The following is a 72,089-nucleotide window of genomic DNA, read 5'->3' as shown; positions in this document are numbered from 1 at the left end:
TCTCTGCAGTTGTTTGTTTGTTGCTGTCTTCCCCTGTTGTTTTCCTAGACGTGAGTGATGGTAACTAGCGCTCCCATCGGCCTCTCCCCAATCCAGTCTTGTTAGGGCGACTGAGGGTTTAGGCATCCTGCTCGCCGCACGGGTTCACACCCCGTCTAGGGTATCAGGGCAGACAGGTGCCAGCTTAGGGTTAGTCAGGGGTGGCCCTTCTATTTTCCATCCGTAGATAAGGCTCCCCCTTCCCCCCCCGTCTGGTGCGACACGACTGCTGCTGGGCTAGCGGTCGTGACACCCTGCCACCTACCCAGGAACTTACTGTCCACGGTCGGCACCAGAACCAAAACCCGATCACCCGGGTTAAAGATCCGGGCCTGAGCCTGTCGATTATAGACCCGACTCTGGGCTCGCTGAGCTGCCTCCATATGCTCCCTAACAAGAGTCCACACTGTCTCTATCCGATCTTGCATCTGGGTAACGTACTCAATGACACTTTTATGTGGAGTGGGTTGTTGTTCCCACGCCTCGTTGGCCACGTCCAAGAGACCGCGAGGGTGTCTGCCATATAGCAGTTTGAAGGGCGAGAACCCAGTAGAGGCATGGGGAACCTCTCGTACTGCGAACATGAGATAGGGCAGAAGGAGATCCCAGTCCTTCCCATCTTCAGACACTACCTTTTTCAACATATTTTTTATGTTTGGTTAAACCGTTCTACCAGACCGTCCGTTTGCGGATGGTGTAGCGGAGGGGTAGCACGATCCACAAGGTCTCCGCTGGTAGACAGGAAAAGCAGGCAATGATCCAAATAGGCCGGTACAGCATACAATCCTTCCCTCCCAAGAACTGTAACGGAACGCCTAGCACCCCGACCGGGTACCTCCGTCGATAGTTGCTCCTAGTGCTTCCAGAGGACTCCAAGCACTCCACTTGACACCGTCAGCACTGCAGACCCCACGAACCGCCGAAGATTGGTGGAGGTCTCGCCGTCTCCTACCAGGCTCCAGTTGGTGAACCTCTCCTAAATACAGAGACAGGAACCAGGAGCAAGCTCTTACAAGAGCTAGGAGTTATAGCCAGGGGAGTATACAGCGTATAGCAATCCCCATACACATGAGACGAGGCTCTATGTTGAATGTAAAACAGGAACACTTTATTGAGGGCTACCCGCCCGTATTTATGCAGCTCCCCATCTGGTGGACACGCCCCTAGTGGACCAGAAGGAAGACTGCGACACAGGACAGATATGCAGCAACTCAGGATACACCGACACAATGCATCATGGTTTCCTCCTCTCTGCCCTGGAGACACCCGAGGAGTAATCCAATTATCTCTCAGGACAAAGGGAAATCACCAATACACATGTGGGAACAACCGGACAGAAATCACCACCCAAACACACAATGTCACACCCTCCCAACAAACACAGACATTTAACATATTCCCAGATAGCTCAAGTCTGAGGGCATATCATTAGGTGAATGCCGCTCAGAATACACAAATACAATAACATTAGCTATCTGGGTGCCCTCACATAACAACATACAATTGCATGAATGCTGGCGGTTTTCATGCAGCCAGCATAGGAACGTTACAGCCCACCTGAACCATATTACCCAAAACATATATACGCTTGGTTCTTTAAAGTGGTATACACATATGCAATAACATCGTACATACAGGAATGACAATATACAGTTGCTGGGTTTGTCACAGATGGTAAACGGACGTCCGTAGTTGTTTTGTGTGCAGCAACTTACAGAGTTCACTCATCACCTTGGTGTCACCTCCAGATCTCTAAGAAGTTCTGACAGACGTTCTTCAGTACCTCCTGCATGATGTTCTTTTGTTTTGGTTTCGCTTTGACATCTCTTCTCCCTCTCCCAGCTGTCATCTATTAGCAGTGATTGCCTCCCTTTATATCCCCTCCCATACTGCCTCACTTTGCGGTTTATACCACTTCCTGGATTGTGCTCTCTGCTAGAAGCTGCAACTGCTGATTCCTCAGATAAGTCTTTTCCTTTATTTGTGTTTTTCTGCTGGCTTGATTCTAGGTGACCCTGACTTCCTCCGTATTGAGTGCAGGGAGCCGGTGGTCGTGTCCCCTCACTATTGTAGGGTTTTCAGGTGTCATATAGTCGAGGCACGAGGGCATGCGATTGTCTATCATAGAGATCTTTGCATGGGCTGAGCAGTAAGGGAGAGCTCTAGGGCCTTTACAGGGCTTACCCATATGTTCCTTAGTTTGGGATCAAGTCAGTCTGATGTTTATTTGTGACTTCCAGTCTTCTGCAACACCATCCGTGACATTATAAACCGCCAAAACCGTCTTAAGCATGGATCCGGTTTCAGCCTTGATTGACCGCGTGCAGGGTCTTTCACTGGAGGTAGCAGATCTCCATAAAACTGTCTCTCAGTTTCAGGTGACTGGTTCTGCTTGCATTCATTGAGTTTGTTCTGAGCCTAAGATCTCGCTTCCGGATACGTTCTCCGGGGGTAGTGAGAATTTTGTTTGTTTTAGAGAGGCTTGCAAACTCCATTTTCGCCTACTTCCCCATTCCTCTGGTGATGAGGAGCAGAGGGTGGGGATCATCATCTCGCTGCTCAGGGATAACGCTTAGTCCTGGGCCTTTTCGCTGCCGGCGGGGGCACGGCCCCTCCAATCAGTGGATGAATTTATTGTTGCCCTGGGTCAGATATATGATGATCCGGATCGTATTGCTCTGGCTGAATCTAAACGACGTCTTTTATGCCAGGGTAAACAGTCCGCAGAGATATACTGTTTAGAATTTCGGAGATGGGCAGCTGATACTGGTTGGAATGAAGCTGCACTCCGAAGTCAATTTTGCCATGGTCTTTCAGAGGGATTGAAAGATGCATTTGCCTTTCATGAGAGACCTACCTCCTTGGAGTCTGCCATGTCTTGGGCTGTTCGTATTGACAGGCGTCTTAGAGAGAGAGGAGAGATCACTCCTTCCTGTCATACTCAGTCCAAGGACTGGGGCGCTCTCATTCAGTGCGCAGGTGCCTCAGTCTCTCTCAATCCCCTCTGAGCAGGAGCCCATGCATCTGGGTTTGCTTGCCTCTAACAATAGAGGATTCAGCTCTCAGTGGAGGTTTTTTTTCTGTTGTGGAGGTATAAATAATTTGGCAAATGTCTGTCCCTCTAGGAGATTCAGGGAGTTTTTTGAGGGTAATAAAGAAACAAAAAGAAAAAAGTCCTCTAAAAACGTTCCATCTGTTACTATTGGCAAGGTTGATGCGGAAATTAAAGTTTTTCCGTTTGCTTGTAGTTCCCGTTTTGTCCTACCTGCCAGGGTGGCGCTGGAGAGCAAGAACATTTTTTGTGAGATTTTTGCAGATAGTGGAGCAGCTGTCAATCTCATTGATAATCAATTTGCTATAGGATATATATGCACTTTGGGAAAGGACATACCTGTTTTTGCTATTGATTCCACTCCACTTTCTCAAAAATCGTTAAAGGGCATAGTTCACAATATCCGTTTGACTGTGGGTGATGCTCATGTTGAGGATGTGTCATGTTTTGTCCTAAGCGGATTACCTTCTCCTCTAGTGTTGGGGCTACCCTGGCTCACTAAACATAACCCCACCATTGATTGGCAAGCAAGGCAAATAAATGGTTGGAGCGACTTTTGCAGAGAGAATTGCCTCTCGACGTATCTTTCAGAGGTTTCTACTAAGACTGTACCATCTTTTCTCTCTGAATTTTCAGATGTGTTTTCTGAGAGTGGTGTTCAGGAGATGCCCCCTCACCGGGAGTATGATTGCCCTATTAATCTCATCCCAGGCGCCAAGCTGCCTAAATCTCGTTTATACAATGTCTCCCAACCTGAAAGGGTCGCTATGCGTACTTATATCTCTGAGAGCCTGAGAAAGGGACACATACGACCCTCGAAGTCACCTGTTGCCGCTGTTTTTTTTTTGTTAAGAAGAAAGATGGTTCTTTAAGACCATGTCTGGATTTCAGGGAGCTGAACAGTATCACAATTCGTGACCCTTATCCTCTTCCTCTGATCCCGGACCTGTTTAACCAGATTGTTGGGGCTAAAGTTTTTTCCAAGTTGGATTTAAGAGGGGCATACAACCTGGTCAGGGTCAGAGAAGGGGACGAATGGAAGACGGCCTTCAATAACCCTGAGGGCCATTTTGAGAACTTGGTTATGCCTTTTGGTTTGATGAATGCTCCAGCCGTCTTCCAACATTTTGTGAAAAGCATTTTTTATCATTTAATGGGGAAATTTGTACTAGTGTATCTAGATGACATTTAGATTTTTTTCTCCTGATTTCAAAACTCATAGGGACCACCTACGTCAGGTCTTGCTCGTTCTGCGGGAGAATAAATTGTACGCTAAACTGGAAAAATGTGTGTTTGCGGATCTCCGCTTCTGGCTTTCGCATTGACCCCGAGAAGGTCCGCGCTGTGCTTGATTGGGAGCTTCCTGAGAATCAGAAGGCGCTGATGCACTTTTTGGGTATTGCCAACTATTACAGGAAGTTCATTTTGAATTATTCCTCTGTTGTTAAGCCACTCACTGATATGACTAGAAAGGGAGTAAATTTTTCCTCCTGGTCGGTAGATGCGCGTAAGGCCTTTTCTAGTATCAAAGAGAGTTTTGCTTCCGCTCCCATCTTGGTACAACCTGATGTCTCTCTGCCCTTCATTGTTGAGGTGGACGCTTCTGAGGTGGGTGTGGGTGCGGTCTTGTCTCAGGGTCCCTCTCCTGCCAAATGGCGACCGTGTGCCTTTTTCTCGAAGAAACTCTGCTCGGCAGAGAGAAATTCCGATGTGGGAGATAGAGAGTTGTTGGCCATCAAGTTAGCTTTTGAGGAATGGCGCCATTGGCTAGAGGGAGCCAGACACCCTATTACCGTGTTTACCGACCATAAGAATCTGGCCTACTTGGAGTCAGCCAAGCGTCTGATCCCCGAGACAGGCCAGATGGTCTTTGTTCTTTTCAAGGTTTAATTTTGTTGTCACGTTCCGCCTTGGGGTTAAGAATGTAAAGGCGGATGCCCTGTCACGTTGTTTTCCGGGAGGGGAGAACTTTGAAGACCCGGGTCCCATTTTGGCTAAAGGGGTGGTTGTCTCTGCTTTTTATCCTGAATTGGAGGCAGAGGTTCAGGCAGCCCAGGCAGAGGCTCCTGATCTTTGTCCTCCTGGGAGGTTGTTTGCGCCTCTCGCTTTACGGCACAAGGTTTTTAAGGAGCACCACTATACTGTCCTTGCTGGGCACCCGGGGGGTAGAGCCACAGTGGATCTCATTGCTCTGAGATTCTGGTGGCCGGCTCTTCGTAAGTCGGTTGAGGGTCTTGTGGCAGCCTGTGAGACCTGCGCTCGTGCCAAAGTCCCTCATTCACGGCCATCAGGTCCTCTCCTCCCGTTACCCATTCCTTCCCGTCCTTGGACACATCTGTCCATGGACTTCATTACGGACCGGCCTCGTTCCTCGGGGAAGACTGTGATTCTGGTGGTGGTGGACCATTTTAGTAAAATGGCGCATTTCATTCCTTTTCCTGGGTTGCCCAATGCTAAAACGCTGGCGCAAGCATTTGTTGATCACATTGTCAAATTGCATGGCATTCCTTCAGACATAGTCTCTGATAGGGGCACACAGTTTGTTTCCAGATTCTGGAAGGCTTTCTGTTCTCGCTTGGGGGTTCAGTTGTCATTCTCTTCTGCTTTCCACCCGCAGTCGAATGGCCAGACAGAGCGCGTCAATCAGAATCTGGAGACATATCTGCGCTGTTTTGTGGCGGAGAATCAGGAGGATTGGTGTTCTTTTTTGTCCCTTGCTGAGTTTGCTTTAAATAACCGTCGTCAGGAGTCCTCTGATAAGTCACCATTTTTTGGTGCATATGGGTTTCATCCGCAGTTTGGGACATTCTCTGGAGAGAGGTCTTCTGGTTTACCTGATGAGGAGAGATTCTCCTCGTCTTTGTCATCTATTTGGCAAAAGATTCAGGATAATCTAAAGAGCATGAGTGAGAGATATAAGCGTGTGGCGGATACGAGACGTGTGCCTGGTCCGGACCTGAATGTTGGTGATCTGGTGTGGTTGTCTACTAAGAATATCAAATTGAAGGTTCCCTCCTGGAAGTTGGGTCCTAAGTTTATTGGGACTTACAAAATCTTGTCCGTCATCAATCCCGTTGCCTTCCGTCTTGATCTTCCTCAGACTTGGAAGATCCATAATGTTTTTCACAAGTCCCTATTAAAACCTTATGTCCAACCCACTGTACCTTCCTCTTTGCCTCCTCCTCCGATTGTGGTTGATGGTAATCTTGAATTTCAGGTCTCTAGGATTGTGGATTCTCCTATTATCCGCGGTTCTCTCCAGTACCTTCTTCATTGGGAGGGTTATGGTCCTGAGGAGAGGATGTGGGTCCCAGTGGCGGACATTAAGGCCACTCGTCTTATCAGGGCGTTCCATAGGTCCCATCCTGAGAAGGTGGGCTCTGAGTGTCAGGAGTCCACTCGTAGAGGGAGGGGTACTGTCACCGACAGATCTCTGAGAAGTTCTGACAGACGTTCTTCAGTACCTCCTGCATGATGTTCTTTTGTTTTGGTTTCGCTTTGACATCTCTTCTCCCTATCCCAGCTGTCATCTATTAGCAGTGATTGCCTCCCTTTATATCCCCTCCCATACTGCCTCACTTTGCGGTTTATACTACTTCCTGGATTGTGCTCTCTGCTAGAAGCTGCAACTGCTGATTCCTCAGATAAGTCTTTTCCTTTATTTGTGTTTTTCTGCTGGCTTGATTCTAGGTGACCCTGACTCCCTCCGTATTGAGTGCAGGGAGCCGGTGGTCGTGTCCTCTCACAATTGTAGGGTTTTCAGGTGTCATATAGTTGAGGCACGAGGGCATGCGATTGTCTATCATAGAGATCTTTGCATGGGCTGAGCAGTAAGGGAGAACTCTAGGGCCTTTACAGGGCTTACCCATATGTTCCTTAGTTTGGGATCAAGTCAGTCTGATGTTTATTTGTGACTTCCAGTCTTCTGCAACACCATCCGTGACACTTGGACATAAAAGGAGTCCCTTGGTCGGTCAGAAGCTCTTTAGGTAGTCCTACTCGGAAAAACATCTCCATTAACTCCTTAGCTATGAGTTTGGCCGAGGTATGTCGCAGTGGCACCGCCTCCCGGTACCGAGTGGTGTAGTCTAGAATGACTAAGATGTGTTGATGCCCTCTGGCGGACTTTGGTACTGGGCCTATGAGGTCCATAGCTATTTGGTCAAACGGTACTTCGATAATCGGGAGAGGTACTAGGAGACTACGGAAATGTGGCTGGGGGCTAGTTATCTGGCAGGTCGGGCAAGACTTACAAAACTCTTCCACTTAATTGAATATGCTGGGCCAGTAAAACCGCTGTAGAATACGATCCTGAGTTTTCTGCAGCCCCAGATGACCCCCGAGAACGTGTTGGTGGGCTAGATCTAACACAAGCTTGCGGACCACCAACTGTTCAATAGGCTCACCCCGTAGTTGGTTTACCCGATACAACATATCCTGATGAGCCACAAAACTGGGGAAACACTGACTCTGCCCCAGGTTGTTGTGGTTTACCATCTACTATTAACACATTTTCCCAGGCGCAGGATAGGATTGGGTCCCGACGTTGAGCGGTAGGAAAATTATCACGGAGACATTTAGGTCTGCCAATTCAGGACCCGGAGGCAAGTCTTCCACGTCTCCCACCATCACACTTAGCGGGGTTGTCTCCCCCTCTTCCACCGAAGTGGCGGTCACACCTACCGCTGGCCTTTCGGTCTTAGGTTCCCAGGGTTCTGGTCTCCCCCCTGAGCCGGGCCACTCTGCTTGGGTTCCCCCTGTCTCATGGGTATCAGTCACTCACATAGCAGGCCACAGTTCCGGGAAGTCTCTCCCTATTATAAGTTCGTAGTGTAGATTTGGGGCAACTGACACTTTGTGAGTCCATCTGCCAGCCCCTGTGATTAGAGACACCAGGGCAGTGGGATAATCTTTTAAAGGGGTTGTCTCACTTCAGTAAGTGGCATTTATTATGTAGAGGAAGTTAATACAAGGCCCTTACTAATGTATTGTTATTATCCATATTGCTTCCTTTGCTGGCTGGATACATTTTTCCATCACATTATGCACTGCTCGTTTCATTGGTTAAAGACCACCCTGCACACTATAGGAAAAAGCAACAGTCTCTCTGGTGGCTGGGACCATGGGAGCGGACATAGGCTGGGGTTTTTACCTATATTGTGCAAGCACGGCCACCACTGATAGATTGCAGGGTCGTCTGTAACCATGGAAACGTACAGTGCATAATGTGATGGAAAAATGAATCCAGCCAGCAAAGGAAGCAAAATATATAATAACAATATATTAGTAAGTGGCTTGTATTAACTTTCTCTACATTAAAAATGCTACTTACTGAAGTGAGATAACCCCTTTAAGTCTCCATGGGGGAAGGGGGGAAATGGAGTGTGAGATAGGGGAAAAAATGGTACTAATTATATTGAGTTTGTACAAAACAGTCAGACTGGCTCACAGTATTTTTGCATTTATTAAAATTACTTCATTGACCCAATACAATGTTACACATATCCTAGTTGCATATCAACATATCAGTGTGTATAAATAGGTACTTGAAATGCAGAGCTCTCGCATATACCTAAATGACAGGAGTACTCCAAATATGACCTCTTACTTTGCTATATGGTGTCCGTCTGCTACGTATTGCAATTAAATATCACTAATGTTCAGATAGTTGTCTGTTGATTTGCCAATGGTCTGAACATGAATTGTTCAGCAACTGTTCGGTTTGCGGTCGCAGGTAAGTAGTCTCAGCAACTGAATATTGCTTAATGTTGCGGTTTAGACCCCCTTTCAATTGGTGTTGGTTTCCTACCTCCTGCCACAAGGTAGTCACTCGGCTTGTTCTTCGCGGCGTCTTACGTGATCCGACCAGAGAATGGTTTGCTGGTCAGTGATGTTATCCACCTGCGCCGATCGAAGTAGCGGAAGTTGATGTAACAAAGCCGCGCCGGTGTATTAGACAGAAACGTCAATGATAACGCACCAGTAGGTCAGTCCACTGTAATGGTATTAAACCGCTGCCACCGCTTGGGGCTAAGGCTGATATCGTGCTCACCCTTTTCGGACTGGATCCAGATGAGATGGTCAAGGCAAAATCTTTTAAAAGAAAACGAAAGCAGAAGCAGAAATAACGCACCACTAGCTGGGTCAAATTCACACTAGTTCGCACTAGACGCGTTTCGGAACCGTAGTTCCTTCCTCAGTAGGCAAATGTGTAATGCTGAATGGAGACAAGCTGGACAGGTCTTTATATCCCCTTATTGGGTCAGTTAAAATATCTGGTCTGGATTCCGGATTTTGCAACTGCCAATCATTTGCAGATTGCACTCTCCCGAACCCCTCTTTGGACCAAAAATACTTATATAAATATATAATAGTTGATAAATCATAAATATAAACAATATATAATACAAAAATATATATAAAAATACATATAAAATACAAAATCTATAAAAAATGATGTTATACATATTATGAATGGATCTCAGGTTCATGGATCTGTATGTACTGATAAAGTGGATCTGTGTGCATCAGCGGAGTGGGGATAGGGGGGGGAGGGCCGCAGGGAAAGCCAGCGTGTCGCTGAATAGCCCAACACTGGCTATCCATGTGGACCTACCCACCTCTCCTATAAGAAGCCGAAGATTTCAATCTCCGAGTTCAATCCTAGGGGCATTAGAGATCCAAATTCAAAAATCTTCTTGGATTCTTGTCTGGACAGTTTTGCTAAAAAATCACCCCCTCTCCAGTCTTGTTTGACTGATTGGATGGCACAGAATCTCATCTTGCTAGGATCTCCTGTATGATGTGATTTAAAATGTTTTGACAGAGGATGTATTTCTGACTGTTTTTTGATATTATTGATATGCTCTGCGATCCTAGTTTTAAATACTCTTTTTGTGCGCCCTATATATTGTTTTGGGCATGGGCATTGAATGACATAGATGACTGCTTTACTATTACATGACAGAATTTTTTAATTTCCTACTTGAAATTATTAGACGTTGATGTTATGGTTTTTATATTTCTATCAAAATGTGTCTGTCTACAATTTTGACAGCAACCACACCTGAAAAAGGGGGTCTAAACCGCAACATTAAGCAATATTCAGTTGCTGAGACTACTTACCAGCGACCGCAAACCGAACAGTTGCTGAACAATTCATGTTCAGACCATTGGCAAATCAACAGACAACTATCTGAACATTAGTGATATTTAATTGCAATACGTAGCAGACGGACACCATATAGAAAAGTAAGAGGTCATATTTGGAGTACTCCTGTCATTTAGGTATATGCGAGAGCTCCGCATTTCAAGTACCTATTTATACACGCTGATATGCTGATATGCAACTAGGATATGTGTAACATTGTATTGGGTCAATAAAGTAATTTTAATAAATGGCACAGGTGGTTTAGAGTTTCTGGGGTACCTGCTGCACACAGCTTCCTGGCATATAGTGACTGACGGTAGCCATAGTTAGTATCCATGGGTTCCACCTTATGTAGACAGTCAGCTCTTACATGGCCTGGCTCTTGACACCGCCAGCAGACTATCGGAGCCAGGTTCGTAGGGGGTACATACCAGGTGGGTTTGGTTGGTACAAGTCGCCGGGTCTGGGATGGAGATTTACAGGGTTTAACTGCCCCCCTCCCAAAAGAATCCCTTGTAAGATTCTTAGTAGCCTCGTTGCGCTCCACCAGGTCCACCATTTCCAGGGCATTGCCAGGAAACAATGTGGGTGATTCAGTCAGCACAACCCTATATGCAGGTGCACATCGCTATGGCGAAATACATATACAAAGAAAAAGACACAAATGCAATAGCACTCTGCAACCAGCATTCTGCCCTGCCTCTATGCTGGATGAGGCATTGGTGTACATTTTGGCCAAAGCGTAATAAGCCACTCACCACGTCAAGGTCGCCTCTATGGAGTGGTCCCTAACACTAGTTCCTACCTGTTTATGGGCCATGACAGCCACACAAAGTCCAGGGATTGCAGGTGCAGCATGCACGCCAAGCACACTCTGCTTTTAACCCCGTCCAGTGCCATTACAGCTTTCATCGGATCCAGGGATGCATGTACCAACATGCATGCTGATCCCTGGACTTTGTGTGGCTGTCATGGCCCATAAACAGGTAGGAACTAGTGTTAGGGACCACTCCATAGAGGCGACCTTGACGTGGTGAGTGGCTTATTACTTGACCTCACCTGGCTGGAAACCAGCCCAGCCGCACATCCTGGGAGGAAAATAATTGCCTTGCCAGACACAACCCCTCACTGTGTCACATACCCCCCACAGCAGTTATGCCAAGATATGTGCCCCCCCACAGTAGTTATGCCCAGATATGTGCCCCCTCACAGTAGTGATGCCCAGATATGTGCCCCCTCACAGTAGTTATGCCCAGATATGTGCACCCTCACAGTAGTTATGCCCACATATGTGCCTCTCACAGTAGTTATGCCCACATATGTGCCCCTCACAGTAGTTATGCCCACATATGTGCCCCTTTCACAGTATTATGCCCCGAGATGTTTTCCCTCACAGTAGTTATGCCCACATATGTGCCTCCTCACAGTAGTTATGTCCACATATGTGCCCCTCACAATAGTTATGCTCAGATATGTGCCCTCACAGTAATTATGCCCAGATATGTGCCCTTTTCACAGTATTATATCCAGATATGTGCCCCTCAGTAGTTATGCCCACAAATGTGCCCCTCACAGTAGTTATGCCGACATATGTGTCCCTCACAGTAGTTATGCCCACATATATGTCCCCTCACAGTAACGATGTCCAGATATGTGCACCCACACAGTAGTTATGCAAAGATATGTGCCCCTCACAGTAGTTATGCAAAGATATGTGCCCCCTCACAGTAATGATCACAGATATATGCCCCCTCACAGTAATATGCCCAGATATATGCCCCCTCACAGTAATATACCCTGATATGTGCCCCCTCACAGTTATATGCACAGATATATGCCCACTTACAGTAATATGCCCAGATATATGCCCCCTCACAGTAATATGCCCCTTCACAGTAATATGCTCAGTTATGTGCCCCTTCACAGGATGTAAAAAAACAGAGACAGCTGCCTGATAGTGGGACATACCTAACGTATTCCGGGAACACAGGACAGCAACTGAAATCCAGGATAGTTGGGAGGTATGCAATGGAGCTGGAACCCAGTGGTGGGGATCACATAAGTATGATTACCACCGTGGGTCTGGTCACACTGTGGGCTCTGTAGAAAAGGCCACTAAAGGTGAATAAACCCCTTAAACAGATTTTCCCATCTAACGATATGGATATCCTATCCTTATGATATATCACCAATATCAGATCGGTGGCAGTCTGACTCCCAGCATGCCTACTGATCAGCTATTACCTGAAGCTGCCACTGAGAACAGAGCCAGAAGCACAGCTACCTCCAAAGTGTAGTGGCCTTATCAGGTTACTGCAGCTCCCCTCCCATTCATTTGACTGGGAGCTGAGTGGCAGTAACCAGGCTGTTATACTTTGGGGGGAATTTATCATTGTAGGCGTATTTGAGATTAGTTTATAGATTGGAGTTGCTATGCTTATCTGCAGCAAATTTATGAGAATGGTGTACAGTAATAAATTTGGTGAAAGTGCTATGTGGTTTCACCTATTTCAGTAAAAGTAGACCTGGGGGATGCTTAGTGTGGAGGTTTTTTTAAAAAAAACATCACGCTTTATAAATGTGATCTACTCTGAAATTCTGCCCAAATTTTCACTGCAAGGGGGAGATTTATTATCTGAAGGCACCATTTTTTTGGTGTAAAAAAAGTCACAAACACCATGTTTGCAACTTTTTACAGCCGGTTCAGACCTGAACGTTTTACAGTGCGTTCCTACGCGCTGTAAAACGCTCAACAAGGAGAAACCAATGCCTCCCTATTTGCATGGTTCTCACCTGGGCGTTTTACAGCGCGTACGATCGCACTGTAAAAACGCCCGACGCCCCAAGAAGTTCAGGAGCTTCTTTGGGGCGTAGTGTCGCGCGTTCCCGTACATAGACTTCCTGGAACACGCGACAATGGGCGTTCGCTTCTGTCCGACGTGCGATTGTAAACGCCCGTACAATCGCGCGTACTGAGCGTACGTTCAGGTCTGAACCCGCCGTTAAATGCCACTTGTGACAAATTTTATCGCATGTGTCATTTTTACGCCACCCTCGCCCTCACACTTTCCAAACAGGGTGGTGCGGAGGTAGGGCCAGCAGGCACAGCACATTTATCTTCATTTGCATAAAATGCCGCAAATCTCCCGCAAATCTGTAGGTGACACTGGAAGGCACAGTGTTCAAAAGATCACAAATGCCTACTTTCGACTTTTTAGAGCCAGAATTCTGGCGAGCAGGACTTGATAAAGCAGAACACCCCTTTTGGGTGAAGTTCTGCTTCCAGCTCCGTTATCAGTGGTAGTTCCCGGACTTCCATCTGCAGGTGCAGCGACCCACAGAGGAGGAGAGGAGGATGGGAGTAGTAGTTGTGACCCTGAGGGTGGTTGTACGTACAGTAGACTGTGGCAATCTCTCCTTCTGGAAGTGCACCTTTTCTTTCCCCTGGGGCACACCCTGCTGTTGGGCTCCTGCCGGATGGTAGTTGAGGTGCCCTTGATGTTAAGTGTTGGTCTTGGTGAAAGGCAGGAGAGCAGGTGCAGTAGCTGATGAATGTTGGACAGTAACCAGACCTGTTGGTATCAATAAATACATATTTTTTTTTTTTATTAAAGTGCAAAATAGGAGTAGTAGTTCATCCAGTAATGACAAGACACAGTTCCAAAGCAGATAACACAGTGCAATCTGTCCCCAATAGCAGCTTATGGACAAGAGCAATGATGGAGGTTATAGTCATCCCTCTCCCTGTCTCTCTAAAGTCTCTCAACAGAACTCTAGGCATGCAATGAGGTACTTTCTGCAGTTCCCGAGCTAAGGGGTGCAGATATATTATACAGTTGGCCAAGCAGTCTACAAGTAGGGTTGCCACCCGTACGGGATTGACCCGGACAGTCCGGGTTTGTAATCCTGTGCCCGGGTACAAGCCTTTCTTAGACCCGGGCACAGGATTTATTCAAACTGCAGAGACTCCGTCTCACCTGACAGCAGCGGCAAGCGCCAGGGTGAGCCGCGGCGGGCGATGAGCACTGTGGACGTCCGAGACGCTGATCGGATAAGCAGCTGTCACTGCGGCAGCAGCAGGCCACGGGCGGGTGATCAGCTGAGCGCTCCCCGAGTCCCTCTAGTGATGCTAGCAGCTGCCTAGCGCAGGGCGGCGCCAGTGCAGCCTCAGAGCGCTGTCTTCAGAGTTCAGAGTCTCCCTCGCTCCTCCCCTGCCTCCCAGTCCCTCCCTCCTTCTCTCTGATACGAGGAAGTCAGGAACAGGAAGTGACATCAGAGAGAGGCAGGGAGCTCCGTGGTAGAAATCATTCTCCAGTCCAGCAGCCTGCCAGTGCCTGCCCAAGTGCCCAAACAGCCCAGTGCCCAGCAGCAGTGTTTTTTCAACCTCTGTGACCAAGTCCTGTCCTAGTAGTCACTTCTAAAAAGGTATATAAAACATTTGAAGTGTAACAGTGTTTAAACAGGTTTCTGAATCTGTCATCACCAGAAAAAACGTTATGTTATGTAGCGACGATCAACTGTGATGCTACCGCAGGGCAGCGCTGTCTTCACACACTCCCTCCCTCCTTTAAATGTTTTATTTTACTATTGTTCCTCCTTGTGTTTCCTTTTACCCTACTGTCCTCTCTAATATCCGGTCTGCTTGGCCCGTTCCTCAGTTACAGCTTGCGCTCCACAGCTGGACCCACTTCTGGCCTGTGGAACGCAACTTCCGGTCCCGATGCGTTCCACCCGTGTTCGGGTTTGGCTTGAAAAAAAGGTGGCAACCCTATCTCCAAGTGTGCCTCCAATGCTCCCTCTAACATCAGCAAAGTTTGTATCTGCCATAAACATACAGAATACCTTGCTGGCTGACTCCAGTTCACGGCCTTGTAGATTTTGGACCTTCCTAACTTCCTTTTCTCTGGAGCACTTTTGATGATAAAGTAGCTTCCTTGGCTGTAGGAGTCTCAGAGATTAAGGTTCTCTGATCTAGGGCCTAGCTCTGAGGAGCTTTCACATGTGGGTCCTCACTGTTGGCCAGGCAAAACTATACTTACCACACTGACTACCCAGGGGGCTGACCCAAGTCCATCTCCTGGCCATACAATGCTATTAAGTATGTAAATACAACATTTCAGAACATTTTACTTAACAATAAATCATCATACCACTTACACTTTTGCAGTAACCGTGTTCTGAGGTACTACCCAGGTAATAACTGTGGGGTTCCTGGGTGTCAGACCTCCACCAGTCTGATTATGATGACCAATCCTGAGGATAGGTCATCCATACCATTAGCCAGGAACACATCTTAGACAGCAAGTGCAGTACGCAGCCCTGCAGGGTGAGCGAACGTGAGGTCACAGGGGTAGTTAACAAACCGAGGGTTGCTCTTGGTACTCACAGTTTTTATATACCCACATGGAGCCTCTGGGGCACTCTCTGTGTATAGGGACCAGACCAGGTGGTAGGTGAGGTGCCCTGAGTGTTGTAGATTTAGTGTGCCTGTGGCAAGATCCCTTAAAGTCCGTGACGCCAGTGCCGGTAACGGTGGCACACCGATTTGTTGTAGGAATAACTGAGGTACACAAAGTTGCAGTGAACCAGAACTTCTTTTTACTGAACAGTCCAACTATGTACAGGTTTCAGTTAGTTCCACATGTAAAATGTTGGTAACAGGCAGGCTTCATATAAATGGCAGGCAAAGTCTTTGCAAGATGCTCAGAGGGAATAACACTTACAGATCAGGCTGTACTTTCCTCAGAATCCTGTCTGTCTTTCTCCAAGGCCCGTATGCCCTATAGCTGGCTTTATCCTTGGGTAGGGAAAACTTCCTCTGTTATAAATCCTCTTGCTGTAAATATCCTTCTGCCCTTCAGCTTTCTACTTGGCTGGAATACAGTGGCTCTGCTCTGTACTTTTCAAGGTGCTAGATATCTTCAGGAGGCAAACCCTTCTCCTGGATTAACTTCAGAGCTTGTCTGGCTCAGGAACTTCAGGCAGGCTGGACTGAGCTACTTAGCCTCCTGGATTAAACTGCACTAACTCTTTCCTGTCTGGGCCTAACTATATATACTAGGGGGTTCCTTAGCTCCCTCTACAGCTTGGGAGGAGAAACTACACCGCTAACAGGCCTGGTACACAGGAATTAACATGGCATTACAATGCAATACAAAATACCATTCTCCCACAGGAGGTGGGAGCAACATAACGCTTAGTAGTGCCCACCTTTACGTATTGGGACACTACATACCCCGTCGCTTTGAGGTTTGCCATCCTCGGCGCAACACAGGGGGCCCGCCCAGCTGGAGACTGTGACCTGAAAGACAGAAATGCAAAGCAGGCATATACAACACTCATTACATTTGCAAGGGAAATATATCAGGCAGCTCTGCTGGCAAAGGAACAAGTGCGGTGAAAAGGGGCGTCGTTCTCTTCATGCAGGATAGAACAGGGAACAGGGATGCTGACCTGGCACAGCGTATCAGGGATAACCAGGATACTCCAGAATAATAAAATACACCAATAATATAAGTTCCTGGAGGCTCAAAAGAGACATGAGTCCGTACCCGGGTCTTGTCGACAGTTAAACAGGGGTTTCCCGGGAGGAGTTGCTCTGGTCAACAATGTAGTCTCCGAACCTCACAGGTGGGTGCCCCTTAGTAGGCCGCGTGGACCTCCTTACTGGCAGAGGCTCTTCCTGCCTTGGTTCAGGGGGGCCAGAGGAATCCACAGGCTTCTGGAGCCCTTTCAGGTACACCCTGGGACAGGTCATCCTGGGGTTGAGGACTAACAGGAACTGGAGCCGGTACCACCAAGTTCAACCAGGGTGTGAGGAACCAATGAAGTGGCTCTTTGTCATGTATCAGGTTCTCAACAGCCTGCATAGGATCAACAGGTTGGGCTGACGACTCTGGTTCAGGAGACTCTAGCTCAATGCCCCCTGCTGTAGTTTCTCCTTCTATGCAGGGCTTTAAACGATTCCTGTGTACGATCTGGGAGCCTTTACCATCCCTGGAAATTTGGTAAACATGGGTCTCAGCATTAGGAATATAAGTTATGACGTAGGGAGTCCTCTCCCACTTACTGTCCAGCTTGCTGGTTTGGTGGTTATTCTTCAACCACACCATGTCTCCCATAGCAAGTGGTTCTGCATGAGCAGCCAGGTCATAGTCTCTCTGCTGCTGCTCTCGGGCACTTTCCATGCGCTCCTGAACAATCTCTTTGGCATTAAGGAGACATCTTTGATGCTCCACCACCCAATCAGTCTTTGGTAGTGGGTTGATGACATCGGGTACTTGCATGTCCAGGGAGTGGTCAGCAGGCACCCTCCCTTGACGGCCGAACATCAAATAGAAGGGTGTGTACCCGGTGGAGCAGTGAATTGTATTGTTATACATATACAGTACAGACCAAAAGTTTGGACACACCTTCTCATTCAAAGAGTTTTCTTTATTTTCATGAATAATTGTAGATTCACACTGAAGGCATCAAAACTATGAATTAACACGTGGAATTATATACATAACAAACAAGTGTGAAACAACTGAAAATATGTCATATTCTAGGTTCTTCAAAGTAGCCACCTTTTGCTTTGATTACTGCTTTGCACACTCTTGGCATTCTCTTGATAAACTTCAAGAGGTAGTCCCCTGAAATGGTTTTCACTTCACAGGTGTGCCCTGTCAGGTTTAATAAGTGGGATTTCTTGCCTTATAAATGGGGTTGGGACCATCAGTTGCGTTGAGGAGAAGTCAGGTGGATACACAGCTGATAGTCCTACTGAATAGACTGTTATAATTTGTATTATGGCAAGAAAAAAGCAGCTAAGTAAAGAAAAACGAGTGGCCATCATTACTTTAGGAAATGAAGGTCAGTCAGTCAGCCGAAAAATTGGGAAAACTTTGAAAGTAAGGGCTATTTGACCATGAAGGAGAGTGATGGGGTGCTGCGCCAGATGACCTGGCCTCCACAGTCACCGGACCTGAACCCAATCGAGATGGTTTGGGGTGAGCTTGACCGCAGAGTGAAGGCAAAAGGGTCAACAAGTGCTAAGCATCTCTGGGAACTCCTTCAAGACTGTTGGAAGACTATTTCAGGGGACTACCTCTTGAAGCTCATCAAGAGAATGCCAAGAGTGTGCAAAGCAGTAATAAAAGCAAAAGGTGGGTACATACCTAGAATATGACATGATAGGCGGATGATAGGCGGTGGTCCGGACCTTCTGGCAGTTATGTAGCAGGCACATCTCCTGGAACAACTGTGATTGAAACGCAGACCCCTGGTTGGTGATTGGCCAAAGCGTAATAAGCCACTCACCACGTCAAGGTCGCCTCTAATGAGTGGTCCCTAACACTAGTTCCTACCTGTTCATGGGCCATGACAGCCACACAAAGTCCAGGGAATGCAGGTCAGCATACACGCCAAGCACACTCTGCTTTTAATCCCATCCGGTGCCATTACAGCTTTCATCGGATCCAGGGATGCAAGTACCAACATGCACGCTGAGCCCACCATATACTTCTCCTGGAGCCAAATGGCTACTGGTAGGTTCTATATAAGAAGACTCAGTTTTATACTGACTTTAAAACCAGCCTCCAGGACCACTCATTAGAGGCGACCTTGACGTGGTGAGTGGCTTATTACGCTTTGGCCAAAATGTACACCAATGCCTCATCCAGCATGGAGGCAGGGCAGAATGCTGGATGCAGAGTGCTATCACATTTGTATTTTCCATTTGTATATGTATTTCGCCATAGTGATGTGCACCTACATACAGGTTGTGCTGACTCAATCCCCCACATTTTTTCTTTGTAGTATATATTGGAGGCGTGGCGATCTCCTTGGAGTCATGCACACCTGACCAGTCAATCTGTCCTGGAGGCTGGTTTTAAAGTCAGTATAAAACTGAGTCTTCTTATATAGAACCTACCAGTAGCCATTTGGCTCCAGGAGAAGTATATGGTGGGCTCAGCGTGCATGTTGGTACTTGCATCCCTGGATCCGATGAAAGCTGTAATGGCACCGGATGGGATTAAAAGCAGAGTGTGCTTGGCGTGTATGCTGACCTGCATTCCCTGGACTTTGTGTGGCTGTCATGGCCCATGAACAGGTAGGAACTAGTGTTAGGGACCACTCATTAGAGGCGACCTTGACGTGGTGAGTGGCTTATTACGCTTTGGCCAAAATGTACACCAATGCCTCATCCAGCATGGAGGCAGGGCAGAATGCTGGATGCAGAGTGCTATCACATTTGTCTTTTCTGTTTGTATATGTATTTCGCCATAGTGATGTGCACCTACATACAGGTTGTGCTGACTCAATCCCCCACATTTTTTCTTTGTAGTATATATTGGAGGCGTGGCGATCTCCTTGGAGTCATGCACACCTGACCAGTCAATCTGTCCTGGAGGCTGGTTTTAAAGTCAGTATAAAACTGAGTCTTCTTATATAGAACCTACCAGTAGCCATTTGGCTCCAGGAGAAGTATATGGTGGGCTCAGCGTGCATGTTGGTACTTGCATCCCTGGATCCGATGAAAGCTGTAATGGCACCGGATGGGGTTAAAAGCAGAGTGTGCTTGGCGTGTATGCTGACCTGCATTCCCTGGACTTTGTGTGGCTGTCATGGCCCATGAACAGGTAGGAACTAGTGTTAGGGACCACTCATTAGAGGCGACCTTGACGTGGTGAGTGGCTTATTACGCTTTGGCCAAAATGTACACCAATGCCTCATCCAGCATGGAGGCAGGGCAGAATGCTGGATGCAGAGTGCTATCACATTTGTCTTTTCCGTTTGTATATGTATTTCGCCATAGTGATGTGCACCTACATACAGGTTGTGCTGACTCAATCCCCCACATTTTTTCTTTGTAGTATATATTGGAGGCGTGGCGATCTCCTTGGAGTCATGCACACCTGACCAGTCAATCTGTCCTGGAGGCTGGTTTTAAAGTCAGTATAAAACTGAGTCTTCTTATATAGAACCTACCAGTAGCCATTTGGCTCCAGGAGAAGTATATGGTGGGCTCAGCGTGCATGTTGGTACTTGCATCCCTGGATCCGATGAAAGCTGTAATGGCACCGGATGGGATTAAAAGCAGAGTGTGCTTGGCGTGTATGCTGACCTGCATTCCCTGGACTTTGTGTGGCTGTCATGGCCCATGAACAGGTAGGAACTAGTGTTAGGGACCACTCATTAGAGGCGACCTTGACGTGGTGAGTGGCTTATTACGCTTTGGCCAAAATGTACACCAATGCCTCATCCAGCATGGAGGCAGGGCAGAATGCTGGATGCAAAGTGCTATCACATTTGTCTTTTCCGTTTGTATATGTATTTCGCCATAGTGATGTGCACCTACATACAGGTTGTGCTGACTCAATCCCCCACATTTTTTCTTTGTAGTATATATTGGAGGCGTGGCGATCTCCTTGGAGTCATGCACACCTGACCAGTCAATCTGTCCTGGAGGCTGGTTTTAAAGTCAGTATAAAACTGAGTCTTCTTATATAGAACCTACCAGTAGCCATTTGGCTCCAGGAGAAGTATATGGTGGGCTCAGCGTGCATGTTGGTACTTGCATCCCTGGATCCGATGAAAGCTGTAATGGCACCGGATGGGGTTAAAAGCAGAGTGTGCTTGGCGTGTATGCTGACCTGCATTCCCTGGACTTTGTGTGGCTGTCATGGCCCATGAACAGGTAGGAACTAGTGTTAGGGACCACTCATTAGAGGCGACCTTGACGTGGTGAGTGGCTTATTACGCTTTGGCCAAAATGTACACCAATGCCTCATCCAGCATGGAGGCAGGGCAGAATGCTGGATGCAAAGTGCTATCACATTTGTCTTTTCCGTTTGTATATGTATTTCGCCATAGTGATGTGCACCTACATACAGGTTGTGCTGACTCAATCCCCCACATTTTTTCTTTGTAGTATATATTGGAGGCGTGGCGATCTCCTTGGAGTCATGCACACCTGACCAGTCAATCTGTCCTGGAGGCTGGTTTTAAAGTCAGTATAAAACTGAGTCTTCTTATATAGAACCTACCAGTAGCCATTTGGCTCCAGGAGAAGTATATGGTGGGCTCAGCGTGCATGTTGGTACTTGCATCCCTGGATCCGATGAAAGCTGTAATGGCACCGGATGGGGTTAAAAGCAGAGTGTGCTTGGCGTGTATGCTGACCTGCATTCCCTGGACTTTGTGTGGCTGTCATGGCCCATGAACAGGTAGGAACTAGTGTTAGGGACCACTCATTAGAGGCGACCTTGACGTGGTGAGTGGCTTATTACACTTTGGCCAAAATGTACACCAATGCCTCATCCAGCATGGAGGCAGGGCAGAATGCTGGATGCAGAGTGCTATCACATTTGTATTTTCTGTATTTTCCATAAGTATAACCTTAGCGACTTGGCTCCAACTTCACATGATCAATGGCAACAAGCTCCAGGGGAGCCTTACTCACGATAAGATGGAGAGGCACTCTCTGGTCATGGCGTTCACTTCTCCTGACTGCACAGGCAGTACATTCCCGTCACCATTTTTCAATGTCTTCTCTCATCCCAATCTAAAAGAACCTTCTGCGAATGGTGGCCTCAGTTTTCTGCACACCGAAATGTCCAGACCGGTTGTGATACATCTCTAATACAAGACTGGCGTCTCGACGTGGTATGAGGATCTGGTACACCCTATCACTGGACACTGGATCCAGGCTCCTTCTTAGCAACAGGCCTTTTTGAAGGAAGAGTTGGTGGCGATGTCTCCACAATTTCAATAGTTCTGGGTCTGCACTCTTCCTGCGGATTCTTTCAGGAGTTCTTCCACTAAGGAAGTCGAGCAGTTCACCGAGGACTCTACTTTCTGACTGGAGCTTAATCCACCTTTCTTGTTCGCCCCTGGACTCAGGATTATTCGGTGGAGAGGGATCAGCAGCTGAGTGATTTTCAGTGTGAACATTATCTTGCTGAGCAAATTTGTTGTAAAACGCCGGCATCTCCACTTCTTCCCAGGCATCCTTTGGTTCATCTGGTGCTTCTGTAGTGGGAAGCCGAGACAGGGCATCAGCATTATCATTGGAGCGGCCTGCCCTATATTTCACAGCGAAGTCATAGTTGCCAAGGTGGGAGGCCCATCCTTGCTCCAGAGCCCCCAACTTGGCTGTATTCAGATGCGCCAGGGGATTGTTGTCAGTGAAGGCGACAAACGGAGTGGCAGCAAGGTAGTCCTTGAATTTTTCAGTCACAGCCCACACTAAAGCAAGGATCCCCTCAGGGATCTGCTGGCGTAGGCAATCACCCTCTCTTTGTTGTCTTGCACCTGAGCCAGCACGGCTCCCAGGCCTCTTTTACTGGCATCTGTATAGAGGTGAAACAGCTTCTGATAATCCGGGTAACCCAGGACAGGGGGTTCAGTCAGCTTCTTCTTTAGGAGCTGGAAGGCAATCTCCCGTTATTCATTCCATTCAACAGGGATAGGAGTCTTTGGACTCTTTTTGGGATGCCCCCTTAGGAGTTCCTGGATCGGATCCGCAATCTGTGCAAAATACGGGATAAAGCGCCTGTAATATCCTGCAAAGCTGAGGAAAATTCTCACCTCCTTCACGGTGGTAGGAGTAGGCCAATTACGGACAGCAGCAAGTTTATCAGGATCAGGCTGGACTCCTTCTGCACTAACAACGTGTCCCAGGTACTTTACCGCTGGTTTCAGCAGATGACACTTGGACGGCTTGATTTTAAGGCCATATTTAGTGAGGACTTGAAACACTTCGGCCAGATGCTTTAAATGATCCTCATATGTCTTGAAGTAGATAATGACATCATCCAAGTATAGCAATACAGTCTCAAAGTTCTTATGGCCTAAACAACGGTCCATCAACCGCTGGAACGTCCCTGGAGCATTACACAGTCCGAAAGGCATGTAGTTGAATTCAAACAGGCCCATAGGTGTAGTGAAAGCGGTCTTTTCCCGGTCTTCTGGGGCCATAGGTAACTGCCAGTATCCACTGGTTAAGTCCAGAGTTGAGAAATAGGCTGATGACCCCAGGGCAGTCAAAGACTCTTCAATGCGTGGCAACGGATACGCGTCTTTGTGGGTGATTTGATTGATTTTTCTATAGCCCACACAGAACCTAATGTTGCCATCTTTTTTACGGACATGAACTAGAGGCGCAGCCCAGGGACTATGACTATCCCGGATTATGTTAGAGTCCTTCATTTCCTGTATCATCTCTTTTACGGACTGGTAGGTAGTTGGTGGTATGGGTCTGTACCTCTCCTTGATAGGAGGATGAGAGCAAGTGGGTATGGTGTGTTTGATTACACTGACCTCTCCGTAGTCCGTGGAGTGCTTGCTAAAGGCCTGGTGGTGCTCCTTCACCAGATTCAGGACTCCCTCTATTTGATCCTTCGGGGTGGATTCGTTCCCCACATGAAGATCCTCCCACCAGGATACTTAAGAGGCGCTGGCAGGGGCGCTGCTGATCTGTGCAGTTTGAGACATCTCCGTGGCAGGCAGACGGATAACATCCTGGAAGGATACCTGGAAAAGCTGAGCAACAGGGCAGTGCTTATAGAGAGCAACAGGGTGATCACTGAAATTAATCAAACGGGCAGGTACTTTACCTTGAGATACGGTCACCAGCTGCTCGCACGAAGGGATGATTCTCAATTTGGATAGGCTCCACCAGGGCTTGATAGTCTTGGCCCTGGATCCCTAGTACAGCACGGCACCACAGAATGATCTGGGAATTTAGTGGCAGGGTTACCGGCCGGTTATCCCGGATCCGGGCAGTACAGATTTCTCCTTTTCCATTCGCAAATTCTTGCTGATCACACAGCACACTGATAGTCTTTTGAATGACTCTTTTAGAAGTAGGTGAAGCGGAGGGTATAGATTGGTTCAGGGCCTCAAGTACCTCGGAGTAACCATTTTTAAAGACATTAGTCCCTAAGATCACGGGGTGTCCCCCTTTATCTCCGGCTTGCACCACAATCACACCTTGCTGTGGTAAGGTGGCTTCTCCCACCTGGAGGGGAGGTTCCCAGTACCCATGGACTTTCACCGCCTTGCCGTTGCTAGCAATGATATCCAACCAGGATTCCGGTGGCTGGGTGAGGAGACTTGAATCCCAGAATTTGTCAAAGGTGGGTCGTTGGATGGTGGTGACCTGAGACCCAGTATCCAGCAGGGCTTCAAAAAATATCCCGTTGAGGCATATGTTAATTTTTGGACGGGATCCCACGTATCGGGGCATCCAACTTGGATCCTTTGGACCTACTGTTCTACCTCCCAAGGGGCGGTCCTCGGCCTCGGGGGTGGCCCGTTTAACTGCCAACACGTTGATTCAGTATGGCCATATTTTTTTACAATAGGTGCAGACAGGCTGCTTGCGATTCTTAGAGCGGTAACTCGGTCACCCATCGGGTTCTTTGGGGTAGACCTCTTTATATGCAGGCGGGAGGAGCTTTTGAGGAAGGGGGCTTTCGTCTTCCAATAACAACGGTCTTTCCCATTCCTCTATTTTCCTGCACACCTTTTCCAGGCTCTTAGTGAGATGGTTAACTTGCTCCATTAACGCTGCCACCACATCTGTTACTGGAGCCTGGGTGGCTTGACTGGCTCCGGACGGTTTCACATCAATAATTTTTGGCTGGCAGGCCTGAGGTTCAAGGGAGGCTGCCGGCCCTGTGGGTGGATTTTGACCCAGGATGCTGATGGCCAGCTCTTTAGAGTCCAAAAACGCACAAGTGGGGTGTTGGGCCGACAGCATCCTCAGCTGGCCCTTTAAGTGTTCAGCGTTCACACCCGCGATAAACTGCTCTCTCAGAGTCTGGTCCTGGTCCTCAGCCTCCCTGGGGTCCACCTGGACCACGGCCCTCAAGGTCTCCTGCAGGGACAAGGCGAAATCGCGCAGGCTGAAAAATCGCATCTTAACTTCCGACACCGTCCTGGCTTCAAATGTGGTGCAGAGGCGATCAAAGATTTGTTCCAGGTTATTTTTTTCGGAGCTGGGCCATGACATGACCTCTCTGCGGGCGGCCCCTTCTAACTGTGCTAAGAGGATCTCCATTTGTTGCTCAGCGTAGATAGGATAGAGCCGGAATAAGGCCAGGATCTGTTCTTTAAAGTCTTTCAGTTTGTGGGCTTTCCCGGAATATCACGGGAACCAGGGGGCCCCGAAATAATATGGCATGGTCAGCGGCATCAGACTTGATGCTACCGCAGCGGCGGGCGCCCTGTTCTCATCTGCGTGAATTACAGAAAGCTCATTGGGGGCCACCTGCTCCGTTCCCTCAGGTGCGGACATGGCGTGGTCTATGGAGGCAAGTTCTATATGCAGACCCACGCTGGACTTCACTTTCTTAGGCCGTTGCTAACAGCGGCGGAGCAGGCCAAAATCCGAATTGGATGTGTTTTCCCCTGGGTTAAGTCTCTTATTACTAACGAGGGACCTCCCCCCAGTCTACCAGCAAGGATCGGAATCCTCCCGGTACTCGAATATCAAGGAATCGGTTAGTACCGAAAGTTTAATCACTCCGCAGCGTCAGGAGATAGGCGCGGCCTCTCTGAGCTCCAGGATTCAAGGTAGGCGGTATCTTCTTTACAGACAGGGCGGTACCTTTCCTTCTTTTTCGCGCCGGAGGGACACAGCAATGGAGCAACGATTATTCCAGTCAGCTTAAGCAGCCATCTTTAAGCACAACACTGTCAATTCACTGACAGCAAGCGGTGGCTCGGCAAACAGTTCTCTGGCCCAACAATTTTCAAATAAACGGATAGGGCATTTATCACTTTATAGGCAATAATGGCACACAGTTCAGATTCCACTATGGCGTAGGAATATTCCGTATCCTGTTCGTGACGCCAAAATATGCAGTACGCAGCCCTGCAGGGTGAGCAAACGTGAGGTCACAGGGGTAGTTAACAAATCGAGGGTTGCTCTTGGTACTCACAGTTTTTATATACCCTGGGCAGGCGTACAGCAGTGATGGAGAGGCTGGCACATGGATCCTCTGGGGCACTCTCTGTGTATAGGGACCAGACCAGGTGGTAGGTGAGGTGCCCTGGGTGTTGTAGGTTTAGTGTGCCTGTGGCAAGATCCCTTAAAGTTTGTGACGCCAGTGCCGGTAACGGTGGCACACCGATTTGTTGTAGGAATAACTGAGGTACACAAAGTTGCAGTGAACCAGAACTTCTTTTTACTGAACAGTCCAACTATGTACAGGTTTCAGTTAGTTCCACATGTAAAATGTTGGTAACAGGCAGGCTTCATATAAATGGCAGGCAAAGTCTTTGCAAGATGCTCAGAGGGAATAACACTTACAGATCAGGCTGTACTTTCCTCAGAATCCTGTCTGTCTTTCTCCAAGGCCCGTATGCCCTATAGCTGGCTTTATCCTTGGGTAGGGAAAACTTCCTCTGTTATAAATCCTCTTGCTGTAAATATCCTTCTACCCTTCAGCTTTCTACTTGGCTGGAATACAGTGGCTCTGGTCTGTACTTTTCAAGGTGCTAGATATCTTCAGGAGGCAAACCCTTCTCCTGGATTAACTTCAGAGCTTGTCTGGCTCAGGAACTTCAGGCAGGCTGGACTGAGCTACTTAGCCTCCGGGATTAAACTGCACTAACTCTTTCCTGTCTGGGCCTAACTATATATACTAGGGGGTTCCCTAGCTCCCTCTACAGCTTGGGAGGAGAAACTACACCGCTAACAGGCCTGGTACACAGGAATTAACATGGCATTACAATGCAATACAAAATACCATTCTCCCACAGGAGGTGGGAGCAACATAACCCTTAGTAGTGCCCATCTTTACGTAGTGGGACACTACACATGTATATGCAGTACCCCAGACCTGGGGGTATCTTCAAATTGTTTAGTATTTTATGTTTTTACCATGTTCCCGTTTACACTGTACACCAGCAGATGAGGTATGGTTGGCATTAGGAATGGGACTAACCATTCCATTCCTCTTGGTAGGAGTGGGCTGGTCCTGATTCATGCCAGGATGGGGAGTTCTAGAGAGACTAGTTTGGAGTGAGGGAGCACAGCTTCTACTCCAAGGATCTTAAGGACCAGCTTTGGATGCTACTCATCTATGAGACTACCACTACAGTGAGGTTGCAAGAATCCCCAGTCGACAGCATTCTTGAAAGATACAGCTTTACAGATCCTGCTGCAGGTGAGGAACTATGGTTCAGACACCCATAAGCTATATTACACCCCGGCCAGACCAACTCAAAGCCTGCATTACACCTCGGAAATCATGCAGATTTTGGAGTAGATTTAGTGCGGCAATGCAGTAAAAGCTGCACAAAAATCTGTGTGGAAAATTTTAATAGACTGCCGTGCAAATGTAACCTAAGCTAATTTCAGACGAACGTGTCAACTGCAGAAAACATGCTACGTGTCGGAGTGTGATTTCCCGTTATGGACACTGCTCCTTTCACAGGTTCTCGCGTCATTATAATAACTGCATATAATGATGACATAATGCAATATAATTCAGTAGATGCAGAGACACACAGCATTATAAATCATTAGAATGCTGTGTGGTCCTGTGAAAGGAGCAGTGTCCATAACGGGAGATCACTCTCCCACACGGAGCATGTTTTCTACAGTTGACACACTCGTCTAAAATTAGCCTTAGGCCCCTTTCACACAAGCAAGTTTTCTGTGCAGGTGCAATGGTCGAAGTGAACGCATAGCACCCGCACTGAATCCTGACCCATTAATTTCAATGGGTCTGTGTACATGAGCGTTTTTTTCATGCTTCAGTTCTGCGTTGCGTGAGAATCGCAGCATGTTCCATATTCTGCATTTTTCACACAGCCCTGGCGCCATAGAAGTGAATGGGGCTTCAGTGAAAAACACATCCGGAGGCAATGCGTTTTTCTCTGATGGTTGCTAGAAGATGTTGATAAGGCCTCTTGCACACAAACGTATTTTCATTCCGTGTCCGTTCCATTTTTTTTGCGGACCGTATACGGAACCATTCATTTCAATGGGTCCGCAAAAAACCTGAAGGTACTCCGTGTGCATTCCGTTTCCGTATTTCCGTTCCATAAAAAATAGAACATGTCCTATTATTGTCCGCATTATGGACAAGGATAGTGCTGTTCTATTAGGGCTCATGCAATCAAACGTATTTTCTTTCCATGTCCGTTCCGTTTTTTTTGCAGACCGTATACGGATCGGAACCATTCATTTCAATGGGTCTGCAAAAAAAACGGAAGGTACTCCGTGTGCATTTCTTTTTCGTATGTCCGTAATTCCGTTCCGCAAAAAAATATAACATGTCCTATTATTGTCCGCATTACAGACAAGGATAGTAGTGTTCTATTAGGGGCCAGTTGTTTCGTTCCGCAAAATACGGAATGCGAACTGGATGGACAAATATCTTTTTTTCGGCCTTATGTACTATGTTACTATGTTACATGGACGTCATCCTTATTTTTTGCGGATCCGCTTTTTGGAGACTGCAAAATACATATGGTTGTGCGCATGAGGCCTTAGGTGCCAGCTGTTCCGTTCTGCAAAATATGGAATGCACACGAATGTTATCCGCATTTTTTGCGGATGTGTTTTTTGCAGACCTTAAAGAGGCCTTAATCTTCTTTTTTTTTTTCACGCGTGTGAAAAATACATCAAAACTGTAACACTAAACGCAATTGCAGACAAAACTGACTGAACTTGCTTGCAAAATGGTGCAAGTTTCACCGAACGCATCCTGAGAGAGGCCTGGCTGTATTGTGGTCCGCAAACAGCAGGTCCGCAATATGCGGGCACCGGCCGTGTGCTCCCCGCATCACGGATGCGGAATCATTCACTTGAATGGGTCCCCAATCTGGAGCTGTGGTTCGGAACGGAGGTATGGAACCCCACGGAAGCACTATGGAGTGCTTCTGTGGTGTTTTTCTCCGTGCCTCCGCACCACAAAAAAAAATAGAACATGTTCTATTTTTTTACGGTATGGATGGATCACGGACCCATTCAAGTTGAGTGGGTCCCGATCCGTCCCGGCCGCCGCACGGACGTTGCCTGGTCATTGGGGACCCCAAAGGAATGGCCGCACAACGGCCGTGTGCATGAGGCCAGAATCTGTAACGCTTGTGTGAAAGAGGCCTTAGGGTGCATTCACAGGATCGCATTTTTGGTCCATGTCTGATCCTCATTTTTTGCAAATCGCACATGGACCCATTTCTATGGAGCTGCAAAAAATAGACAGCGCACGGATGTCATCCATGTGCTGTCCGCATCTGTGCAGCCAAACCAAAAATTATAGATCCTGTCCTATTCTGGTCTGTTTTGCAGACAAAATAGGCATTTTTATAATGGGGCCTGCAAAAAGTGGGGGATGCACATGGACTGCATCCATATTTTGCGGATCCGTGAATTGCAGATGTCAAACTGGTCTTGGTGTGTTTTTTGTGTCACTGATGTATTTTTTAAATTGCAACATACTCTGGATCTAGCATTTTTCCTTTCATTGCCTAGTGTTTTTGTCCCTTACACCTTCATTGCTGCTAATGTATGTTTCTTAAAGGGGTCCGTTAGGGTTCCGCTCAGAGGAAGGTTTTGAAGCGGAGACAAAAGTCCTGCATGCACAACTTTTGTATCTACTTCAAAAATCTTCCTAACAGACCCCATTAGGCCGCTTTTACACGGGTGAGAATTCCGCGCAGGTGCAATGCGTGAGGTGAACGCATTGCACCCGCACAGAATCCCGACCCATTCATTTCTATGGGGCTGTGCACATGAGCGGTGATTTTCACGCATCACTTGTGCGTTGCGTGAAAATCGCAGCATGTTCTATATTCTGCGTTTTTCACGCAAAGCAGGCCCCATAGAAATGAATGGGGCTGCGTGAAAATCGCATAGCATACGCAAGCAAGTGCGGATGTGATGCGATTTTCACGCATGGTTGCTAAGGAGACGAGAGATGAGCGATCCAAGCCCCTATTTACTTTATTATTTTCCATTATAACATGGTTATAATAGAAAATAATAGCATTCTTTAATACAGAATGCAAAGTGAAATGTCACTTGAGGGTTAAAAAGAATAAAAACATAACTCACCTCATCCACTTGATCGCGCAACTGGGATCCTCTTCTTTCTTCTTCTTTCAGGACCTGCAAAAGGACCTTCGCTGACGTCATCACGCTCACCACGTGGTGAGCGCAGTGACGTCAGCGTAGGTCCTGCTGATTGAAGATAGAAGGTCCATCTATGACCTCAGCGCAGGTCCTTTTGCAGGTCCTTTAAGAACAACAAAGAAGAGGATCCCGGCAGCGCGATCAAGTGGATGAGGTGAGTTAGGTTTTTATTATTTTTAACGCTCAAGTGACATTTCACTTTGCATTCTGCATTAAAGAATGCTATTATATTCAATGATAACCATGTTATAATGGAAAATATTAAAAAATATTAAAATCTACAGAACACAGAACCCAAACCCGAACTTCAGTGAAGAAGTCCGGGTTCGGGTCTGGGTACCACATTCAGTTTTTTCTCACGCGCGTGCAAAACGCATTGCACTCGCGTGGAAAAAACTGAACTTCGGAACGCATGAACAAAACTGACTGCAATGTCGTGCCTACTCGCACGGGTTTACCGCAATGCACCCTGAACGCATCCAGCCCTCACCCGCGACGCCCGTGTGAAGGGGGCCTTATAGTCCATGGGGCCCGTAGGCTTCGTTCAGCTCAGTTATGTGCCGAATCCGTCCTTTCCATTCTCCTGCTCCTATAACGTACGACCGCAAAATACATACTTTTTTATTTTTTTGCACCAATGTATTTTCCCCATAATGCTCTATGGGAGAAGTGACAATACAAGGAGGTAGATACTTTCCTATAAAAAAAAAAAGAGAGAAAAAAAAGCAAGGCATAAAAAAAACTACATAAAAAAGGAGCTAAAACACAGTATATAGCTCCATGCACACGACCGCATATATATTTTTCCGTATCCAATCCGCGTTTTTGCAGATCCGATGCAGACCCATGCATTTCAATGTGGCTGCAAAAAATGCGGACAGCATACCGTATCTGTATGTCTGTTCCATGGCATCCGCAAAAATATAGAACAAGCCCTATTATTGTCCATTTTGCAAGCAAGGATAGGAAATTTCTTCGTAAGGAAGAAAGAAAATGGCACCATTCACACGGCCGGGATCCATGTTTTGCAGAACGCAAAACACATACGGTCAAAGACAGATGAAAAATGCAGCATGCACAAGTCAGTTATGTATGTATGTATGTGCATATATATATATCCTGTATATATAAAATGTATCTTCCTGTCATTATTGTTCCTGTTACTGCACAAGTTCCTGATTTCACATATGCAGAATATAAAATATTATTTATTTTAATTCAACATCTGAATACTGGAGCTGGGATCATTGAGCTTTCTTAAAATCTCCACCTTACTATCATTTTATTTGATCTTTTTATGTTATTTCAGAAATGAAAGCTTGTGCTTTTGTCTGGGATTCAGGAATGCGCCCGTGAAAGGGTTAATGCTCTGTGTGTGTCAGTGGAAAATCCACCAAGGGATTGTTTTAATCAGGCTGAGAGGTGACATCACAGCTGGGCCTGACATGGGCTCTGATTGGCTGGAGATGACATCAACCTGAGTTATTTTTAACCCTCCCCCTGCCTCCCCCCCTCCCCTCTCCCTGCACATTACCTCATCCCCTCTCTGCTGGCTCCAGTCACCATAACAATATAGTACAGAGCACCTGGGACACTCTGCTACCTCCTAGCTCTGCTGCGTCTGTCCGTCCATCCATCCATTGCAGGTACTGCCGCTGTCGCAGGCTGCTGCATTGGCTTTAGTGGGAAGCCTCCAGAGCTATACCTGAAGGTAAGGTCTTTGCCATTTTTTGCCTTTTGTTTAGATTATATATATATATATATATATATATATATATAAACCTATTTTTATATCATGTCGTTGCTATCGTTTCCTCTTTTACGCCTCGTGCTGCGCCCTGTCTTATCGCAAGGGGCTGCTGCAGCCTCCATCATGGTCTATAGGTGTTCTTCTGTATGGTGGCGCAGGCATATATTGCGTTGTGCACAGATCTATGGAGACAGGTGCAGCTCATGGGCACTGCAGATGTAGCAGAGCTGAGTGATATTATGATGTGCGTTGACATTAGGCTGCAGGTTGACATTAGGCTGCAGGTTGACTTCTATGCACAGACCAAATTCTGCGGTATAGTGCGAGACATTTGTGTGGCTGCGACGTCTTTGCTTTTCCCAGACCAGCTGGTCAGATTTCTCTGGGAAAGGCAGAGGTAATCCTTCTCCACAGCTGTTGGGATCCAGTCGTGCACGGATTCTGCGATGCATTGTGTTGGGCAGTCATTTCACCAAAAAATGCATCTCTAATTCTATCCCCGCCATCCAGCAGCTTTCTCTCTGCAGCTCCCATCTCCTTACTGCCTGCAACATTTTCTGCATATTTGCAAACCGCTTCCCACATCCCTGTTTCCTGTGCACGACTGATATGTTGGAATTCCATTTCATCCTCATTACTGGAAGTAAAAAAAAAAAAAGAAAAACGGAAAAATGCTGTGAATGTGCCTTAATGCGGAGCTGTGTGTGTGTGTTTCCGCTATTTTGGCTTCTACCCCATTTTGCTGTAGTAAGGCCAGGAACGCATTGCAGAGCGGATCAATTATTGCATAGCTCATGGATCGTCAGGAAACTGCAGGCAATGTAAAAATGAATGGGATGTAAGGAAGAGAGCTGCATTAAATCTCCTACCGGCCAAGGACATTGGGACGTCAGGGTATGTCGCCTACGTGGAGGCCATGCAAACTCTGAAGGGGAAAAATATTTACATTGTTCTGTAGTGTGCACATAGGACAAAGGACATTTTCTGGTATCCCAGGGTAGGGACCAATTAACAAAATGGGGTTTTGAGTAGAGATGGGTATGGTTAAAAAAGGATTTTGGATAGAACATTTTTTTTATTTTTATATCTTATTATTAAAAAAAGAAGAGAAAAAAATAAAGGTATAACACATAATTTAGAAATATTTTTGTGACTTTTGTGTGTTTGTGGTATAAAGTATGCTTTAAATTTCTGTTTGTATCATTATTGTAGACAAGGTAGTGACATTGGCAATTGTGCTGCTCGCCTAGGAAGTGGGGAACAAAGGAAAAGATCAGGAATGCGAGAAAATGACAGAATAAATTAAACAGAAATACTAAATATTAACTATATATAAAAATAATTTTCTAACGAGAAATACTGCAATTAATAATAAGATGTAACGCTGTGGATCTGGTATTGTGATATATCCCCCCCCCCATGAATGTTTGAAATTGGGTTTGGATGCAAGGAATAGTTTTCTTTTCTTGCTTCCTTTTTGTAAGGGGGGATGCGTTTAGGAGCCTTTCTGAGCCTAAAATGGCTGATAACAGATGGAAATAGCGATGGACAAGAAAAGCTATAGCATTCGGTTGATTACACATTATATTACTGCCTCTAAGATTAGGGGGCAGAAATCCCCAGTATTAGAGATATATTAAATTCTGAGGTTTGTGGTCACTGTATTAGATGAAGTTATTAGTCCTCCTTTCATTGCTCCAGGGGATATTTGCAGCTAGAAGTCATGCGTCTGGTATCTCATTACATCACAGATAACAGGCCCCTCTTACACCATGACCTCATCTGCAGCCAGACCTGTCATGAGTGACCTAATGCCCAGACCAAAGAAGGCTGTCGCTGGGTAGTGGGTTATCTATAGAAAACCCAATCACACAATAGAAAATAGCATTTCATTATCATCTTGCGGATGCTATTACCAAATGCATGTAGAATGTGATTACATACAGATTGAAGCAGTGCCATGGGTTTTCTGCAGAAGAATCTACAGTGCATTTGTGATAGACCCACCATACTCTGAAATCTCTCTCTCTCTATATATATATATCTCTCTCTCTCTCTCTCTATATATCTCTATCTCTCTCTCTATATATCTCTATCTCTATATCTCTCTATCTCTATCTCTCTCTATCTCTATCTCTCTCTATCTCTATCTCTCTCTCTCTCTCTCTCTCTATCTCTATCTCACAGATCAGTTTTTAGAAAGGTCTGGTAGGAATACAATAATATCTTAAATGTCTCCATGAGTCAGAACAAGTTCACTGAGAGAGAGAAAAAAAGGCTCTAAAACATAATGTCTTATTATGTGTTCTAGAAAAACCACATGCAACATTTGAATTTCCCAAATGACGTCACTTGGCTGTGTTCTCATGAACGCATGGCTTTCTTTTCTCCCAACGTGTTTCATGTTCATGTTCTGACTTGGCCTTGATGGTAATTTAATAAATTCACAAAAAGTACCAAAAAAATCTCAAAGCCCCATTGGGCATAGATGAAAAGTAATTTCAGTGTATTGGTTTAAAAAACAAAAAAAAAAAAAAAAATGTAAAAACTTAAGTAGTAAAACAAAAAAATGTATCTGGCAACCAGCGGCTGCTAATAACATTAATGGAATTTATGTCTGTTAGATGGTAACCTCTGCTGCTAATACTCTGCCCTATAGTCATCTGTATGAATTTCATTAGGATTTATAGTAGGTGATTGTTTTTGGAGTCAGGATTTTACATAAATCAGGTTTTTCGTGTAAGCATTCTTGTACCTGTCTAAACTAGCTGAGTGAGTGGTACTGAATATCCTGGACTGGAATACACCCATTAGCAAATGCTGAAAATATGTTCAGGCTGCCTCATTAATAATGTTTCTTTGATGTATTGGGAATGGTACATCCTTATCTCTGGACATCTGATCTCACAGCCTGTGCTTTTTATACGTAAGCCTGATCAGTCTGGTGAGGGCACAGTAGAACTGAATACCATTTCATCAAAAGTTCCCAGTAATAGCATTAATCAATGTTAAGTTGAGAGGTCTTATGAATGTTGGTTTGTCCTACAATGGGTTTTCCAGGCTCCAGATATTGATGACGTATGCTCAGGGTAGATCCTTAATATCCGATAAGTGAGGGTCTGATACCCCACCCTCCACCAATCAGCTGTTCCCTGCAGCCTCTGGTGCTGGAACTAGCACTTTGAATGGATTAGTAACCACAGCTTTGTTCAAAGTGTAGTGACCGTGCTAGGTTACTGCAACTCGGATACCATTCACTTCAGTGGAAGCTGAACTGCAGGTACCTGGCAGGGCCACTATGCTTTGAACGGAGCTGTGCTTCCTGTTCTGATCAACATGCTAGTTCCAGCACCAGAGGCTTCAAGGAACAGCAGAATGAATGGTGGAATCAGAAGAGATACAGCCAGGTCCATAAATATTGGAACATTGACACGATTCAAATTTTTTGGGCTCTATACACCACCACAATGGATTTGAAATGAAACGAACAAGATGCGCTTTAACTGCAGACTGTCAGCTTTAATTTGAGGGTATTTTCATCCAAATCAGGTGAACGGTGTAGGAATTACAACCGTTTGCATATGTGCCTCCCACTTGTTAAGGAACCAAAAGTAATGGGACAATTGGCTTCTCAGCTGTTGCATGACCAGGTGTGTGTTATTCCCTCATTATCCCAATTACAATGAGCAGATAAAAGGTCCAGAGTTCATTTCAAGTGTGCTATTTGCATTTGGAATCTGTTGCTGTCAACTCTCAAGATGAGATCCAAAGAGCTGTCACTATCAGTGAAGCAAGCCATCATTAGGCTGAAAAAACACAACAAACCCATCAGAGAGATAGCAAAATCATTAGGCGTGGCCAAAACAACTGTTTGGAACATTCTTAAAAAGAAGGAACACACTGGTGAGCTCAGCAACACCAAAAGACCCAGAAGACCACGGAAAACAACTATGGTGGATGACCGAAGAATTCTTTCCCTGGTGAAGAAAACACCCTTCACAACAGTTGGCCAGATCAAGAACACTCTCCAGGAGGTAGGTGTTTGTGTGTCAAAGTCAACAATCAAGAGAAGACTTCACCAAAGTCAATACAGAGGGTTCGCCACAAGATGTAAACCATTGGTAAACCTCAATAACAGGAAGGCCAGATTACAGTTTGCCAATCGACATCTAAAAAAGCCTTCACAGTTCTGGAACAACATCCTATGGACAGATGAGACCAAGATCAACTTGTATCAGAGTGATGGGAAGAGAAGAGTATGGAGAAGGAAAGGAACTGCTCATGATCCTAAGCATACCACCTCATCAGTGAAGCATGATGGTGGTAGTGTCATGGCGTGAGCATGTATGGCTACCAATGGAACTGGTTATCTTGTATTTATTGATGATGTGACTGCTGACAAAAGCAGCAGGATGAATTCTGAAGTGTTTCGGGCAATATTATCTGCTCATATTCAGCCAAAATCTTCAGAATTCATTGGACGGCGCTTCACAGTGCAGATGGACAATGACCCAAAGCATACTGCAAAAGCAACCAAAGCGTCTTTTAAGGGAAAGAAGTGGAATGTTATGCAATGTCCAAGTCAATCATCTGACCTGAATCCGATAGAGCATGCATTTCACTTGCTGAAGACAAAACTGAAGAGAAAATTCCCCAAAAACAAGCAGGAACTGAAGACCGTTGCAGTAGAGGCCTGGCACAGCATCACCAGGGATGAAACCCAGCGTCTGGTGATGTCTATGCGTTCCAGACTTCAGGCTGTAATTGACTGCAAAGGATTTGCAACCAAGTATTAAAGTGAAAGTTTGATTTATGATTATTATTCTGTCCCATTACTTTTGGTCCCTTAACAAGTGGGAGGCACATATGCAAACTGTTGTAATTCCTACACCGTTCACCTGATTTGGATGTTAATACCCTCAAATTAAAGCTGACAGTCTGCAGTTAAAGCACATCTTGTTCGTTCCATTTCAAATCCATTGTGGTGGTGTATAGAGCCAAAAATGTTAGAATTGTGTCGATGTCCCAGTATTTATGACCTGACTGTAGTTGTTTGGCCAGCTTAGATATCAGGGTAAGTAAATCCATTCTCGTTCTACTGGTAGCCTTACAGAACTGGTGGGATGAGGCTGCAGAAAAAGAAGAGTCTACCCATGACATCATGGGGAGGCTTCATCTTCTGGTACTCTATATGGCTGGCATATTGCTTTGGTTTTGGCCATCACATTTTAACACTTTAACTGCATGTTAAATATTAGAAGAGGGCAGAGCATATTCAATGCTAATACAATATGGCCACTTATGCTACCTTTGAAAAATGTTGAATTAATACTAGAAATGTTACGTGAATAATGATGTATGATGTATTATTTTGTGCATATGTAATCTCATCCCCATATGTTCCATCTTTTTTACATTTGATAACAGACTGATCAAAATGGGTGGAGAGAGGAAGCCTCCCCAAGCAATTCAAGCCCAAAAACTAGCTGGCATCTTGAGGGAGGACAGTGAAGGGGTCCTGGTGATTGACTGTCGCTCATTGAGTGAATACAACAATCTCCATGTGGTGGGCTCCGTAAACCTGTGTGGCTCCAAGCTGGCCCGAAAACGTCTTCTTAAGGAACTTCTTGTCCTACCACACCCTAAGGTTTGTTGTAGAAGATATATCAGTCGTCACCATTAGAGAGAGCTGAGCTTAGTGTATCTTGTTACTATCGACATTCCTCCAAAATAATCAGGATGCTTGTTATGTGATACCCCTTCTGACTACATGTTACTTTTAAATTAATATGATTCATCCAGTCCTAAATATAGACCAGTCAGGGTCAATACTGCAGCAGACAGACATGGGCAACAGGAAACCTTGTGCTTGATAGCTGAGAAGTCTTCTTTATTGACTGGCAAAATGCAGACCTGTTCAAAATAGAGAAATCAAGACAAGAAGTTAGGATCAAGGAAATGATGGAGGAACTTGGGTTATATAAATCTTTTGAATTCTAAAATCATGAGCTCCATATTTGCTCAACAAAAATGTGGTGTTTTGCTTTGAGGTTTAGATAGGATAGAAGATTTGTTGGAGACTAGATGAACAGGTCTTCGTAAAATAATTGAGCTATCTAACCACTGCTCAAAGAGAGTCTGTCACCACCTTTTTCCATTATAAACCGCTCCTGGTGCCCTGTAGATCACATTAACTGTATCTCAGACTTACCTTTTTGTTGATATAAAGAAAACTATCTTTTTTCCAAATTGCAAATCGGAGCCCAGCCACTTCCTATAGAATCAAGGCCTGCTCCTCCTATCTCCATCTTTTCTCCACCTCCCTCTGCTCCTGACACCAGAAAACACAGCACTTGAAATCTCGCGCAGGCGCATATCAACTATCTGTTTGCACCTGTATCGACTTTTCCATTCTGTGGTATTGGTGTTATCAACCCTTCCAGCATATACACACCACAGTTCATGATGCCAAATAGATGGCTGATGCACCTGCGTGAGATTTCAAGTTCTGGGTTTCCGACCTCAGAAGCGAAGGGAGATGTAGGGAAGATGAAGATAGAATGATCCGGCTTGGATTCTAACGGGAATGGCTTGGCTCCAATGCCCAAGGGTACTGCCCCTTGGGCTCTTTTCAGCTGATTTGCATATAGGAATAAAGATCATTTTCTGAGGAAACAAAGATCAATATATCAACAAGAAGGTATGCCTGAAATACAGTAAATGTGATTTACAGGGTACCAGGAGCAGTTTATATTTGAAAAAGGTGGTGCAATGGCTAGATAGACTCCCGTTAAGCTCATCATATATATTAGATCACGGTCAGTCAAATCTGTCTGTTTGGTAGTCTTGGTGACCTCCCAACTGATTAGACATTGGAGGGGAAAGAAGGATTGGCAGCGTTTATATCCTTTGTTACCTTGGGAAATAAGCTACTGCCAGTAACATCTGGCAGTGGCATACAGTGTATTTCTCCATGTGACAACTATCTATAGAGTATGACCACCTTTAGTTATAGCTTTTTGGGGAGGAACTGGATGACCACAAGTAATGAATATAGCTCCAAAAAGGGTTGTCACCCATCATTCGAGGCTAGTTATGCAGTAACATATCCCCAATTTCTGCTATGGTAGAATTACAATTCAATTAACCACTTTCTTCAATGTCTATGGATTTGGGTTTCCATCCGCTGAAAATGTCAATTTTTTATTTTTATTTTCCTAATTCAACAGATTGATCCTTCATTTGAGAAGCAAGTAGTTGTGTATGACCAGGGCAATCAAGAACTACCTCCCGGCCATTTTGTGTCACTGGTTGTCGGGAAGCTAGAGAAAAAATACAGCTCAGTTTCTCTTTTAGAAGGTAAGTAAACCATAATGTATTGGAGTAGGAAATTACACAAATCATAATGCACCCACACTTGACAACTTCCAAAAATCTGTCAGAAATCATTAGCAATACTTGAAGTCCACCTTTGGTTATCACTTCTCTAACCTCTAGTGCAAGAGAAAAGTGATATCACATGATAACCATTCAGCTGAATGGGCCTTCCTTGTAATACATGGAGGGACTTGGTCCGCTGGAGCTACAGACGCTATAACAACTCCCCCCCCCCCCCCCCCTATTTTATAGAGGGGTCTCCTGATCGCTTTGACCCCTCTCTAGGATGTCCAAAACACCTTAAAGGGCATATGCAGAGGGTTTGCCTTTTATTAGACCTTTACGATTTCATTTTAACCCCATAAAGAAACCACCTGGTAAATTAAATCTCTATTCATGAATTTCACAATGGAAATTATAAAAAATCTGTTTCATCAATGCTTATGTCTAAACGGAGTAATATGAATAATTATGGCTGAATTATGTCAATGGAGCTCCAGTACATAGCAGAAGCTTATATCAATCAGGTAATATTACATTCTTTTTTTGAATGGTGGTAAAGCTGAGAGCAAGATGATGTAAGCTGCATTCAGAAAATGTGATCTCGCAATTGATTTTTTTTTTTTCCATTCAGACCAAAATTGTCCTATTGACTAATTTATCTGTTTCCGAGTGATATCCTGTTTAAAGAGACTCGGCACACGTACTGGGTTTCAAGAAGTGGTGCATGATCCATGTCTCGCAGTGTGAGGTCATTACCCTTGAGAAAAAAACCTTAGCAAGACTGTGAAATGTGTATGAGCTCACCGCCAGTGATGGAATGCATTCACTAACTTCCAGAGAATAGCCCAGACCATATGCCTCCCCCCCCCTCCAATAAAATAAAAAATAAAAAGAATGGAAGTATAAAGTGTTGATTTCCATTGTATGATATCCTAAAATTTTATTAAAGGGATTTTCTCATAAATAAAAAAAAAAAAACCCTGTCCATATGCCCTATTTGGCGTCATATAAGGAGTTGTTTGCTTGGGACCCCACTCTTTTTAAGCCAGAGTGGAGACCACTAAATTAATGTGTCAGACCTGGCCCGTCCATGTAGTACATGGTCAACAATCCATTTGTATGGCTGGCACGTAACACTATATTTCCCTTGCAGCAGCTGTGGACGATACCTGTCCTAACATATAACAGCTGATGGCCCAGGGTTCAAGGAGCAGGACCCGTGGCAATGAGCTAATTGCAGGGTGATTGCTGTATTTAGAGCTGGTTGTCCATGAGCTTGGCAGATGACTCTAAACCAACCCTAAATTTAACACAAATGTTGCTAGTTGTGTAATGTTATCTGTCCACCCTCCTGCTTTTCTGCTTACTTGCCACTGTATGTGCTATAGTAGTACTGGTATTATATTCATGACATTATGTTTTTAATCAAGCTCATGGTTATGATCAGTCAGCAAACATTGAAGACCTCCTAGACCCCCACAGATCCCTAGAAGGCGGTGAGAGAAGAGCTCGTATAGCGTGCTCTCTCTCTTTGCTGCAGAAGACGGGATTGAGATGGGCCCATAGACTTCCATTGAGCCCGTCTCCTGCAGCGATATATACGAGTGCTTCTCTCTCCTTATTCTAGCAATCGGCGGGAGTCTCAGTACTCAGACCCCCACCTATAAAAGCTTTTGACATATCAAAAGTAAACTACCCCCCTAACCCAACCCTGGCAATCGGCCTAACTTGGATTTGCAGGAGTACATTAAGAATTGGCACCAGCCCAACTTTGAGTGCCGGTCAGAATCAAATTTTCTCACACTCACAAATCATCTCACCCGAAAGAACCACTGTATTATCATTGCAGTCATCCTGCTTTAAATGGCATATGCTGTGATCCCATCACCCAGTCCACACCAAATTAGGTAACTTGCCAAAAATAGTGTGGAGGAGAAAAATACAGCTCAGTGCACCTTTATGTAACACTAAATAAAGTTATCCAATGGAGGACACAAGAATACAGCAAAGCAGAATAATATATACTTACACATCGGGTTGCTTGGCATTGCTCTTTCAACTTTTTGAATTTGTTCTCTTCTTCAGGAGGGTTTGCAGAATTCTCATCACAATTCCCAAACCTGTGTGAAGGCCGCACCTCGAATTTTTTGCACACGAGCATATCGCAGCCTTGTCTGTCAACATCAACAGTGTCTGTTACCCGTATACTGCCGCACCTTTACCTGGGCTCCCAGAATGATGTCATGGATCAGGTATGAACCATAAACATACACAGGTCATATTACAAGCTGCCTCCTCCACCGATGCCAAATGAGTTTAACCTTTTGTCTTTAGTTGATGACAGATGATAAGATTTACGTCTACAACCTGTGCACTTGTTCTTGTAGCCTTGGCAGAAGTTATTTGCTTTTTTTTTTTTTTTTTTTAAGGATGTATTCACACGGCCATGTCCGTGTTGCAGAATGCAAATCTCAGATCCTAAAATCACGGACATGGGTCATGTGCTTCACAGTGCAGACCCATTGACTTTAAGTTAGGACCTCACTTATCTAAAAAAGTGGCCAGAGGGGGTGAGTTAAAAAGATTCTGCCACCACCTTTATGCTACCTAGGGCAGCATAAGGTAGTGACAAACACACTGCCCCCATAATATGGGTACATAAAGTGACTTTTAAGCAATTTACCTTTTAAGTCCTGAAGCACTGGGATCCAGCTATGAGGAACTAGTGCTCATTCATGAGCTGTGGGGTTTTCCCACCCCTGCCCTTCTGCTTATGATTGACATCTTTCTCCCTATGCACTGTAATAGGCAGGTAACTGTCAATCATTGGCAGGGTAGTGGATGGAGCTATCCTCAGAGCATATAAATATAAGTAGACTGCTTCCTCATAACCTCATAGTAGAATTTCAGTACAGGTGTATGGGTGCTGGTTGAGAACCCCCCCACACACACACACTTTATACAGTGGCTCAGGACATACAAGGACTTGTTCTGGTAGTGCACTTAGCCCACCAAATCATTTGTGGACTGAAAACAATCAGTCTCTTCTCTCTACTGCAGAAGAGCTGATCTGAACCACCTCACAAGGAACCAGCAGAAGACTTGAGATCTTATACATGTATGCAATAAAATTGCTGGAGTAGGGCAATCAATGGGTCAAAAATTCTGGTGGCCAGCAACCATGAAAATGCCAATGTTCATTTTAAACTTGAATTGTAAATGATCTTTCAGTTTGATGATCCATAGTTACATATAGTTAATACGGTTGAAAAAAGACAAACGTCCATCAAGTTCAACCAAGGGATAGGTGGGGACGCGATTCCAGAAGCAGAAAATTCTAGTGAAGTTTCAGGAAGCTTTGGATCTAATACATTTTATAAGCATTGCCTTAGTCTAGGCCTCAATGGATGATAGGTGTTTTTGTTTATTACTAGGTTCGTTAAGTAACATTCTGGTAAGGCCTCATGCACACGACCGTTGTTCTGGTCCGCATCCAAGCCGCAGTTTTTGACCCATTCATGCAAAACATGCGGACAGCACTCCGTGTGCTGTCCGCATCCGTTGCTCCGTTCAGTGGCCCCGCAAAAAAATATAACATGTCCTATTCTTGTCCGTTTTGCGGACACGAATAGGCATTTCTACAATGGGCCGCCCGTTCGGGTCCGCAAATTGCGGCAGGCATACGGGCAGCTTCCATGTTTTGCGGACTGCAAAAAACAACGGTCGTGTGCTTGAGGCCTAATCCAGCACCATATGGTTCTGTGAATTCTTTATTATGGGACATATAACAGACATTGTGATAATAGAATTTGTCTGAATCACTAGAGGAGAGCATGTTTCCTATTACAAGATAATAACCTTGAATGGAAGCAGATTCAACCTTGTGGAGAGCAGTGTCAGCACTACACCGCCTCTGCCTTGAATGTAATGTATAGGTAATGACTCTGCTGCATGTTAAAGTCATCTAACTGGTCTACATAACATTCCCAGGCAGAACATGCTGCAGGAGAATTTAGTGCAGCTTTCATTCCTTTCCTTAAATACTATGAAGATGCTTCTGTGAAAGCTCCTGCACACACCACCGATGATTTGTGACATGACTATACTGACCAGGCAGCAGAATGCACACTCCAAAATAAATTCAGGCCTAAATGTCTTTAAATTATGTGTGGTATGATGCAATGGAGGCATACGTTTTATATAACTCTCCCGAGATTGACTGTTCCTGCAACATTTACCATCTCATGGGAAGAGTTCAAGCTCTGGTGGTGAAGCTCTCTATGGGATTTGCTCAAGTAAGATGAGTCATATACACCATTAATATAGGTTATTCCATCAGGTACTGTAGATTTCTAGAATTTCTTTTCCAGTCAAACCAAATGCTGGACGTTGTAATTTCACAACAGCTAGAAACTACATATTAAGGGGGACATTTATCACGAATGGCGTTCCCATACACCAGCCTTGATCCCCTGAGCACTGGAGCAAGACGAGACTAAATGATTAAGAGGCATCAGTACTTCATGGGCCAGAAACTCAAATAGACTTGAGCTACAACTTGCGCGAGTCTCTGAGATAAGTTTATAGTAAATCTGACGGGCTGCATTTGACTCGAAGCTAGTTTATACTTCCTGGTCCTGTCTTGGCAGATGAAATACCTGCTCAGCAAATCACTATGAGGCGGGTCACTGCTGCAGCCAGTGATTGGCTGGTTGGTCATTTCCAGGTATTTTCCTATTCATGGAGACAAGACCAGGAAGTAGACTCCAGTACGGACCAGGGCAGCATCAGAATGGGTGTGGTGGGGGACTAGTGAAGTACTTTGCTTTAAAAATTTAAATTTTTTTTTAATGAGAGTCCTTTGTCACCATTTTACCTTCTGGAAACCACTTTAATAATCTGCCATCATGTTACGCTGAGGCTGTAGTGTCTGCCCCAGGACTAGTTCTGATCTTTACATTTTGAGCCCAAAATACAATTGAATACAGTCCAAAAAAAAGCAACTGGGAGTTGATGAGCTGTCATGGACAACTGCTCCACTTTTTGGTTCCAATTCGGTAGTGCTAGGGTTGAAGATACAGTTTTAAGCAAATCTCCATATGGAGTCTGCCACAAGATGGACTGTTAGAAGTGGGATTCCATCATAACCTATCTTCTTACAAGTCTCTAGAACATTGATGAAGGTCCAGGACCTGGGGTTGAAGAGGCAGTGGTTCTCAGTAATGTACTTAAAACACTTTGAGACCAGATCCGATTTCCACAACTTGCAGTAATCCTATATTGGAGTTTCTAAATTGTAGAAATCTTCAACCACCACTGAAGAGCCATACTTTACCACTTGCATCATAAGGTTCTCGGCTGATGGATCTCCACAAATATTGTCTATTGTGCTTTATGCCACGTACCATGTTAAAAAAAAGTCTTCTACAGAAAATATATGCCCATTTGGTGGGGGTCACTCTCTTGAGTATACCTTAGAGCACAGCTATTCTAGGGGAATCTGAAACATGAGTGAGACAACAAGGGGCTCTTATGCTTTTTAAAGCAATCATTTGTGAGACTTGTGGGGATTTTTTCTATGAATCGGTTTCTCATTTTCAATGATTTCATTGTGCTGCTTAATTTCCTTTTTATAGGAGGTGATTAATCAGAATGGCATCACGCATGTGCTAAACGTCAGCTACAGCTGTCCAAAGCCTGTCTTCATCTCCGATAACCATTTTCTACGCATCCCCATCAATGACAGCTACTGTGAGAAGATCCTGCCCTGGCTCAGTGCAGCTGTTGAGTTCATAGGTATCTTTTCCGCATTGTCATTCCTATTATTACACATCAGATACAGTGAATACATCTGAGGTCATTTAGTTTGGATTCTACCCCTAGGCTGTAACACAAAGGTTGCTTGCTCCAGGAGGTGACACATTTAGAGTCCACCCCTCATAATCTCATACCTATTTCTGAGAGAGAGTTGAGTTAGTCCCATAGTGTTGAATGCCGTGCAGCGCACATGCCTGACCGCGGATCCATTCAAACGAGAGACGTGAGAATCCCTTTCTCACGATTGCTGAGGATCCCACTGGTGGGGCCACCAGTGATTAGACATTTTTTACCTAACCTGTGGATAGGTGATAAGTGTTATTCATGGGAAACCCTTAGGCTTCTTGCAAACGAACATATTTTTAGTCTGTCTGATCCGCATTCATTTCTATGGGTCCGCAAAAAAACCGACAGAACACTGATGTCATCTGTGTGTTGTCCACATCTGTGTGGCCAGGCCGCAAATTATAGAACCTGTCCTAATGATGTCCGTTTTGCAGACAAAAATAGGCTTTTTACAGTGGGTCCCGCGAAAATTGCAGAATGGGCACGGACCGCATCAGTATTTTGCAGATCAGAGACTTGCGGACCGCAAAACGGATATGGTAGTGTGCAGGAGGCCTTAACAGTCTTCCACCAGTTACAGAAAACTACAGCTTCTCTCTACTTCATTCCAAGAATGGATAGATAAGCCATAGGCTTACATTAGTCAATGGCTTGCTTTCACCTCCCCTAAATGAAGGCAAAGTATCAGCCACTTTGTTTCGGTTGTCTTCCAGGGGGTCCGACCACAAATGAGTCACAGATGGTCCCATCAAATAGAGCTCTTTTAATAGCCAACCGGATTCCAGCTTACATTTTTCTCAACAAGCGCTAGATGAATCTTTAAATTTTTTTAAAAAAAGTAGACTTTTATATCGATTGGTAAAGTACTTTCTGTTTTTACAGGAAAAGTAGAGCTGGTAAACGGTAAAGTTTTAGTCCATTGCCTGGCTGGAATCTCCCGCTCAGCAGCTGTTGCCATTGCTTACATCATGAGGTCAATGGGGCTTTCACTGGATGATGCGTACAGGTAAATTAATCAGCCCTGCAATGTATTTTCTTAGAACTGTGTTCCGTTCCTCTCTTATTCTTCTTTGAAATATTTAAATAAAGGGGCAACTGGATATTAATATTCCTTTTGTCAATAGGATGTGTCCCTACACAGTGTCAGCACTGATTGGAAGGTGTCAGACTATGCTGACACAAGCCTCCGTTTTACAAGTCAATGGGAAAATAAAAGTTGTCAGTTTTTTCATACATTCCAAGGAGGAATAACAGTGGAACAGGTCCACTTTAAATGTATAATGCTGTATTATTAGTAAATGGTATATAATCCTTAGTGTATTTATTATGATTGCATACTACCCTCATTTATTACCTAAATAGTGTGGCTTTCCAATAGATTGGCTTAGAAACCACATTTTCAGATTCCTTATTAGAGAATTCAGAGTTAATACAGAGTGGATCCCCTGTTCTGGACCCCCATGTATTAACCAGAGCAGACAGCAGCTACAAATAGTATCTCTCACTCTGGGTGACCGGGTCGTCTATGCTTTATACAGACAGCACATTGACAGTACTGTGTAATGCTTAGCTTTCCCTGTGGTGGCGCTGCAGAGGAACTGAACACCTATTGTTGGATGCAGCTGACTGCCAAGGGTCACAGTAGTGGAAAATACTGAGATCAGCTTATTGTCACGGGACATTTCTAACTAGAAGACACTGTCAAAAGCTTTACATAATCGGACTTGGGCCTCTTGCACACAACGGTATGCCCTCTGAGACATACGGTCCGTGAGCGGGCCATATGTCCCCGAGCGGCAGTGATTGTGCGCACGGGAGTACACAGCATCATAGATTACAATGATGCTGTTCATGTCGGGCCGCCCGCGGGACTATTGTCCCGCACTCATATGATCTTATGAGAACGGGACAATACCCCCGCGGGCGGACCTATGTGCACAGCATCATTATAATCTATTACAATCCATGCCGCTCACGGACCGTATGTCTCGGAGGGCATACGGTCGTGTGCAAGAGGCCTTATTGTGGGTTGCGTGTTGCTTTTCAACCAGTCCTCTAATTATTTTACTTCATTGTAACCATATTATCTTTTTGTTTAAACAGGTTTGTTAAAGAAAAGCGACCCACCATTTCCCCCAACTTCAACTTTCTTGGACAGCTTCTTGAATATGAGCTGAGTCTTGTCAATTCCCGGCAATCACATCCTGCCCAACCAGTTCATCCAGAAAGCCCTACAGACAGAGAGTGCTCAGAGCAGCCATCTGCTGATAAGCAGGCAAACACCGAGCAGAATTGCCAAAGCAATCACAATCTCAACTCTGTGTCCCATGAAATAGAGGTAGCCATTGATGCCACCAAATTGGACAGTAGCTGTACAAAGGAAGAGTCTGAATCCACCTTGGCGGGCAGGTTTACCACCATGGGGATCTCATCCGACCAGCGTCGTGAAATTAGTAGTTTAAAGCGTTCTTTCTCCCTGGACATAAAATCTGTATACACGCCTTTGTCCTCTTCTACAGAATCGCACAAAAACTTTTATCAGCCTTCTCAGCTAGTCCCATCCCAAGCCAAGCCTGTGGGACTTTGGGATCGCTTTTTGGGTTTTGGACTTAATTTCCTCTACTTCTATTCTGAGGAGGAAGAAGCACAGCAAAATCAAAACGACAAGGTAAGACCAAAGGGAATCTGTGAACAGAGGGATGCTCCAGAAAACTTAAAAAAGAGGCGAAACACAAAGAACCTAGATGAAGGACCTTCTCGTCCATTCACTTTAAACATTCCCAACTGTAAAGGCCAAACATTTCTCAAGGAGAAGACTTTGGAAGTTGGATCAAGGGTGAGGACAATCTCTCCAGTTCCTCTGTGAGGAACACCTTTATCTTCTTAATAGATGGTATGGAGAAAAAACATTTGGGATCTATTAAATGCACAGAACTTTTTAGAACTTGTTGTTTTCTGCTAAAAGAACCTTTCTTTTCCGCATGTTAAGATCCCCAACAGGCCTAAGTAGCATGCCGAGAAATTAACTTGTTTTCAAATGTTTCTTCATATTGAATGAACAAATTGTGAACCAATTTTCAAAGAGCAGACTTTTGGGTTGAGTGATGAAAGTCACTATGTACCAAAGGCCTGCCATTACTTTTTCAATTCTGTTGTGTGCAATTCTCTATACTGACCTAAAAAGGCAGCATTCATTGCTGCTTTATGGCCTTGGAGATGGTCATCTGAACTTGGACTCCAGAAACCAAGAGGTGACAAATGCGTTTTGTGCCCAATATACCTCGTGTTTTACCCTATGGTTGGGGTATTTCGTGGTGTGTTGTGACCATCCTGCTATGAACTCTATCCCGCTTGGTCTACCCGTCCAAATGAATGGATTTGCACAGAATGATCCATGCAATTTTACCCTTGGTGTAACGTAGAACGGTATAGAGGGGTAGTTCTAAGATATATATTTATATTTTCTATTCCTCTAGGTCTTACATGGACATACGCCCTAGAAGCCAAGCAGTGTCTGTGACAATACTTTGCTGCCCTGATACCTCAGTTATATTTTGTTTATTGCTGTGAAATTTATTTAAGTATCCCCCTAGCATGTTTGCGTATCGCCCCAAAACATGACCCACCTCTCAGGATTGAAGGACAGGAATGTTGTCCTTTTATAATAAGTGGTGGTATTTTATTTTTTTTAATTATTTATTTATACGTGTTTTCATTTTTCTTGCTTATGTTAATAATCATTGAAGCCGCTAGTCTTGTTATTGGCTGTACCTATGACTTTGTGACCTGCTGGAGGAATGAGTTAATATAGGAAGACAAGGCAAGCAAGTGTGGCATTGACTCCTTGGGGAAACATTTATAAAATATAGAGATGCCCATGAATATACAGAATTGTTCTCATTGAATTACATACTCCTACAGGCAGGTTGGGGTACTGCACAAAAGTACATTGAATTAAAATGTTTATGGTCTTTACCATAGCTTGCACTATCCTTATATAAGACTCGTTTGGATCAGGGAATAGTAAGAGTTCAGTAATCTAGTCACTCTTGACAGTTTAACACTGTTGTCATGATGGTTTTATAAATGTCTCTAAAAATCAGTCTATTCCACATTGCCTATCTACCTAGAAGTATGTTTCACATTACATGTGTGATCTAAGCCTCATGGATTACATAAAAGCTGTCAAAGTTTACCTTGGAATATTCAAATAGCATTCAGGAGCAGGTTACCGGATTTACTGTTCTGATCACCACTGGGGCCTGCCAGATCTCCAGTCACTATACTGGTATTTGTGGGGTTTCTGGCAGGCTACATGCAGTGGTATTCTGGCAGAAAGCCAGCATTCATTCCGGAAACCCAACAGATCCCATTTTGTCGAATGGGGATCTGACTGGTCCCGGCAGGCTACGGGAATACTGTACCGTAGATGTGAACCTAGCCTTACACTGCCAGTGAAAAGAGATCCTTGATCCTAATAAATCAAGTGACAAGATGTCCAAAATCATATCACATCATGTGAGGGTTTGAAGAACTGACAAAAGGCGCAATTCCAACAGATATGATTGCACTTACAGCATGTAGTGTGACAGCGACTGCAATGTTGGGTTGTCCCATTGGGCACTGTTACTAGGAGACATTTGGGTGTAAAGGCCATATTCTCCAAAGAACACCTGACTAATAGAAAGTCGAATCCTAGGTGAAAGATCAGAGTGCTCGGTAGAATGTAGCTCGTATTATTTGCATATATCTGTCTCACTGTGTTTTATTATATTTATATTTGATTATTCTTTGAAGATTGGATTTGTGCTTTAAGACTAACCATCTCTCGATTAAAGCAATGGCCAAAGAACTTTAATTCACTGTAACTTAATGTGTATGGAACAGACGTGCAGTTGCTTTTTTCTAAAGAGGATTAAGAAATGAAGAAAACCACTATGGTCTGCTATTGCCATATTCTATTCTTTCATCCTCCATGACCAGCACTGACGTCCACATACCGGAGTGTGAAGTTAGGTTGATGAATGGGAAGATTTCTTTGTTCTTGTGCAGGTACACAATGGCTCTGAGGTTCTCGCAGTTGAATGCATTGCTTTCTAGCGCTTCTCTGGTTGATGATTATAATAAAGATGTGAATCTTTTTATTTCTGCGTTGTGTGTTTACTGGGTTGCTAATAAACATCGGGCTATGTTTGGCAGAGGAAAGTAAATCTGGGTCACAGCTGTTGTTGGCTTCAAGTCCCTGCCCGACCAACAAGGATCAGCAGATGGGAGATGAGCCGGTGCTGATCTGGTGGCTTCACGCTCATTTGAGTTATGTAGTATTGTTCTGCTCCACACTTGTTTGTACTTGGGGGAGGGTGATGCCACATAATTTATTGGATAGATATACAACATAATTATATATGTATTTTTTTTACATTTAAGATATGGTATTTCTTGGGGCATTATTTATTAAACAAAAAAATAAAAAATCTGTTTTCCAAGTTTCTTATAATTTGGCTAAAGGATCTAGTTCATTCAGCACTGCTCCTATTCAAGTGACAACATAGGTGTGACTTTGGGAGACTGTGCTGAGACTTGTTTTTCCAGCACATCCCACAGGTGCTCATTGGAATGAGGTATGGGATATTTGGAGGCCAAGTCAAGACCTTGAACCGTCTCTATGTTCTCCAAACCATTCCTGAATAATTTTTGCAGTGTGGACAGATTTTCCCTCTGAACAGGCTAGGAGCGGATTGAGAACTTTAAAGTGGCCCTGGAAAAAGACTAAAAGTGGCCCCATTTTGAAGTGGGGTCCAAATTGACAGAAGGCAGGGCCAGCAATACCATATTGCGGCACATTATACCACCCCAGCAGGGCCAAATAACACTGTGCAACACAAAATACTGTCCCAGCAGGACAAAATACCTCTGTGGTGGCCAGTTCCAGCTTCAACTTTCTGTCATCCTACTCCAGATGCCACAGGATGGCTATACAGCTGAATTCAGTTGTCAAGAGGGGAGCATCAGATCATTACTGAACTTGTTGGCAGCCGTGAGGAGGGTTCAGGTGGCGCTCTGGGGAAGTATCCCTGTAGGGTTTATGGCCAGTCCGCCCCAGGAACAGACCACTGCCATTAGGAAATACCATTGCCATGGAGGGGTGTACTTGGTCTGCACTAATGTCCAGGTAGGTAGTGCTTGTCAAAGTAACATCCATGTGAATGCAGGACTCAAAGTTCGCCAACAAAACATTGCCAAGAGCATCACACTGGCTGTACCAGATTATTTTTTACTTAAGTACATTCTGGTGCCATCTCTTCTACGGGTAAGCATCTCACACAGTCCACTTCATGTAAAAAAGCATGCTTCTGACGACCAGTCCAACTTCCATTACTTTTATTGTCCAGTTCTGATGCTCACATTCAGCAATGGACTGTTGGCATGGGCACTCTGACTGGCCTGCAGCTACACAGCCCTATAGCCAGCAACCCAGGATGTATTTTAAGACATGGAACACGGAACTCTGGGAACGAGGGATCACCCACAATGCCGTACATGCAGCCAATCAGCAGCCAGCCCGCCCTGTGATGTCACAGCCCTATAAATAGCCTCAGCCATCTTGGATTCAGCCATTTTCCAGTGTACTTAGTGCAGGGAGAGACGTCAGCAGGCGCTAGGGACAGTGCTAGGAAAGACTTGCAAACATATTTTGCTCAATAGAAGTGTAGGGAAAGGATAGGGAGGAATTATTCCACAGTATTGAAGTAGAACAGGGTCCAATAGGGGAGGTTACAGCCTGGGTAATAGGAACAATCCTATTACACCTTGCTGCACTGATGGTGGATCCAAATTGCCATTATATTGCTGCTAATTTCAGGTTTGCAATACCTCTGTAATTCCAGCAAACCGTTCTTGTTAATCTGCCTTGTGCAATGCAGTTATATATATGTTCTAAAGCCTTTTTTGGCGTGTATTAGTGTGGGGGGGGAAGGGGCTTATTAGCTGTTGTGTGTTGAAGTGAGAACATTAGAGCCCTTTTTGGCATGTATTAATTTACTTATGTGATCTAACAGTATGTCAGACAGAGAAGTGCCAGGCCCTGCACAGGGGAGGGGCACAGGCCTAAATGTTTCTGGCGCAGGCACAGTTCTCAGCAGAGTAAGGGGGTGTGGCAGCAGGAGTCACTTCGAGAAGCCTGAACTCCCGGTGTCAGCGAGCGGTTATGTCTTGACCAGCAACCCAGCAGTTCTTGAATGGTTGACTCTATCTTCGACTTTGTTGCAAGTGACATCAGACGCCCCCAGCCAAGAGTCGGTGGGTTCGTCAGACACAACCCTTAGTTGGCATGGCCCGGGAGCAGGCCCTGTGCCCTCACCTGCCCTCAACCTGCCTCTGTCCTTTTCTGTTCCCTCAGCCAGAGAAGTACTATATGCTGTGGGCTCAGCTCCACTATACAGCAAGGACGAGCTACTAGAGGACAGTCAGCTACTACCCAGCTAAGATCCAGAACAGACATTCGCCGCTTCCTCCGGTAGGTGGGAAAGTAGTGATGAGGAGAGTGGCGTGGGAGCTGGTGTTGTGAGCGGTAAGGCTCCTGGCTCAGAGACCGCTGAGGAGGACATCAGTGACGTGCAGACAGTACTCGATGATGATGTAGCCGATCGCAATTGGGAGCTGGGTGACGAAGGGGCTTTGTCATCATTGGGAGAATAGGGTGTTAGCTTGCGCATGAGGCAGCGGCGGAGCCAGCAAAGTAGTGGTGCAGGGGTTCACAGAGGCAATGGCGGTAGCAGTCAGTCAGTGCGGAGTGTTGGGGGTAAAATCACCTACTCGGCGGTGTGGCAGTTTATTGCTAAGCCGCTGGGGGAGGTGAACATGGCCATTTGTCGAATCTGTGGGCAGAAGGGGAAGCATGGCCAAGGTGCCAATGTTGGCACCACGGCCCTGCGTCAACATATGCAGCGTCACCATAAAGGGGCCTGGGAGAACCGTGGCTCCAATGTGGTGGTCCAGCCTGCTACAGCAACCGCTGCTTCACTCAGTGGCACGCACCCGATTTTAGGCAGTCAAGGCTCCACCACCTCAGCTGAAGGGAGCTGTCTGTCCTTCCCATCATCTGATGCTCCTCCTAGTCAGTCATTCCGTCAGCAATCGATTACCGAAACGATTGCCAAGAGACAACCATATGCGTGCACTCATCCAACAGCGCAGAAGCTGAACGTGCTCCTGGCCAAGTTGCTGGTACTGCAGTCCTTCCCTTTCCAAGTGGTGGACTCTGCACCTTTCAGAGAACTGATGGCTTGTGGAGAGTCCCAAGCCGTCATTTCTTTGCCAAAAAGGCAGTACCAGCCTTACACACATACGTAGAACAGAAGGTAGGCCAGTCCTTGAGCCTGTCGGTGTCTGCCAAAGTGCACAGCAGCGCCGACGTGTGGAGCTGTAACTACGGCCAAGGACAATATATGTCCTTTATGGCTCACTGGGTAAACATGGTTCCTGCCCAGCCAAACCAGCAACTTGGCCAGGTGACGCCACTATCGCCTCCACATTTTCATGCAGTTGGTCCTGCGACAATGACCGCCTCTGCCTCCTCATCCTCCACTGCAGGGACAATTCCCAGTGCCCCTCCAGCATACCACATGTGCAGAGATCAGCGGTGTCACGCACCTGGTTTGCCTGGGCGAACGGAGTCACACGGGAGGAACTGCTCCACGTCCTTCATCAAGAAATCAAATCCTGGCTTTCTCCGCGACAACTCAAAATCGGAACCATGTTGACCGACAATGGGAAGAAGATGGTGTCGGCGCTGTGTCAAGGAGCCATGCGCCAGGAAACTTTGCATGCACTTCAGCCACTCGTACACCTCCAAGCAGACCCTCCTTGAGCTGCAGCAGCAGAACGGTGTCCCCCAACATAGGCTGATATGCGATGTTTCCACCCATTGGAATTCCACCCTCCATATGTTAGACCGACTATACGAACAGAGAAAGGCCATAAACGGTTTCTTTAATGCTACAGGCGGACAGAGGTACCCCCCTGTGTAACTTCGATGTTAGCCAGTGCCAACTCATGCGTGACACCTGCCGTTTGCTCGTGCCCTTTGAGGAGGCCACTTTATTTGTCAGTCGCCAGGACTACGGGATGAGCAACGTCATTCCACTGATTCATATCCTGGAAAAGATGCTGGTAAATCTGGCTGGTCAGGGGACTAGAGATGCCTACATCTCATGGCCACATGAGCCCTGTGGGGGCTGAACTGGAGGAGGACATTGGAGCACAAGCAATGTGTAGCGAAATGGGTGGTTATTCTACACAGGTGACAGGAGAGGAGGAGCAGAAGCAGCCGGAGGAGCTACAGGGAGATGAGGCAGATGACCCAGACACACCCTGGCAGTATGCAGTGGAGATGGAGTCCCTCCAAGTCACTTGCGCAAATGGCCTGATGCATGCTCACTTGCTTGCGTAGTTACAGCCGAATTGTCACCATTCAGCAGAGAGATGACTACTGGCTCTCCACTATGTTAGACCCTCGCTACCAAAATGGGGGTCTTTTTTAACCACTACAGGACCGCCGTACGCAGGATTGCGTCTTTGCGGCGGCCCTGTTGTTCCGAGTGGACGCACCGGCGTCTCTCACCCAGCATGGGTATATGTAAAAATACACCCCAAAACACATTGCCCTACTTTTCCTGAGTACGGCGATACCACATGTGTGACACTTTTTTGCAGCCTAGGTGCGTAAAGGGGCCGAAAGTCCGAGTACCTTTAGGCTTTACAGGGTTGCTCACAATTTAGCCTTGCCCAAAGTGCCAGAACAGTAAACACACCCCACAAATGACCCCATTTCGGAAAGAAGACACCCCAAGGTATTCGCTGAGGGGCATATTGAGTCCATGAAAGACTGAACTTTTTGTCACAAGTTAGCGGAAAGGGAGACTTTGTGAGAAAAAAAACAAAAAAAAACAATTTCCGCTAACTTGTGCCAAAAAAAAAAACTTCTATGAACTCGCCATGCCCCTCACGGAATACCTTGGGGTGTCTTATTTCCAAAATGGGGTCACATGTGGGGTATTTATACTGCCCTGGAATTTTAGGGGCCCTAAAGCGTGAGAAGAAGTCTGGAATCCAAATGTCAAAAAATGCCCTCCTAAAAGGAATTTGGGCCCCTTTGCGCACCTAGGCTGCAAAAAAGTGTCACACATGTGGTATCGCCGTACTCAGGAGAAGTAGGGCAATGTGTTTTGGGGTGTCATTTTACATATACCCATGCTGGGTGAGATAAATATATCGGTCAAATGCCAACTTTGTATAAAAAAATTGGAAAAGTTGTCTTTTAGAGAGATATTTCTCCCACCCAGCATGGGTATATGTAGAAAGACACCCCAAAACACATTGCCCAACTTCTCCTGAGTATGGCGATACCACATGTGTGACACTTTTTTGCAGCCTAGGTGGGCAAAGGGGCCCACAATCCAAAGAGCACCTTTAGGATTTCACAGGGCATTTTTTACACATTTTGATTTCAAACTGCTTCTCACGCATTAGGCCCCTAAAATGCCAGGGCAGTATAACTACCCCACAAGTGACCCCATTTTGTAAATAAGACACCCCAAGTTATTCCGTGAGGAGCATGGCGAGTTCCTAGAATTTTTTATTTTATGTCACAAGTTAGCGGAAAATGATGATTTTTTTTTTTTTTTTTTCTTACAAAGTCTCATATTCCACTAACTTGTGACAAAAAATAAAAACTTCCATAAACTCACTATGCCCATCACAAAATACCTTGGGGTGTCTTCTTTCCAAAATGGGGTCACTTGTTTTTATTTTTTGTCACAAGTTAGTGGAATATGAGACTTTGTAAGGGAAAAAAAAAAAAAATCATCATTTTCCGCTAACTTGTGACAAAAAATAAAAAGTTCTATAAACTCACTATGCCCATCAGCGAATAATTTAGGGTGTCTACTTTCCGAAATGGGGTCATTTGTGGGGTTTTTCTACTGTCTGGGCATTGTAGAACCTCAGGAAACATGACAGGTGCTTAGAAAGTCAGAGCTGCTTCAAAAAGCGGAAATTCACATTTTTGTACCATAGTTTGTAAACGCTATAACTTTTACCCAAACCATTTTTTTTTTTTACCCAAACATTTTTTTTTTATCAAAGACATGTAGAACAATAAATTTAGAGAAAAATTTATATAGAAATGTATTTATTTATTTTAAAATTTACAACTGACAAAATGTCATTTTTTTGCAAAAATTTTGGTAAATTTCGATTAATAACAAAAAAAGTAAAAATGTCAGCAGCAGTGAAATACCACCAAATGAAAGCTCTATTAGTGAGAAGAAAAGGAGGTAAAATTCATTTGGGTGGTAAGTTGCATGACCGAGCAATAAACCGTGAAAGTAGTGTAGTGCAGAATTGTAAAAAGTGGTCTGGTCATTAAGGGTGTTTAAGCTAGGGGGGCTGAGGTGGTTAAACCCGCTGAGAGGGTGGACAAACTGAACTACTATAGAGACATCCTATGTAGTCAGTTGGCTGCTGCCTATCTGCGCCATCGTCCACTGGGCCCTCTGCGCTCACGTTCCACTGCCATGGCTGCCTGGGGGGGGAGGGTGGCAGAAGCAGTACCAGCTCCATCAGCAGCAGCCTGGGTCTAGAGTTGCTGATGAGCAGCTTTCTACACCTGCATAGTGAAGAAACTAATCACCAGCAGCTAGACATAGAGCAGAACCTGAACCAGCAAGTGGTGGCATACTTGGAGTGCAACCTGCCAGCCGGCATTGAAGATCCGCTGGACTACTGGGCAGCCAAACTGGATTTGTGTCCGCAACTGGCCAAGTTTGCCCTAAAAAAGCTGTCCTGCCCGGCCAGTAGTGTGGCATCAGAGTGGGCGTCTAGTGCGGCGGGGGCCATAGTTACCCCAAGGAGAACTCGCCTGTCCACCCAAAATGTGGAGAGACTGAACTTTTTCAAGACGAATCAGGTGTGGATCAGCCAGGATTTCCACCCACCAATGACTGATGCATCAGATTAGATCATCCATGCTGCCTCACCAAACCTTGACAAAAGAGACCGTTTTCTTCTGGCTACCTGCCTCAGCTACTATTCTGATGCTGCCACCCCCCTAATGCCACACATCTGATGCCAAGTACTCCTTCTTACACCCACCATCGTCAGCGGGTACTGTTTTTTCCACCCACCTCCCCACTCTGTCACCGGGTCACTCTGTGGTCTCCTCATGCTGCTGCCACCTCCACACTATGTCACCTTGCCACTCTGTGATCTCCTCATGCTGCTGCCACCTCCACACTATGTCACCTTGCCAACTCTGTGGCCTCCTCATGCTGCTGCTGCCACCTCCACACTCGGTCATTGTGCCACTCTGTGGCCTCCTTATACTGCTGCTACCTCAACACTATGTCATTGGGCCACTCTGTGGCCTCATCATGCTGCTGCTGCCACCTCCACTCTCTGTCATTGTGCCACTCTGTGGCCTCCTCATGCTGCTGCCACCTCACCACTATGTCACTGGGCCACTCTGTGGTCTCCTCATGCTGCTGCTAAATCAACACTATGTCACTGGGCCACTCTGTGGCCTCCTCATGCTCCTGCTGCTGCCACCTCCACACTATGTCATTGTGCCACTCTGTGGCCTCCTCATGATACTGCTAAATCAACACTATGTCACATTGCCACTCTGTGACCTCCTCATGCTGCTGCTGCTTTCACCTCACCACTATGTCATTGGGCCACTCTGTGGACTTCTCAAGCTGTTCTCCCACCCTCCCCACTCCTTAACTGGGCCACTATTTTGCCTTTTTGGCCTGGATGACATCACCATTTATTTGACCCTTCTTCTAATCTGTCAGAAGGAAGGAAAAATGAGACGCAGAATGGATGCTGTCTGTGAAGCAGCTGTAAGGACTGTGGGTACAAAACACAGAAGACATACAAATATTCCATTCACGTGTCTGTTTTGGCTCCACTCCTGTTTTTTTTGGCATTAGCAATACTGATGGATTACTGACCACATGCTGAACGAGTGAAAGTGGATGCTCAACAGACAGGATCCGTTTTTTTATTTTTTTTGTTCTGACGATCAGAGGAAGGGCAAAATAATCAGTGATGTCAACACAAACTTACTGCTGACACCCTCTCCACTCTGTCGGGGGCTTTACTTGTATACACGTTTTATAGAACAGGTTCTGTAGACATCTGCATGTCATACAGTATTGTTTCACTACCACATCAGACTCCCTATGCGTTTTACTGCAAGGCACAGTGTTCTACACCACTATACAGGCTCTCTGCAGCCAGGAAATAGCTCTCTGCAGCTGTTTTTTAACGAGATTTGCCGCAAATAAATTCGGATCGAATCGAATTGTTTAGGAAAATCGGCCGAATCTAATTTTTTTTAAATTCGCTCATCTCTAATTGTAAGGCCTCATGCACACGACTGTTGTTTTGTTCCGCATCCGAGCCGCAATTTTTGCGGCTTGGATGCAGACCCATTCACTTCAATGGGGCCGCAAAAGATGCGGACAGCACTCCGTGTTCTGTCCGCATCCGTTCCTCCGTTCCGTGGTCCGCATAAAAAATATAACCTGTTCTATTCTTTTCCATTTTGCGGACAAGAATAGGCAGTTATATCAATGGCGGACTGCAAAACAGTTTTGTAGATCGAGTAAACCTCTTTCAACCACATTAACCCATTCCTCACATAGACATTTTCCATTTTTGTAATATTTTTTTACTAAAATCATAATTTTTTTTCTTTTTTTTGTTCACAAATTATTAATGGGGTGGAATTGAAAAAAAAATATGGTGTCATTGTCTTATGTGCTTCCTTTTTACAGTGTTTACGGTGTGGTGAAAATAGCACATTACCTTCACTCTGCAGGTAAGTACAACTACAGTGATACCAAATGTACCATATTTTTCGCTTTATAAGCTGCAACTGATAATAAGATGCCCCTAGGTTTACAGGAGGAAAATAAGAAAAAAATATTTTTCATCAGACCTCAGATCAGACCCCCATATCAGATCCTCCGGTATGACCCCCATATCAGATCCTCACATCAGACTAACATATAAAATCCTCAGATTAGACCCCCATATCAACTCCTCACATCAGACCCCCATAATAGACCTCAGATCAGACCTTAAAATAAATTAATAAATTTACCTCTCCTGTTCCACCGCTATTCTTTAGGTTCGGCCATTTCTCCTGTACTCACCACACCCTGGTCTTCTCTTGCCCGCGCTGCACTGTGACTTGACTACGTACAGTGTCGGGTGATAGTATGCACACTACGTCCTGATGCTGTATGCAGTCAGGACAGTGCAGCACGGGTCTGGAGAGGACCATGGAGGAGTGGTGGTTACAGCCAGTGCAGAGCTTCACTCCCCACTCCTACTGCATACTAGTGAGCACTTCTATAAAGGAAGCGCTCACTAGTATTTGCTTTATAAGACGCACTGACATTTTTCCCCACTTTTGGGGGTGTGTCTGATAAAGCGAAAAATATTGTGTATTTTCTGTCTATGGGGCTCAGTTCTCTTTGGGAGGCATTTTGTTCATGTCTTGGAAATTTTTAGTCAGGCGTTACCAATGATATTTACTTATTTTCTATTTTTATTTTTTAAAATAGGTAAATATTTAATTCTTTTTTATATAAAAAAAATGTAAAACTTGTTTTTACCAAACGAGTCCCACAGTCTTGTAGCGGGTGGGGGACATTTGGTCATCCTACCAAATGGACTCTCTGATGTTGTCGTCGCATAAGCAATTTTTTACCTGATGAAGAGGAATCATTATCCCCGAAACGCGTTGTAATTGATTACTTTTTCAACTGGATCAATAAAGCAAGACTTCCTACACTTCCTACATTTCCTTCCACTTCCTTTTGTGCCATGCAGTAATACCAATACGATGTTGTGGTCGCATTGACGGATAAATATCCGTGATGTTGTCGCCAATCACAAACAATCCGTAAAACAACAGTCACCTGCTAGCTATGGCGCTGGCTCAGCCACTGTACATGAATGTCGGATGTTGGGAAGGGGTTAAAAGTTAAGTTTAAATGCATTCATTATCTTGTACACATTCTGAGTTAGGCCTCATGTACGACTGTATGTTCAATCTGCTTCCGATCCGCATTACTTGCAGATCGTTGGCGAACCCAGTCATTTCAATAGGGGCCGCAAAAGATGCAGACAACACACCGTGTGCTGTCCGCATCCATATGTTTGTTCTGAAGCCCCGCAATAAAACAGAACATGTCCTATTCTTGTCCAGTTTGCAGACAAGGATAGGATATTTCTATTGAAGTGAAAAAGAAAATGTCAGCATGCATGCAGCGGGGATTACTGTTTTGTGGATCCTCGATTTGCGGACTGGAAAACGGATATGGTCATGTGCATGAGGCCTAAAAAGCCAGTATTATACTCCACCACATTCAATTTTTCTAGTTATTGGATACAGCCTCTTATGGTGGGTTTACATGGGACGAGGAACAGCCAATTACTGGAAAGGAAGTGTTCCTTCACGATAACTAGCTGCTTGTTCCTTGGAGGTGAAGCTCTGCATTTACCTTCAGCAATCACCTCCACGGTATGAGATCGCTTGCTCTCCTACAGCTGCATTGTTTCTGGCCAGCACAGTGCTGCCCAGAAATGATCATTTACGTGTTTGCACAAACGACTGTTTTACCTGATGAGCTAGCAATTCGCTGGTTCATCCGATGATCTGCAACACCTTTAGACGGGCAGATTATCGGGAACGAGAGTTCGTAGGTGTCATGGTCTTACCTTCTTGCTGTTCTCCTTCGTTTGACATGTGCTGGCGGCCATCTTGGTTTCTGGGTTTCTTGTAGCCTCCCACCCTGCGGCTCCTCCTTCCCACTGGGAGGAGCTGGATGCCTAGCTCATATATATAGGAGGTCTGTGGCTTCAGTTCCTTGCTTGGTCCTCCTGTGTTCACATGCTTCTAGACTGCTGCTGCTTCTGGTTCCTGATCCTGGTTTCGTCCGACTACCCTGCTGGTTCCTGATCCTGGTTTCGTCCGACTACCCTGCTGGTTCCTGATCCTGGCTTCGTCTGACTACCCTGCTGGTTCCTGATCCTGGCTTCGTCTGACTACCCTTCTGGTTCCTGACCTCTGGCTTCGCAAAGACTCTGCTTCGGTTTCGCCATCCGTTTGGACTTTTGCTTTACAGCTTTATTTTCAATAAAGCCTTCTTATTTTCACTTATCCCTTGTTGTACGTCTGGTTCATGGTTCCGTGACATTAGGACCAAGCCATGAATTCTGACGGTACAGGGCCATCCTCGCTACCCACGCTGGTTGCCAGACTTGATCAGCAGGATCACCTGTTGGGTCGGTTCGCTGTGGCGTTGCAAACCCTGCTTGAACGCACGGCTCATTTCGCTCCCGTTGCCGATGGGTCGGTTGTCGCTCCTGGGCCCGCTCCTACTGCCGCTCCGGTTGTTGCGCCAGAGTCTACCCCGACACCTGTTGTTGCACCTGCGGTGTTTCGGGGTATGACCGGTTCTGCCCCTCTTCCACAGCGCTTTGGGGGAGAGCCAACTCAGTGCCGAGGTTTCCTTAACCAGGTGGGCATTTATTTCGAGTTGCTGCCACATGCCTTTCCCACTGAGAGATCAAAGGTGGGCTTCTTGATCTCGCTGCTCTCGGACAAGGCCTTGGCCTGGGCCAGCCCTTTATGGGAGAACAACAATCCGGTGGTTGCCGAGTTTTCCGGTTTTGTTGCTTCTCTTCGGAAGGTATTCGATGTGCCGGCTCGTGCTGCCTCTGCTGCGAAGCTCCTTATGTCCATCAGACAGGGTTCACGATCCGTAGCTGAATACGCCATTGAGTTTCGTACCCTGGCAGCAGAGGTGGGCTGGAATAATGAGGCTCTGGTCGCTGCTTTCTCTCATGGTCTCTCGGATGCCTTGAAGGATGAGGTTGCAGCTAAGGACCTACCAGTGGAGCTCGAGTCTCTTATTTCTTTCCTGATTTTGATTGACACCAGACTCAGGGAGAGACCTTCCTTTAAGGAGAGCCTGCGGAGGTTTTCTAACAGATTGGCGCCTACGTTTGTTGTCCCACCCGTGCCTCCCTCTCCTCCCACGCCTCCTGGGGATGACTTGTCTGGGGGTGAACCCATGCAGCTGGGGTTTGCTCGCCTGTCCGAGGGGGAGAGGGTACTCCGGAGACGCGAGGGCCGATGCATGTACTGTGGTCTCGGTGGGCATTTTCGGTTGGCATGTCCGAACCGTCCGGGAAACGCTCGCACCCGAGATCCTGTCGGGGGCAGATCTTGGGTGGAGTCTCCTCGTCCCCGGTTTCCCGTGTTGACAAACCACTGATCACTGTTGTCCTCTCCTGGGTCGGGGGCTCGGTGACGACCCAGGCGTTGGTGGACTCTGGTGCCGGTGGTTTGTTCATTGATAATGTGTTCGCTGCCGCCAATTCCATTCCTCTGCAGGCTCGAGGTTCCCCACTGGCTCTTGAGGCGATAGAGGGCAGACCCCTTCTGCCGCCACACGTGACTCATGAGACCCTTCCAGTGGGGATAGCCATTGGTGCCGTTCACAGAGAGTCGGTCTGCCTCCAGGTTATTTCGTCTCCACACTACTCGGTGGTCTTGGGGTACCCCTGGCTCCGGAAGCATAATCCGACTTTCGATTGGAGATCGGCCGAGATCCTCTCGTGGTCACCGCAGTGTGGGGCTAGTTGCATCCATGGGTCTGTCAAGTTGCTGTGTACTTCCTCAGACTCTCTGTTGCCTCCTGAATACGAGGAGTACCGGGATGTATTCGATAAGGTGCGCGCGGTTGCCCTACCTCCGCACCGCCCATACGATTGTGCCATAGAGTTACAATCTGGTGCCGTTCCTCCTCGTGGCAAAGTACATCCACTGTTGATAGCGGAGAATGAGGCCATGGAGGAGTACGTGAGGGAGGCGCTTTCACGCGGACACATTCGCAAATCCTCGTCCCCGGCAGGGGCTGGATTTTTCTTTGTGAAAAAGAAGGGCGGTGAGTTGAGGCCTTGCATCGATTACAGGGGTCTCAATCGCATCATGATCAAGAACGCTTACCCGATACCCTTGATTTCCGAGCTGTTCGATCGCCTTAAAGGGGCCACGGTCTTTACCAAACTCGACCTGAGGGCGGCATATAACCTGGTAAGGATCAAGGCGGGCGATGAGTGGAAGACCGCGTTTAACACCAGGACCGGTCATTATGAATCCTTGGTTATGCCCTTTGGGTTGTGCAATGCGCCCGCAGTCTTTCAGGAATTCATCAACGATGTTTTCCGTGACCTGTTGCAGCAGTGTGTGGTGGTCTATTTGGATGACATCTTGGTATATTCTGAATCCATGGAGGCCCACATTCTGGATGTCAGACGAGTGTTGCAACGGTTACGAGAGAACAAGCTGTTCGGTAAGCTTGAGAAATGCGAATTTCACCGATCCCAGGTAACCTTCTTAGGTTACATCATTTCCGCTGAGGGGTTCTCCATGGATCCTGAGAAGGTTTCGGCTGTCTTACAGTGGCCCCAGCCCAGTGGTCTTCGTTCCCTGCAGCGCTTTTTGGGCTTCGCCAATTATTATCGGAAGTTCATCAGGGACTTTTCCATGCTAGCCAAGCCTCTCACGGATCTGACCAGGAAGGGCAGTAATTCCCAGGTCTGGCCGCTCGAGGCCATCCGAGCTTTTGAGGCTCTAAAGTCCGCCTTTGTGTCGGCTCCGATTCTGTCGCATCCCAACCCTGGGTTGCCCTTTGTCCTCGAGGTGGACGCGTCTGAGACGGGAGTAGGCGCCCTTCTGTCTCAGCGTAGAACACCAGAGGGTCCTCTGCTTCCTTGTGGGTTTTACTCCCGGAAACTGTCTTCCGCGGAGTGCAACTATCAGATTGGTGACAGGGAGTTATTGGCCATCGTGCAGGCCCTTAAAGAATGGAGGCACTTGCTCGAGGGTTCGGTGGTTCCGGTTCTCATCCTGACGGACCACAAGAATCTGACCTACCTTTCTGAGGCCAAGAGATTGACACCACGTCAGGCCAGATGGGCTCTGTTCTTGTCACGTTTTAATTACGTGGTCTCCTACCTACCCGGTTCCAAGAACATCAGGGCGGATGCCTTATCACGGCAGTACTCCGAGCTGTCCAGGGAGGAGTCGATTCCGACTTCGGTCATACCTCCGAATCAGATCTTGGCCGCCATTCGCACCAGCCTGACCTCTCCCCTGGGTGAGCAGATTTTGGCGGCTCAATCTGGTGCTCCCTCTGGGAGACCCAACGGCAGATGTTTTGTGCCTGAGGAGTTGCGCACTCGGTTGTTGCGAACCTACCATAACTCCAAGACCGCGGGGCATCCTGGAAAGAATCAGCTGTCCTGGGCTGTTTCACGTCTGTTCTGGTGGCCTTCCCTACGTTCCGACATCGCCGCATATGTAGCGGCATGCTCCGTTTGTGCCCAGAGTAAGTCCCCTCGGCACCTTCCGTTGGGCCTTCTGCAACCCATAGCCACCGGGGAGCGCCCATGGTCACACCTGGGGATGGATTTCATTGTGGACCTCCCTGCATCCCGAGGCCATACGGTCATTCTCATGATTGTGGATCGGTTTTCCAAAATGTGCCACTGTGTTCCTCTCAAGAAGTTACCCTCTGCACAAGAGTTGGCCACGATTTTTGCCAGGGAGGTCTTCCGGTTGCACGGTTTGCCCAAGGAGATTGTGTCGGATCGGGGGAGTCAGTTTGTGTCCAGGTTCTGGCGCGCCTTTTGCTCCCAGTTGGGGATTCATCTCTCCTTCTCCTCGGCCTACCACCCTCAGTCCAATGGGGCCGCAGAACGATCTAATCAGGCCTTGGAGCAATTCCTTCGTTGCTATGTCTCCGATCACCAAGACAATTGGGTTGACCTCCTGCCTTGGGCTGAGTTTGCCAGGAACACGGCGGTGAACTCTTCCTCTGGGACGTCTCCCTTCATGGCCAATTATGGGTTCCAACCTGCCGTGTTACCGGAGGTATTCTCTCCCCAGGATATTCCGGCTGTGGAGGATCACCTTTCCGTCCTACGTGCTTCTTGGGTACTGATCCAGAAGTCCCTTGAGGTCTCTGCGCAGCGCCAGAGACTCCAGGCTGATCGCAGACGAGCGCCTGCTCCTTCCTACCAGGTCGGAGACCGTGTATGGTTGTCCACCCGCAACCTCAACCTTCGAGTGCCCACTCCCAAGCTGGCGCCTCGCTTTGTTGGTCCCTTCCGAGTGCTTCGCAGGGTAAACCCGGTAGCCTATGCCCTTGCGCTTCCTCCTGGCATGCGGATCTCCAACGTGTTTCATGTCTCCCTGTTGAAGCCACTGGTGTTTAATCGTTTCACTTCCTCGGTTCCTCGGCCTCGTCCGGTCCAAGTGGGTAATCGTGAGGAGTATGAGGTGAGCAATATCCTGGACTCACGCCTGGTCCGCGGTCGGGTGCAGTTTTTGGTCCATTGGCGTGGTTATGGTCCAGAGGAGCGTTCCTGGGTTCCCTCCGCAGATGTCCATGCTCCTGCCTTGCTCCGAGCCTTCCACGCACGCTTCCCTCAGAAACCGTTCTTTACTCCGCGGAGGAGGGGCCCTTGAGGGGGAGGTACTGTCATGGTCTTACCATCTTGCTGTTCTCCTTCGTTTGACATGTGCTGGCGGCCATCTTGGTTTCTGGGTTTCTTGTAGCCTCCCACCCTGCGGCTCCTCCTTCCCACTGGGAGGAGCTGGATGCCTAGCTCATATATATAGGAGGTCTGTGGCTTCAGTTCCTTGCTTGGTCCTCCTGTGTTCACATGCTTCTAGACTGCTGCTGCTTCTGGTTCCTGATCCTGGTTTCGTCCGACTACCCTGCTGGTTCCTGATCCTGGTTTCGTCCGACTACCCTGCTGGTTCCTGATCCTGGCTTCGTCTGACTACCCTGCTGGTTCCTGATCCTGGCTTCGTCTGACTACCCTTCTGGTTCCTGACCTCTGGCTTCGCAAAGACTCTGCTTCGGTTTCGCCATCCGTTTGGACTTTTGCTTTACAGCTTTATTTTCAATAAAGCCTTCTTATTTTCACTTATCCCTTGTTGTACGTCTGGTTCATGGTTCCGTGACAGTAGGAACATTCATCCCCGATAATCTGTCCAAAAATAACCCTCCGTGTTTTTTGGATCCTAACTTAATATTATCTTGTGTATACCAGCCATGTCCTATACACTTGAATGAGTGCAATGGCACTGGTACTACTCAGTGTATGAAGCCTTCTGCTTTCAGTTCCGTACCCTGTATAGTTTCCGGTGCAGCAACTGCCTGACCCAGCTGATCAGTGGGGGTCCCGGGTGTTGAGCCCCCCTCGATCTGATATTGATGACCTATCCTGAGGTTAGGTCATCAATATCTGTAGCTTGGACAACCCCTTTACTTAAGCTATCCTCTCTTTGTGCCTCAATCTGACACTACCCATGGTATTCTATATACTGCATTAGAAATGATTATTAGTGCCATGTTTTTTTCACCAGAAAATATATTTTCCCATGGAAAAAGTATACCATTCATAGGCTGTGACCTGCTTTGTAGACACATTTATAATCATAGAACCCGGGATCAGATTATACATGTAATGTGCAAAGGACAAATACATGACATTGTCCTTTGCTCTTGTGAAATGTTTATCTTGCATTTACTACATTTTCAGATCCTGAACGTGATCGAATTCCCTCAAATTTTTCTTTTCTAAAAAATACTGAAGGTGGTGGGAATCTAAAGTATCTCAAGCTGCTGTTGACCTCCTCATGCTACAGGTCAGAACCAGCCTCTCTAGGGATTGACTTTCCAGACAGAATTCCCAACTCATTTTCAATATTTTACCTCATTATAGGGCTATTATATCACTGAATGGGGTTATTATTCATCAACCTTCAAGGGACATCATCAATTTATTTTATTTTGTTTTCATGTTTTACAAGTCTTATTAAAGGCTTCTCATAAATTATACGGACAGTATATTACTTAAAGGGGACATCTGGGCCTTTATATTGATGACCTATCCTCTGGATAGGTAATCAGTATCAGATCTGCGGGGGTCTGACACCTAGGACCCCTGCCTGTCAGCTGTTGGAAGAGGCTGGCACTCTGTGAGTGCCGCAGCCTGTCCATAGGCCATGTGACATCGCTCACATGGTCTAGTTGCAGCTCAGGCCCATTCAACAGGGCTGGGGTGGTATACCAAGTACTAACGCTGCACAATGTACGACGCTGTGCTTGGTAGAACTCCCCCTGCTGACATCATCTTCCTGGCTGCAGCAGTGATATTCTGTGCATACAGGTCACCATGCAGACAGTTAGCAGTATATGGAAAGTCACAGCTGAGGACAGTGATTGGCTGCAGCAGTGACCTGTGTGCACGAAACGTCACCGCTGCAGCCAGGAAAACAAACAGCAGCACTAAGGACCAGAACACAGAACAGGAAGAAGTAGGAAAAATAAGGGGAGAGTACAATTTTTTAAATTATTTTAGCATATTTAAAGGGACTGATGAAGTTCTTATTTAACCCCTTCTCAAAATCTACATGTACGGTGGAGGTTGGCTCTTTAACCCGAGGCACATTTTAGTTTTTGTTTTTTCCCTCCCCATATTTCAATAGCCATAACCTTGTGTCACCTCGGTCTCCCTTGTGTCATGGGCTCACTTTAGCTAATGATAGTTACTGTACTCATCACACTGTCTTCTGTGCTCATGGGAAATGCAGCTGATGCTTATACTGTATCTGCTCATACACATTCATGTTGTTGCCAACTTATAATTTACTCATGGAATTAAAGGGATTCTCTGGGACTGCAGATTTGATGATCCATTCTTAGGATATACCATTGATATCTGACTGGTGGAGGTTCAGCTGACTGATTGGAGCATGGCTCTCCAGCAAGCAATGCACCCCCTTCACTGTTTACCAGGACCAAGAGCAGCTTGGCCCTTCTCAAGTGAACGGGGACTAAGCTGCAGTACCAGCCACAGCCACTACCAAAAGTATGGAGCTGTACATGATAAAAAATGAAGGGGACATGGTGCTCACTAGAACACCGCTGAGGAATGCCAAAAGTCATACCTCCACCAATCTTATGTTGTTGGCCTATCCTAAGAATAGATGAACAGTTTTGTAGATCGAGTAAACCTCTGTCAACCAGATTAATCCATTCCTCACATGGCCATTTTCCATTTTTGGCATTTAAAAAACAAACAAAAAAATACATAATTCACCAAGTGCTAGCCCGTAATAAAGAACTATTATGGGCTAGGTGACTTTGACATTCTGTCTGCTGAGCCATGCCCTTGTGTACAGCTTCACAGGCAGTTTAACATGACAAGTTTGGGAACCTTCAGCAAGCCCCAGACTGTAATTGTAACCGACTGGAGCCCTGGGATTTCACTGCGGTGGCTTTGATCGGAATTCCACAGATGCTGTGATTGCTATTGAATGCGGCATCTGATGGTTAAATGACCAGGTTTGGCATCATCGCCAATCTTGGTCAATGCGGCCGGATGCCTGCTGTATTATATACCTGGCACCCACCACGTATGGAGCGGGATCAGTGCAGCAGCAGTACAGGTACATAATTGTGGCTGAAGGGGTTTCAGGCTCCATACACCAGACACCCAGTGGCAGGTGGAGTCACTTGCTGGTTCACTTCCAAAGGGTTAATGCTATGGTTCACTGCTAAGGGGTTAATGCACTATGTAACCCAGAAAGGCTTTGTATTGGAGGAAATAGTTAACTAGCAGTATTTAGTATTAGTTATCAGGTAGTGGACTGATCTCATTTTCCCTGGTTAGGTAAGCAAGCTAGAGTAATAACTTATTTGGTGTGTGCTGCTGCCATGTAGACCTAGACAGAAGCCTTATCCAGGAAAACACCATTCCTGAGTGAAAACTGCCAGAAAAGCAACTCCGCTAGGGATTAACATCTGAGAAAAAGAGGCACTTAGTATTGCCGAAGGTTGAGGACCATAAGGCATGTGCTTGGACTGAGACAGTAAAGGTAACACATGCATAAGGCTTTAGGGTACTTTCACACTTGTGGCAGAGAGATCCGGCAAGCAGTTCCGTCGCCGGAACTGCCTGCCGGATCAGGCAAAACGTATGCCACTGATGGCATTAGTAAGACTGATCAGGATCCTTATCAGTCTTAAAAATGCCTGATCAGTCGAAAAAATGCATTGAAATGCCGGATCCGTCTTTCCGGTGTCATCCGGCAAAACGGATCCGGCATTTATTTTTTTCACCTTTTTTTCAGTCTGCGCATACGCAGACCGGAAGGACGGATCCGGCATTCCGGTATTCTGAATGCTGGATCCGGCACTAATACATTCCTATGGGAAAAAATGCCGGATCCGGCATTCAGGCAAGTCTTCAGTTTTTTTCGCCGGAGATAAAACCGTAGCATGCTACGGTTTTCTCTTTTACCTGATCAGTCAAAATGACTGAACTGAAGACATCCTGATGCATCCTGAATGGATTACTCTCCATTCAGAATGCATTAGGATAAAACTGATCAGTTCTTTTCCGGTATTGAGCCCCTATGACGGAACTCTATGCCGGAAAAGAAAAACGCTAGTGTGAAAGTACCCTTACAGGGAGTACAGAATTATTAGGCAAGTTGTATTTTTGAGGATTAATTTTATTATTGAACAACAACCATGTTCTCAATGAACCCAAAAAACTCATTAATATCAAAGCTGAATATTTTTGGAAGTAGTTTTTAGTTTGTTTTTAGTTTTAGCTATTTTAGGGGGATATCTGTGTGTGCATGTGACTATTACTGTGCATAATTATAAGGCAACTTAACAAAAAACAAATATATACCCATTTCAATTATTTATTTTTATCAGTGAAACCAATATAACATCTCAACATTCACAAATATACATTTCTGACATTCAAAAACAAAACAAAAACAAATCAGTGACCAATATAGCCACCTTTCTTTGCAAGGACACTCAAAAGCCTGCCATCCATGGATTCTGTCAGTGTTTTGATCTGTTCACCATCAACATTGCGTGCTGCAGCAACCACAGTTTCCCAAACACTGTTCAGAGAGGTGTACTGTTTTCCCTCCTTGTAAATCTCACATTTGATGATGGACCACAGGTTCTCAATGGGGTTCAGATCAGGTGAACAAGGAGGCCATGTCATTAGATTTTCTTCTTTTATACCCTTTCTTGCCAGCCACGCTGTGGAGTACTTGGACGCGTGTGATGGAGCATTGTCCTGCATGAAAATCATGTTTTTCTTGAAGGATGCAGACTTCTTCCTGTACCACTGCTTGAAGAAGGTGTCTTCCAGAAACTGGCAGTAGGACTGGGAGTTGAGCTTGACTCCATCCTCAACCCGAAAAGGCCCCACAAGCTCATCTTTGATGATACCAGCCCAAACCAGTACTCCACCTCCACCTTGCTGGCGTCTGAGTCGGACTGGAGCTCTCTGCCCTTTACCAATCCAGCCACGGGCCCATCCATCTGGCCCATCAAGACTCACTCTCATTTCATCAGTCCATAAAACCTTCGAAAAATCAGTCTTGAGATATTTCTTGGCCCAGTCTTGACGTTTCAGCTTGTGTGTCTTGTTCAGTGGTGGTCGTCTTTCAGCCTTTCTTACCTTGGCCATGTCTCTGAGTATTGCACATCTTGTGCTTTTGGGCACTCCAGTGATGTTGCAGCTCTGAAATATGGCCAAACTGGTGGCAAGTGGCATCTTGGCAGCTGCACGCTTGACTTTTCTCAGTTCATGGGCAGTTATTTTGCGCCTTGGTTTTTCCACACGCTTCTTGCGACCCTGTTGACTATTTTGAATGAAACACTTGCTTGTTCGATGATCACGCTTCAGAAGCTTTGCAATTTTAAGAATGCTGCATCCCTCTGCAAGATATCTCACTATTTTTGACTTTTCTGAGCCTGTCAAGTCCTTCTTTTGACCCATTTTGCCAAAGGAAAGGAAGTTGCCTAATAATTATGCACACCTAATATAGGGTGTTGATGTCATTAGACCACACCCCTTCTCATTACAGAGATGCACATCACCTAATATGCTTAATTGGTAGTAGGCTTTCGAGCCTATACAGCTTGGAGTAAGACAACATGCATAAAGAGGATGATGTGGTCAAAATACTCATTTGCCTAATAATTCTGCACGCAGTGTAGACTTTACTGCATGTGGTTAGGGTTGAATGGGTTGTCTCACTTATGAAAATTGCGGTTATCATGTAGACAATTTTTATTTTTTTGCATATTGCAGGCACTTTTTCCTATAGTCAGGGCCGGTTCTAGGTGAAATGGGGCCCTGGGGCGAAAAACAATAAGGGCCCCCCATGACACTTGCTGACTTTAACGTCCCGTATTGACTCTGGAGATTTAATTTGTGGACGTTCATTGTGTGGCACAGTGTATGCTACATGTGTATAACACAAACATATTTCACATGAAAACTTACAATTACTTGGCTTGGCCCTTGGGGATCTCGGACACCACTTCAACAATTTAGCTGGGGGGCTCGGTGGAGCTGATGTTGTGTTTTATCCTAATGAGAAAGATTTCATAATAAGGATTTGGAGAAGGGGCAGAGGGATAGCAGAGCAGGGAGAGGCTGGTGCTGCTACTAGGGGGTCATGCCATGGGGGAGTAATAAATCCCACCACAATGCC

At 45.9% G+C, this 72,089-nt stretch overlaps 1 protein-coding gene across 1 annotated transcript; it reads left to right on the top strand.

The window, feature by feature from the left end:
• The first annotated feature begins 31,948 nt into the window (after positions 1–31,948).
• Positions 31,949–50,533, top strand: LOC121002079 (dual specificity protein phosphatase 8-like). Its single transcript, XM_040433381.1, has 7 exons — positions 31,949–32,089; positions 37,556–37,775; positions 39,358–39,487; positions 41,594–41,760; positions 45,145–45,304; positions 46,274–46,397; positions 47,495–50,533. Exons 2-7 carry the CDS (start codon positions 37,566–37,568, stop codon positions 48,255–48,257), a joined length of 1,554 nt encoding a protein of 517 aa, XP_040289315.1. The 5' UTR covers positions 31,949–32,089; positions 37,556–37,565; the 3' UTR covers positions 48,258–50,533.
• The last annotated feature ends 21,556 nt before the right edge of the window (positions 50,534–72,089 follow it).

The sequence above is a fragment of the Bufo bufo genome, chromosome 1, assembly GCF_905171765.1.
Source record: "Bufo bufo chromosome 1, aBufBuf1.1, whole genome shotgun sequence".
Lineage (NCBI taxonomy): Eukaryota > Metazoa > Chordata > Amphibia > Anura > Bufonidae > Bufo > Bufo bufo.
This window is presented reverse-complemented; position numbering and strand designations above follow the sequence as displayed.

What these genes read in the sequence shown, in the direction of transcription:
- LOC121002079 (XM_040433381.1), top strand. Translation starts at nt 37,566, where the DNA reads ATGGGTGGAGAGAGGAAGCCTCCCCAAGCAATTCAAGCCCAAAAACTA. An exon ending in TTGTCCTACCACACCCTAAG is followed by an intron (nt 37,776 to 39,357) that starts GTTTGTTGTAGA and finishes CTAATTCAACAG; the next exon opens with ATTGATCCTTCATTTGAGAA. An exon ending in TGCAGCTGTTGAGTTCATAG is followed by an intron (nt 45,305 to 46,273) that starts GTATCTTTTCCG and finishes CTGTTTTTACAG; the next exon opens with GAAAAGTAGAGCTGGTAAAC.